The sequence below is a fragment of the Paramormyrops kingsleyae genome, chromosome 9, assembly GCF_048594095.1.
Source record: "Paramormyrops kingsleyae isolate MSU_618 chromosome 9, PKINGS_0.4, whole genome shotgun sequence".
Classification (NCBI taxonomy): Eukaryota; Metazoa; Chordata; class Actinopteri; order Osteoglossiformes; family Mormyridae; genus Paramormyrops; species Paramormyrops kingsleyae.
In genome coordinates, this window is record NC_132805.1 from 23,814,057 (window position 1) to 23,883,839 (window position 69,783).

Sequence of the window (69,783 nt, forward strand, 5' to 3'; positions counted from 1 at the left end):
ACAAAATTAGGCAATTATACGGCTTCTCATAAAAACACTAAATGCAAAAGGGTTTATCAACATACAAAGCATTCATATTTGCCAAGTTAGGCTACAATATGAGGCTACAGATGATAAATAATAGCCGTTAAGAGCCGTTTGGGAGCCGTACCACAAGAGCCGGCTCTCTGAAAAGAGCCGAACTTCCCCTGAAACCAAACGCACCTGAAGTGTAGCCTGGGCCTCACAGACCCCAAAACTACGTTTTAGCATGGGGGTCGAGGGGTACCGGGTTCTCGATTGGCTCGCGCTGTGCCACTCGAGCTCCCCGATTGGCCTTGCGCTAGTATTTTCGCTTGCGGCTGTGACGCGCCCCTGCCGTGCACGTGCATTGAGCGAGCCCCGCTGACGCCGGCGGGGGAAGATGGCGACGGGGACGGAGGCAGGAAGTTTCAGCGGCGAGAATGGAGTGACTAAGCGACGCTCCTCAAAGCACAATGACAACGGGACTAAAGGTAACCAGGCGTCTAGGCACACCCATTCTCGGCGCCGCGTTGGTAAGCCGTCTTGGGCACTTTGGAGAGGCTGAGCGAGCCGAACCAGGAGATGAACGCTGTCGCTAGTTGTTAGTTAACTAGTCTCTAGGCTATAATATCCTAGTTGGTTATAATAATGCTGTAATACAGATGCCTACTGCTGTTGCTTCCGACCTTTTTTTTTTATTTTTACAATTCATATGTAGTTTTCGTTGGAATTCACTGTCCTCTGAAATAAAATGCATAAGTACCTGCATGTCAAGGGTCAAGTAGCTTGTTTAGTACGTAAATGCACTGCTAACCTGCATGCTGACCAGTCTAAAGATTGTTTACTGATCAATACACAGTAAAGTACTTTGGGTAAGTGTGCTCCTTCCGTGATTCGATCTTGGTGATGTCACACCGATTGCATGTATACAATGTATGCATGTTACAAATATTTTATTTGTAAGTCTAGCTTGTCAGATTCCTAAAGGGTGAGTAAGCCGAACTACTGAAAGCGAATTCTGTTATTAACAATTGATCTTTAATATCTCCCAGCTACTGACGGGCTTCCTTTTGCAAGTCTCCTCCCAACCTCTTCTCCATGGCACGGTGTGTCATTTCAGCTCCCCAAAAGGGGACATTGATTCTACCTTCAACACGTCAGTACGACTTGGGTGTTAGGATATGTAACTAAGGGGCTGGGGGATGGATAATCACTAATCCTTTTATTTTCTGCAGTAAGTGTAGGTAGCAATGCATCATTAGGGCTTAGTGCTCGTTGGAGCTGAATGAAGACTGAGCCAGCTTGGCCTAATCACTGCTTGGTTTAATCAGTCCGGTAAAGAGCTGAGTGGCATGAATGTGTTGAACATTTTAAAAGGCCACAAGGTTTGTGAGATGTGTCCCCCTTGTGTTATACGTGGACATACCTTCTGTACTTGTCATGCGTTTCATGTGGTGATGTAATCTGAAGGACTGTGAAGCTGGACTTGTGCTGTTCCCATGACGATGGCATGTCCCCTGGTTACTGTGTCGCTTTGTACTTTGGGATAACTGGTTGTGGCTTTTACCCAGCGGCTCTGTGCTCACAGAGGTCAGCATCCGAAATGCCACACTGAACTTGTAAATAAATCTCGAGCCGTGGTGGACTTGTTTGTCCATGTAGAATGTTTGCCAGAATTGCATCCCCCATCTTGGTAGCCTGGAAGGCTTTGAAGCCGTGGGAGAGGGCCTCCAAAAGTCTGTTTGAAGTCTCATCACTACGGGTTATGTGGTATAGAGAAATGAAGCCATGTCCTGCTTTATACTGTTTTTCGCAGAGTTGTGTGCATATTTGTGGCAAAGCCTAGCAGCCAAATCCCATCATCCCATCGCTGGTATTTGGCCAGCAGTGTCAGGGCCGTCCAAAAATTGAAACACTGCAAATGTATGGCTTCTGACCTCTCCCTTTGTTAAGCATCTTGTAAATAGAAATTCTTGTCTTTGTCATATCTGATCATCCACCCATTTTCCATAACCTCTTGTCTAGTTGAAGGTCATGGTGATCCCAGAACCTATCCTAGGAAGCACAGGGTATATGACATCTCAGATTGGACATGCTTTCAGTATGGTCTAAGCCAGGGCTATTCAGATCTGGCCCTTGATTCCAAATCCAGGCCTTGTTTTCAGTTCTCCCAGGTAGTTAGCTTAATAATTACTGATTCTGATTAGCCAGAGGCTTTACACCTAGTTCACAGGTAAAGGAAGGCTGGAAAATCAGCAGTGCTTGACCCTTGAGGACCACAATTTGAATAGCCCCGGTCTAAACTTTTTGTGTTAATTATTCAGAATCAGCATGACACTTTATTCACCAGGAACCCAACTTGTCCAAGGAATTTGTTGTAGTGAACTGGTCATAATGAGTACACTTAACATATAATAAACATCACACTGAATTAATTCTGTTATAAATGATTTTTTCTACACACTTAAGCTCTTCAAGGTTGTAGTTATTAGTTGTCTTAATTACTGTAAATTTTCTGAAATGCAAATGCAGGTGCCCTCCCAAAGCAGGCTGCTTTTGTATTGCCCCCACAGGAAGAAGTGGTTGTGTTGAAGGTCACTGACACACACACACATACACACACACAGACAGAGGCTCTGGGCTCTCTCTGAAGGGAGTGAGGCTTAGAGGAGGGTAAACAGCAGGGTAGGGGTTTGGGGTGTAGATGTGGGGTGTGGAGGGGGGCGGGGGGACACGTGGCTGGTGGCTCTCCCTTCCATTTGTTGTCTCTGTCAAAGGGCAAGCATATCTATGTGCCTCCCCCTTCCCAGCTGTGTGAGAGGTTATATCAATGCAGCACAGGCAGCGATGGTATGTCGATAAACACCTCACGTCAAATCCTGGGGGGGCAGAGTGGGTGTAGAAGGGTAAAGGAGAGTGTTGTTGACAGGGTTATGTATCAGATCCTGGCCCCAAAATTAATGGGGAGAGAGGAAACGAAGATGTTTGGGAGTGGGACAAAGGTTGACGGAGGGAACAAAGAAGGGGATGGAAACCAGCTTTGTGGAGGAAAGTGTTTGGCTGTGGAGACAGGCGGTGTCCAATATCAGGGTTTACCCTCTCCCTCCCTCACCCTCCCTCTCCTTCCTTCTCTTTTTCTCTCTCACTCGTGCTTGTCTCTGAGAGGAAATAGTTACCAGGGAGAGACGGGACAAGGACAAATCCATGGGTTCAGACGCTGGTAAAGCAACTTCACTGAAAATTCTCTTTCTCTTTGTTGATTTTAGGTTATGCATTTAATGACCTTGTGCTTCAAAGTCACCCAAGTGCCATTTGTGCATTGTGTTCTTAATGCGAGACTGGTTGGGACGGCGCTTTCCTCATGCTTAATAATTTATGTTCTATTTTAAGGTCTTTATTTATTAATTGGGTGTCAGGTGCTCACAAGCTTTTGGTGTTTGCAGGAGTGGCTACTCAGCTGTGCAGGGGGCTTTTCTTGTGGAGACTGGTGGTGGAATACAGCCCGGGTTTGCCACAGCACACCAGCGTGTCACTTTGCCATTTTTACAGAAACGTAAACATTGATGCTGCTGTGGATGTGTGGCCTTGGTACATTTTGGGGTCTGCTGTGGTGCGGGGATGCTCTAGGCTGTTCCTCAGGCCTGGCTTCAGCTTCCAAATGTTAGTGGCTATAGGAATGTCTGACAGGGTGTGGTCTCACGTGTGTGCCACTGGTTTATGTTCCAGACACACTGTGGGTTGTTACTGTTGCATGCAAGAAATTTAGTCACTAGGCTCGCCAAAGAAGTATTAATCGCGAAGTACCAATTTGCTGAAACTTACAGGGTCACATGCCCTCCACCCCCCCCACCCCCCATAGAGGTAGGCCTAGGACATAAGGACATAAGAAATTTACAAACGAGAGGAGGCCATTCGGCCCATCAAGCTCGTTTGGGGAAAGATTCCTGCATGCCTGTGTTTTGTATTATTGGAGCTGGATAATTAATTAGGTGATTGGATACACTGAATTATTAGCTTTGTGATTTGGAATATGACACTATGTTGCCACTGCTGTCGTGTGAAAGAAAAGGTCGGGAAAGCGGCAGGGACCGCAGCTGGTGTTCAGGCCTGGCTGAGCTGTAGCACTCCAGCGGCGATGGTTTCTACACAAACTGCCTCCCCTGCCTGTTTAGGGGATTTCCATCCAGTCTTTGTTTTCAGTTTGGTGTTATTAGCCCTGTTCAGGGTTTAACTGTTTCTGAGGAAACGTAATCAGTTATATTTTCAACTTCTGTTCTTTTGACACGGGGCCTTTAAATTTTTTGCATTATTATCCATTGTATTCTGATTCTGAATAACAGTAAACTTATTAGGAGTGGCACAAAGACCTTCACACAAATGGAATCTCTCTGTCTCTCTCCCTCCCTCTCTGTCTCTCTCTCACCCTCATTCTCTGAAGCTGGCACAGCTTTGCCCCTCTCTCTCTCTCTCTCTCTCACCCACATTCTCTGAAGCTGATACAGCTTTGCCCCTCTCTCCTTCTCTCACGTCTTTCTCTCGCACCTTCATTCTATTTGTTATCTAATCTATGTTATCTATCGCACCCTCATTCTCTGAAACTGGCACAGCTTTGCCCCTCTGTCTTTGGCTAACTATAGACATCAGACCCGTGACCCAGGGATGGAGTGGAGTTATTTGGAATAAGGACAAGGGGGATAATATCTGGCTAGGGAAAGGACAGAAAAGAGGTGGTGGTTGGGGGGGTGTTGTTAGCAGGCCACGTTTGATCAGGAGAGGAGCAAGAGTGAAAGTGAGGGTTAGGGTAACACCCAGTGCTGCTCCTATATTCATTTTCTATCAAAAGTATGATTCCTCTCCTCTGGGAGAGTCCCCCTGCCTTTGTAGGAGATGACAGGAAACCTCAGCATCCAGCCCCGATCAGTTTCCTCGCATATCAGATGGCCCATCCTGGGATTTTGAGGCATTTCACCAGCAGTGTCAGTGGCAGCAGCTCTCTGACCTCTCCTGCCCAGGTTGCTGCTGCAAACAGTGATAGGTTTGGCAGATTAACGGACAGTGGCAGTCATCTGTGTGGTCACATTGGGGATGGAGCACCAGAATTGCAGCCCCCACGGGTGTTACAGCGCACAGGGTTTGAAAACTTGATGCAGCCGGCTCGGAATAGCCCATATGTCTGCACACGTGACCCTCCTGCTGGCTGTTACGTCTGCTTCATTGTTCATCGCTCCGAAGGCTTGAGACTGAATGTAACCCATAATTAACCGTTCCTCTGTGCCTTCAAATCAAGTGCTCCCCCTCTCTGACATCATGCCTCCCTCCTCCAGTAATGGACACCAAGGCTGTGTTCTCGGCCCTGTACTCCGTGTGTGAGGAGAACGTCGCCTTCTTCACCGGGGGCCCCAAAGGCCCACAGGGGGATGCTGCCCGGCGGCTGGTAGAGGCCCTGACCCTTATTGAGGAGCACGCCCGCAGCCTGGAGCCCGTCGTCTCCGGCTTCGCGGCCATCTACCATCACTTCGACTTTGACCCCCAGACTCCTGCCAATGGCTACCGTTCTCTGGTCAAGGTGCACCTGCGTTATGGAGGGAAAATGCACACTCTCACACACGCAGTTACACTATGTGCTCACATATTTTGGAGTGAACATATACACACATGCACAGAGCTACATGATGTTTTCACATGTTTTGGAGGGAATACGCACACACTCAGACATGCACTTACACAATGTTTGGAGAGAACATGTACATGCACACGTACTCAGCTACACGATGTGCTCACGTGTTTTTGAGAGAACATGCACATATGCAGTTACATGATATACTCACATATTTTGGAGGCAAAATGCACACACATGCAGTTACACGATGTGCTCGTGTGTTTTGGAGGGAACACGCACGCACACACTCGCACGCAGTTACATGATGTGCTTGCATGTTTTGGAGGGAACACGCACACACACACACGCAGTTACACCATGTGCTCATGTGTTTTTGGATGCCTTGCTGGTTTGCTTTGTTACCTGGGGCCTGTACGTGATCCTCTGTATTGCATGAGTTTGCTGCCTCTGGCCAAAAACAGATTCAGGCTAATGGGTGGTGGGAGTGCCTAGCATCCTGGCCTGGGCATAGCCAGCCCAGTGCCGTTTGCTGTCTGGAATATACTCCAGGCCACCTCGTGACCCACACCCAGGTTAGGTACTTAAACGATGCCTGAATGGTGGGGTTTATGCTCTACCTTTCCACTCAGGTGGTGCGCTCTTGCCTTCTCCACATCATCCACAAGGGGCGCTATATCTCCTCCAGCCGGCGCAGCATCTTCTTCCGGGCGGCGCACAATGCGGGCGAGATGGAGGCTTACTGCAGCGCGCTGTGCCAGCTGCGGGCCCTGATGTACCTGGCCCAGCGCCTGCTGCATGACAACGGCCACGGCAACCTCTTCTTCCAGGAGGAGAGCGGCCTGAGCCAGAGCTTTGTGCGCGAATACGCCTCCATGCACAAGGGCTGCTTCTACGGCCGCTGCCTGGGCTTCCAGGTACGCCTCCTGCTGCCTTCCCCAGCTCCTGCCCTCCTCAGCTCTGAGCCGTCACACCCCAGTATTATACAGACAGCATCAGGGAGCTGCTGATTTTGCTTTTAAGAGGAACTGACTGTCCCTCTATCTCTTTGTTTCTCTGTCTCCCCACTTTGCTGGTTTCGCCCTATCTCTTTGCTCTTTCCTTCACACATTCTTTCCCACTATCTCTCCCCATCTCTGTTCATCTCTCTCTCTTTCTCTCCCTCTCCCCCCTTTAACTCCCCTCCCTGTCTGAATATTTTTTCCTATCTCTCTCCATTCCCTCATTTCTCCCTTCCCCTCTGACTTTCTCTCTCTCCCCCCTCTATCTCCCCTCCCTATTTGTCTGCCCCAGTTCACTCCGGCGATCCGGCCCTTCTTGCAAACCATTGCCATTGGCCTGGTGTCTTTTGGGGAGAACTACAAGCGGCACCAATCTGGAATAGGTCAGTCCCCTGCTCCCCTTGCCCCTCCCCAGGCCCAGCTGGGGTGCTCGCTCGCTAGTGGGATCTGCAGGCCACGGCCCTAACCCCACCCCTCTGTATGTTTATGCTGCACACGCCCCCACACGCAGTGGAGCCGGGCACTCCTCCATATGGTGAGTGCCCCTGCAAGGTGCTGTCCGGGACGGCACCTCGCTCTTGTCCCCCCCCCCCCCCACTGTCTCGGGTTGAGTTGCAGTCTGTTAACTATGACCCCTCCCACCCAGATGTGTGCTCCTTGCACTTAGCCTCCTTGTAGATATTTTCTTTCTTGCAGGTGTCCTCCTTTCCCTATTTCCTAACCCCCTCCCCCCCTTCCAGATTGTTCTGTAATTCCTTCCCAACAGCATGTGTGTTTCCATCTCTCATGCCCCTCTTGATTTTGAGCAGGGGTGGCTGCCAGCTCCTTCTTCACCTCTGGAAAGTACGCCATCGACCCGGAGCTACGCGGGGCTGAGTTTGAGCGAATCACGCAGAACCTGGATGTGCACTTCTGGAAGTCCTTCTGGAACATCACAGAGATGGAGGTCTTGTCGGTAAGTGGGGGGGGGGGGTAGCGCAGATCAGCTCGGGCTTAGTTCCATGGTGAGTTTCAGCAGCTACTCCCTATTCTTTATGTTGTGGATGAAGCCGGTGCTCAGCTGCTCATTACTCTGTCCCTTTTGTCCCCCATCCTCACAGAGCCTGGCCAGCATGACCTCCACCCAGGTGCGTGTGAACCGTGCCCTGTCCGTCCCCCCTGACCCCTTCGACCTGCCGCACATGTCAGACCCCCTCGTCTCGGTCACCGTGAGCCCTCCGGTGGCGCACTGTGGCCCTGCGCCCATTCAGATGCGCCTCATTTCCCACGAGTTACGGGAGGGGCAGGTAATGACGTCATGGCTCCTTTTTTCCTGTCTGCTGTTTATTCTCCCTCTTCTCAGTCTCACTCGACCTCCCTCTCTCACTCTGTCTTCTTTTTCAAAGTGAATTTCAGTTGCTTTTTGGCATAATGCCAGATGATAAGTATGATCAGGTAAATGAGGCAGCATGGTGTAATGAAACTAATTTCCCTTAGTGAGCGTCAGAGCTGTGTGCTATTCCACCTCCTCTCTCCATCTTTCCTGTCTCTGTCGCTGTAGGACAGCGAGGAGCTGCTGGCCATTTCCCGCTCGGAGGGGCTCTCGCTGGGCCTAAGGGCCCGGCCCAGCCCCCCCTCGCCCTGGCTGCTGGTTCACTACCACGGCGGGGGTTTCGTGGCGCAGACCTCCAAGTCACATGAGGTATCTGTCACATGAGCATGGGGGGAGCATGGGAAGTGACAGCTCTGGGCCTAGGACTCAATGTGCTGTGGGTGCCATGCTGGTGCCTGGGATGGAGATTTGTGTCTTCGGAAGGTTCCAGATAAAATTTCAGATAGCGCTGAAGGAGCATCTCAGACGAGTAATGAGAGGCAGCCTAGATGCACTGGCAGCCTTCAGTTCTGTTTTCCAGCTCGCCCAACGCCATCCTTTGTCTTCCTTCGCCGTAAAGCACCTTTGTACTTGCAGGTGCTGTAATTAATGACCTGCTATCCCAGCACCAGCCTATTGTCCTGCCACGGGCTTCAGAGAGGTTCGGTTACCATGCCAATAGTGACACCAGGATGGGGCCCCCCAGAGTGTGGCCCCCAGGCTTGAGCTTATGTTTCTCCCCGCTCTGTTCCAGCCGCTCTGATCCTGCTTCCCCAAGCCCTAAGTGCTGGGTGATAAAACAATCTCGATTTTTTTAGCGATAAAAAATGAGGACGATCATGATGATACACACAGACTATAAAATTTGATCAACCAAGTTTGCTCCGTTTTAGAGAATGCGCTGAGACAGACAATTCGATGGCCTGTTGAGCAGAGGTTTACTGAACGCCAACACAACAGCCAATCACCGACGATGTTGTAATTTTGCCCATCCTCCCTTAAAGAAGCAATGCATTTCTTCACAGATAGGACGATTAAACAAATAAATCAGCGCAACATTACAGTAACTAACAATAAATAGACCACTAACTTACGTGTACTGTTAGAGCATTTATGTAACTTATTTAAACTTTATTTTACCAGGTAAATGAACTGAAAACCAGTTCTCACTGCTTTACGTGCTTTTCGGGAGAAACAGCAGATAACGCACTGGAACTTCCTGGGATGCAAACGTCATGCATGTGACTAAACTCTTCAGCCAAAAATGGCAAAGTTGTGTCGTCACGGAGGCGGTTCCAGTTTGTGCAGCCGGGTGAGAGGTGCTGCACGATCTGTCTCAAGTTGTCTTGCTCTCGCGAGGATTTTGTACCATGTGACGTGGTGACGTTTTGCAGCGCCGGACAGAAAAATCTAATCATGATTTAGCATTTTTTTGAATGTGTTTTTTTTTTTTTTGTTTGGTTTAGATACTTTTCTACCTCATAATTTAAAAAAGTTTTTAAGAGACCTGCTTTATTTTATGTTTGCCCTTTAACATATTTGTAATATTATACAGTTTTGCACATTGTTACATTATTATATTGTTTTGTTCATTTGAGCTATGTTTCTTTGAATACTTGAAAATCAATAACCTTTATAGTTTTAAGGGAATTTTGTATGTAAACAGTAAAATTTGTTGGCAAATAAATATTTGTTTACTAATATTGTTTATTTAAATGTATTAATTCTATTTGTCAGAATATGGTTATTTTTATTATTGTTTTGATTATTACATTATTACATGGAACAGCATTGTGAAACTATAATATTAATAATTATCGACATCGGTCAATACAGGAAAAAATATTGTGATAATTTTTTTTGCCATATCGCCCAGCTCTACCAAGCCCACACTCTTTCTGGCAGACAGCCCATCTGGCCTCCTGGAATCTGGACCCTGATTCATGGGGTACCATCAGAGAGCCTGCCCTCCCTGCAGGGTATTATTCTGAGCACCCACCCTCCTTCTCCCCCTTCCAGCCGTACCTAAAGAGCTGGTCCCAGGAGCTGGCTCTGCCCATCCTGTCGGTGGATTACTCCCTGGCCCCCGAGGCCCCCTTCCCCCGAGCTCTGGAAGAGTGCTTCTACGGCTACTGCTGGGCTCTCAAGAACCACCACCTCCTGGGTGAGTGTCAAGACCTGCCCCCGGTCCTTCATGCTGGGCCCCGTGTGCTCTCTGTCTCTCTGTCTCTGTCCGTCTCTCTCTCTCTCTGGCTCTGTCTCTGTCCGTCTCTCTCACTCTTTCTCTGTCTCTGTCTCCCTTTGTCTATGTGTGTGTGTGTGTGTGTGTCTCTCTCTCTCTCTCTCTCTCTCTCTCTCGCTCGATCTCTCTTTCTCTTACTGGTACATGCCTAGTGCAGTGCTGCTACATGGTGCTAACTAGTACTGGGCAGCATGACCAAAAGTTTATATAATTTTTTTTTTTTTAAAAGATTGTGGAAATTTCACGGTATATTATAGTATCAAGTTCACCCTTTCCTCAGCATTAAGCATTTGCATCAATAAAATACAAGGTGTGTTCTTATTATAAAAAAGTTTATATTCAGCTTCATAGTATAACCGACATGCTTTATTAGATTTTTAATATATATTCAGCTCGATAACGACATGTTTTATTGATTACAGCTATATACTTAGCTTGATAAGAAGCTTTATTGGACTAGTATATTTTGCTACATAGTGACCCGTTTTATTGATAACTGTATACTTAGCTTGGTAGCAACATGTTTGCTTAACAAACATGATTATTACCAAGATAAATCGATAATGAGGGATTTTGCATAATGAGGGATTTAATTGCAGACTTAATTATATTACACATAATCCAAGACTGAAGCAGTACCTCTAAATGCACAGTTGACAGGCGTCCCCTCTCAATACACTCTGTACAGTGATCCATTGCGCTTCTAACAGCGAACAATATTATATCATTTGCTGCCTTCTGAAGCATTACTGCTTTTGTTTCAGAGTTTCAGAGTAATGTTACAATATGGCTGTATATGAAAGATTCATAATGTGCGGGAAATGAAAACCAGCATACCACCCAGCACCAGTGCTAACCCATCCAACCATACATCCATCCAACTTCAAAGCACTGATCCATTCCAGGGTTATGGTGGGAGGGGAGTGCAGGGGGGAGCCCCAGACAGGACGTCATGTTAACACTGTCACACTCGTTCTCCCCTGGCTAGGATGGACGGGTGAGAGCGTCTGCCTGGCTGGCGACAGCGCCGGGGGTAACCTGTGCCTGACGGTGTCCATGCGGGCTGCGGCGCATGGCGTGCGTATGCCCGACGGCATCATGGTCGCCTACCCTGCCACACTGCTGACAGCCTACGCCTCGCCCTCGCGCCTGCTCACCCTCATGGACCCCCTGCTGCCTCTCAGCGTGCTATCCCGATGCCTCAGCGCCTATGCCGGTGAGCTGTCGTATTGCTGCTGCCACTTACAGCCGCATCCATATTAACGGGGCTGAATCAGCAGGAGGCCTATTTTGAAGTCAGATAACTATGTGAAGACCCCACATTACGCCAAGGCTTCTAGAATCCGACTGTAATCCTAAGAATACAGTGCCCCAGGGAAACTTGCTCCCACGTTCTGTCCATATCACTGCGGTTTTCTGGAATGTGTTTTATAATTTGGAAGATTTGTGACCTCCTGTTACAGTTAAACATAAAACTCATGGATGAAATGAGCTAAAAACTCTAGCCAGTAAAAATCTAACATCCTTGATAACATAATCTGCGACGCTAGTTTAGAGATTAGCAAAACAACCTGTGGCCTGTTTCTTGACTGTCTTGACAGACTGAACAGAATTAGCACTAAACCATTATTTTACACATTTAGCACGTCTTGCTCGCTGTCTGACGTTGACGACTGATGCTGGTCTCTAAATAACGCTTAATGGTTTTTTTATGGGTGTAACAAGGTTTAATGGAATTAGCTATTTTTTGTTACAGGCTTTAATTTGATAATTGCTGATCAATTAAGTAATGTAAATGTGAAAGAGAGGTCTTTAAATGTAGCTTCACACTGCAATTTGGGCCATCCTCGATGTTGTGTCTCTGGCCCACTCACCTCCAACTCCTGCTCTGGCCCTAGGCATGGAGCCGCAGGCGGAGAAGCAGGTGGAGAAAGTGAGCGCACTTGGCATGGTGAGGAGGGACACAGCCCTGCTCCTGAGGGACTTCAAGCAGGGGGCGTCCAACTGGATCCAGGCCCTGCTGGACCCGAACCGGGCTTCCGCCGGTACTGGCACCCCTGCTCGTGCGTGCGTGCGTGCGTGCGTGTGTGTGTGTGTGTGCGCATGCATGCATGCATGTCTGCATGTGTATGCATGTGTGTGTGCGTGAGTGGTGGCACTGACTTGCAGTGTGTTTGTATGGATGACGTCAGTCATAAGCCTACCTTGTGGGACATTGGCAGGCATGGTAAATGTGATTCCAGGCTCTTCATCTCTCTCCGCTGGCTTTTCTGGCAGCCATATTTACCATTTAGTCGACTTTAACAAAGTTATTGTGCTTCATTTTCTTGCTGATACGCATGCCGTATATGCAGCTGACTTCTAATGACTTACACACCCTGATTTTAGGATTGAGATGCTAAGTGTCACAGCTTCTCTCTGCTATTGTACATTAACAGTCGATTCGGCCTCCGCTGTCCTGTCCTGTCCTGCCCTGTTCCTTTCCTAGCCTCTCTCATCTCTGCAGTCTGTTGCCGCCTGTTGGCGTGTCTCAGCCGCCGTTTGACCGTTGTGATGACTTTGCTCCGCCTTCCCAGCTCTGTCCCTGCTCCTGGTAGGAGGTTGTGTGTAGTCTCACGTAGCCACCACCATGGTCTCCTCCCAAACCATCCCCCACCTTCCTCTCCTCCACGTTTGACATCTCCTGCAGGGGACTGGCTATTGAGATGTCAATCACAGATATTGATGACATTAGAATCATTATAAATGGATTCTCCTGACCCATTTGAACTTTAAATCTCCTAGGGCTGTCTTATGGCATCATGTCACCAGGTCTCCTTTCTTTAGTGCAGCAGTGAGTCTTGACTGGTCTTTGAAGCTACTGAAAGGACTAAAAAATAAGTAACATTACCAGCACTGGGACACAGGCCTGCTCTGTATCTGCTTATTTAGGCTAAGCAGACAAGGCACCCTCGGACATTTAGAGGAACAACGGGTCCAGTCAAGGGAGACCAGGCACAACCTTGTGCTCCAAGAGCCCCTTTGTTTCTGCTAACGATACAAATTTGAGCTTGTCTTACATATACAAGTCTTAGAAGTTCCAATATGTACGACACAAAGAAGCTGTTCAACGAATCTGTAAAGTGTGTTTATTTGTAAAGGTCAATTCTCTCATTCTTTTGGGTTGACTTCCATATTCGATCCTGCAGAAACAATGCTTTTCATTCTTGTTGCCTGTCTGAGCATTGTTAGCATTCAGCTGGAGCAGTACAGCCCCCTTCTGAGTGGTATGGCTTTGGTATATAAAGAGCCTGCGTGCAGTACAATGCAGATGTTAGCTTTTATCAAATTATCCTTTAGCAATTCAAATGCAAGTCTGTAGCAGTGCAAGTGTTATCCATTAGCCATGCACATATGAGTCCATAGACATGCATGCATTTCAATTCAATTCAGTGTTATTTGTATAGCACATTTTCACAACATTACAGTGTCTCAAAGACCTTTACGTTATCCCTGGCCAAAGTTTCCAGTGAGCAATCCAGAGGTGGCAGTGGCAAGGAAAAACTCCCTAGCAAGAAGAAAACTTGGGAGGAACAAGACTCAAAGTGGCGAGCCCATTCTCCAGGGGCTGACAGAGGAAATGAAATAAACAAGGTGGCAAAATCCTTAGTTACACAATCCAAATGTTAAGATTCGACTTTAAATGTGGAGGCAGAAGGGCGAGCAGGCCGGAAGGGCGTCACAGGTAGTAGAGGAGCTGCAGGCAGTAGGGTAGGCAGGATATCTCTATATATAGAGAGAGAGAGAGTATTTATTTATTTATTTATTTATTTATTTATGTCTCCAGGATAAAAAAAAAAAGAGCATTAACCAAAGTAGTGGAGACTAGAGGCAGTGCAGACAGTTAGGTGAGTCCGGTATGTAAGCTCCAGCAGATATGGCTATGGCAGCGTAAGTAGGAGGGAGAGGCATGGGGAGTCCCTGAAACATCAGCACTCAAATACCATAAGGGAGTGTGAAGCTAGCGTATCTACACTGACAGTTCAGTTCCCACCCAGCTCTGCAACTCACACTGTGGGCCTAACTGTGCCTGAGCAGTTAGCTATAGTAACAACACTGACAGTACAGTTCATCCATTATGCTTCAGCAATGCACATGCTAGCCTTTAGGCAGGTAGTTAATCTTTAGCATGCGCCTTGGCCTGTAGCAGTTCAGTTCAGCCGTCAGCAGCATATGGTCTTTAGCAGTGCAGATGCTGTTCCACAGGACTGGTGACTGTACCTAACAAAACAGCCCACAGGTGTTCCTCACTTAATTGGGGTGGGGGGCATGTAGGCACTTGTGGGTCCACTAACTAGCAACCAGTCCTTCACAAATATCGTAAAGTCACCCCCTTCTCCAGACCAGGAACAGCTTCTCTTAGCTGTTATTCTCAGCGGTATAATTGTGGCTAAATTCAAACGTAGGAGAGCTGGGTCAGCAGGACAGCAGAGCAGCTAAGAGGCAGGGATGGCGAGGTTATCGCAGAAGGGCAGTGAAGAGGCAGGGATGACGAGGCTCTGGCAGCAGGACAGCAGAGCAGAATAGAGGCAGGGATGGCGAGGCTCTTGCAGCAGAGCAGATAAGAGGCAGGGATGGCAAGGCTCTGGCAGCAGGACAGCAGAGCAGCTAAGAGGCAGGGATGGCGAGGTTATCGCAGAAGGGCAGTGAAGAGGCAGGGATGACGAGGCTCTGGCAGCAGGGCAGCTAAGAGGCAGGGATGGCGAGGTTATCGCAGCAGGGCAGCGAAGAGGCAGGGATGACGAGGCTCTGGCAGCAGGGCAGCTAAGAGGCAGGGATGGCGAGGTTATCGCAGCAGGGCAGCGAAGAGGCAGGGATGGCGAGGCTCTCGCAGCAGGGCAGCTAAGAGGCAGGGATGGCGAGGCTCTCGCAGCAGGGCAGCTAAGAGGCAGGGATGGCGAGGTTATCGCAGCAGGGCAGCGAAGAGGCAGGGATGACGAGGCTCTGGCAGCAGGACAGCAGAGCAGAATAGAGGCAGGGATGGCGAGGCTCTCGCAGCAGGGCAGCTAAGAGGCAGGGATGGCGAGGCTCTCGCAGTACCCCAGAACTATACATCATCAATAATCTAATAAAGCCTGCTGGATCAGCTATATTAAAACAAGTCAGTTATACTGTCAGGCTAAATGTAAACCTTTTTATAATAATTAATTCAATTCAATTCAATTTTATTTATATAGCGCATTATCACAACATTACATTGTCTCAATGCGCTTTACATTTCTGCCTCGTAAGGACCCCCCATTGAGTAAGCCAAAGGCAACGGTGGCAAGGAAAAACTCCCTAAGAGGAAGAAACCTTGGGAGGAACCAGACCCAAAGGGGGAGCCCATCCTCCAGGGGCCGGCAGATGAGTCAAACAAACAAGATGAAATGACTAAGCTAATACAGACAAGATGAAATGACTAAGCTAATACAGGGGTTGAAATATATGTCTCAATGCAGCGGCCGACCGGTGCAGGCACGTGGTGCTTGATGCACGATGGCAGGATTAATAGACACACAGCCGCAGGATGGATGGCGAGGCATAATAACAAATTAATAAAAAAACATCTTCTGTAACACATTGCTAAACATATTTTATTAACATAAACACTTAAATGATTGCATAATCAGCCACCCAGCTGATCAGCATGCCACATAAGGAAGGAATTTGGACAGTGGAAGATATTTTGCATGATAACAATTAACAGTGATTATTCTCTTATGGTCATTCGCCTGATTTAAACTTATTTAATGTTTTAATAGAGCTGGTTAAAGCTTTAGCTACTTCTTAGTTACAGTTTAATACTTTAGCCCAAACCTGCAATTAGAATTAGAATAGCTGACATGCATCATTAGTATGCAAATTAGGATCTGTTTTATTTTTGCATACACAGATGTGGTAATTCTGAAAGGCAGACTGTTCTCGCTATTATTGCGTGACTTTGTAGCTGTCTGCAGTTATATCGATTGGACCTGTCGCTCTGATGAGATGATCTGTCAGCACAAACCTGGGTCTCAGTAATAGATTCCAGCACCTCTTCCGTGTCATCTACAGTTTTGTTGCTATGACACTATGTTGTCCAGCCTGTCCCTATCATCCCCAGTGCTTGGTGTCACCCTGCTTGTGTGATTCAGCAAGCCATAGGTTCCACATTTGTCCTGTGCTGTCCTGTTGTAGTGTGGGGCCCCCTTCTGTCCGTTTATGGTAATGTCATCTTCATGTCTTTAGCTTACCATGTTGGGTGCCATGCTAAGATTGAGTGATTCTTAGCATTCTCTGCCCTTGTCAGGTTTTGTATGCGTCGATGTTTGTCTGAGCTTCTGAGCATCTCTCTCTGCTTGGTTTCTCGTCTGTTTCCTGCTGACCACCTGTGAGTCTGCTCCCTCCCTCCCCCCCATTGTATTTGTGAATGTGACTTTCTCATGCCTTATTGATTGCTTCTGTTCCCTGGAGCAGCGCTATTTTGCTTGTGTATCTGTGCATCCCAGAATGCTCCTTTCTCTTCATTCCCCCTCCATCTCTGTCCCAAAAGCCTGATTTGCCCCCCTGTTAACCAACCCCCCCCCCGCCCCCCACCCCGCTTCAGACACGATGAGGAAGAGCGTCTCGGAGGCCAGCATCAGCTCCCCGTACTCAGACCCCGCGCAAATCTCCCTGCGCCAGGAGTCGCTGAAGAGCCAGACCTGCCTGGACCTGAGCTCCCACAGAGACCGCAGCCCATCCCTGCCCTCAGAGCATGGGGTAACGTGTCCCTGCACCATCTCTAAAGCTCAACCTTGACCAGGCCAATTAGACACAGTGGAACTGATGATTCTCTGGGTCTCGCTGGCGTTGTGCTGTGCCCTTCATGTGTCACTCAGAGAGTATGGAGGCTGTGTCCTGCTGCCATACATAATTCTGTGTTCTCACTCAACCACCGCCCCCCCCACCCCACCCCAGATCAAGGACGTCAGCTTCTTCCTCACTGCGGAGGACGAGCAGTTTGGCATGGGCCTGGTATCCCTGCCCCCCGGTGGCCAGGAGAGCCCAGGCGAGCCGTATTCCCGGGAATTCCCTGAGGGCTTCGAGCCGCTCCGCTCGGAACGGCTGGCTGAGATGAGGATGCAGAGCTCTCCCATCGTCCGCAATCCCTACATGTCCCCCCTGTTGGCACCAGACAGCATGCTGAGAGGCCTCCCACCCATCCACATAGTGGTGAGGGCTCCTCCACACCCTGATCCTCACCCCTGTAACTCTTTCTTGTTTATACTGATGTCTTGGCTCCTACTTCCCTTAGCTAATAATCTGTCTTTTGGTACTGTTTACTTAACATGTCCCTGTCTTTTAAAACATCCTTCTCACTACCTCCTTCCTATGTCTCCCATTCCTGCTGGCTCTCAGGCCTGCGCCCTGGACCCCATGTTAGATGACTCCGTCATGTTCGCCAAGAGACTGAGGAATATAGAGCAGCCGGTGACCCTGTGTGTGGTTGAGGACCTTCCTCACGGCTTCCTCAGTCTGTCTCAGCTCTCCAGGGAGACACGAGAGGCCACCAACGTCTGCGTGGAGCAAATACGGGAAGTCTTCGTCCACCAGGCCCCACCTCCGGCCAATCGCAGGCACCGGAAGCTCCAGAGGACCAATCAGGGTGCTGCGACTCCCATAGGTGGAGCCGCTAGATTGCCGGTGGGGATCATCCAGGAGGAGGAATCATCTACTGGGGGAGCACCCGAAACAGGGGTGGAGGAGGCTGACAAACAGAGGAATTCTTAGTGTGGGGAGATGGGGGCATAGAAGGGAGGAGCAGAGCGGAGCACTGTGTGGGAGGAGCATGGAGGTGGGGGGAGCAGGAGAGGGAGAGGAACAGGTGAGGTAGTAAAACTGAAGAGAAAGCACAGGAGCCCATTCTCAGACTGCCTTGACCAGGAATACAGGGGCCAAGCTCCCGAGCGCCGTCACTGCACGAGAGGATGCACGCCGACTGCGCGTGAATCCACTGAGTTTGCCATGGCATCCATTTAATCTGCAAATATGCTCACACTATAGGCAGGTATCATTCTCACCCACACAAGCACAAGCACCAGGTGCGGCACGCAGATGTGCCCACACACCCCGGCTCTGAGCCGCTTTGGCGCCAAATGTGGTGTCACTGCAAAGGACAGATGACCGCTTCGCTGCAGAGAAGTCAAAGTAACAGGCTTGGGGGGGGGGGGGGGCACACAGATGCCATCGGCACGCACAGCGAGATCTGGAGGAAGTGTCTTCTCGTCACGCATGTTGCCTTATGCGCTCAAGCTCATTAACTGCAGATCCAAATGACCAGCTCAAGAGCAGAAACCATAACGGGAGGGCTGGGTAATTGCAACTGGAAATGCAGTGTTTTTACAACAAAAAAAAAATTATATCCAGAAACTGTATGCATTCAGTTCTTTAATAGTATTCCATTTATTTCATTAATGTGTTGTTATAGGAATGTAGTTATTGCTTTCATTTTGTGGAGGGGAGATTTGTCAGTTTACTGTTATTTTTTTTTATGAACCATAACAGTTTGGCAGAATCAAGTGTATCGTCGGAGTAAGATCATCAGGGTATGTTAAACTCACAACAGTGTGTTGGGGTGACAGATTTCCTGTGCAGAACCTGCATTCCCAGGCGGCCCGGGTGACATCGACCCATTTATGCAGGTCTCTCCGGTCTTGACGACGGCTCAGAGCTTAATTTGAGCAAATCCCTAAATGCTACAACCACCTTCTCTGACCATGATCTAGAGCATGTGAGTTAATAAGGCCCTGATTTTTATACCTCATCTCTATTAATGAGTTACACTCCATTGCATTTAGTTACCTGTGTTTATCAATTATACACCTAAAAGGATATGGTGTTTTTGAGATGGTTGACTTTGCTATGATCTGGAGTGACTTGGTTGAGTGGGAGTGATGAACGTCGAGGGAGAGGAACTGCCATTTGCATTGCAGATTTCAGTGGGCCTCAAGTGGTCCAGAGACTTGGGGGGGGGGGGGGGGAACGGTCTGTCTTGTGTGTGTTCTGTGTTAAGTTTACCGTGATTGTGTAAGTTTTGTAATTGCTCTGCACTTTACCAGGGTCTGCCGTGAAGTGTGATATTGATTAGCGGGTCGGCCCCAGTTCCGCCAAATGCCTTTCCAGAACTGTGCGAGTTGACAGGGAGCGATGTGTCGTGTGTTTGTTTGCTTCTAGCTGCTAAATAGGTATGCGGTTTTTGTGCGGTTTTCACTTTTTGTCCTCTTTAATAAGGGGCAATTGCAATAAATCTAAGAAAAAGCTGGTTTGGGTTTATTACAGTAGCTGTAAGATAAGGGCAGGTCCCTGCCTCGGCAAGGCCCATGGCACCAAGGGCATGAGCAGCACACCTCTCTCATTACCACTTAAGCTTCAGATATCTACCCCTTGAGGCCATGTACCTTCACAGTGCCCCCTTGTGGGCAAAACTGACAACCTCACACATTTTACTTGAGTCCCTTTGCGCTGGTGAAGTTTCACCTTTCAGAAGAAAGATTTCAGATGGATAAGTTGTCATTAGGAAGCAAATTAAATATCATCTTCCATTAAGTCTGGATGGATGTGAAAAAGATGAATATGAATATAACTTCATATGATACTTAAGTATATTTTATAAACCTTTGAATAATGCATGCTAACGATCCGAACCAATAATTAACTGGAATATAGTGAACACTTTAAATTTACGTATCTGTGGCATCTTGTAGCATAATTAATTTACAGGATGCTAATATTGCATTATTGCTGAATCGATCTAGCATTTTTTAGTAAATGAATGATGATTATTAATTTGTTTTCATTTAATGGTGTCGATGTTTATCTACGCTTACTGTCACTCTTCCCCAATTATTTAGCTGTTGTCTAGCAAAAAGGGATAATGGGGGGGGGAAGGTTTATCCATAAAGATTATTTCATTTTTTTTCATAATGTCATGGTTATAGGTTAAAATGAAGCAGTTTATCTTCCATTCAATAAGCTGACACTTTAAGATAAGGGCATGGATTAGGGTATGGACAGTAGGGACAAGTCCCTGACATGACTGTGGGTGTACTGTGTGTGTTTGGGGGGTGGGGGGCTCGGGGCTGATTTAGTCCCTACCAGTGTTGAAACCAAACGTATATGCTTGCTTTTAGACACAAAACAAAACTTGAACAATAACATTATAAACCACCACAAACCATAAAGACAGAGAGAGAGAAAACACTTTGCTTTTACTCTAAAACCACCTCAAGTGCAAATATGCGTTAAAACAAATGTATTTTTTAGATACAAATTCTGTAGAATGTTAACTTCGTTTTATGTAATCATCCTTATGTTGTCATTGCTTTTATTGTTAAATATAATGGATTTTTCAGGACTGGTCAAATGCCGGAGATTATAAGATACAAACTTATATACACCAAACATTATGATTTTATTGCTGTATTTTTTAAATAAAAATATCCAACATATTCCCCTTTGACAATTTTATGTTTTTCAAACTTGCTTTTTTTCCCTGAGCTGTTATCCCACACACATTACGATAAGAACATAAAAAAATTACAAACGAGAGGTCATTTGGCCCCTTAAGCTTGTTTGGGGAGAACTCAACTAATAGCTTAAAGTTGTTAAAATGTAATCTAGCTCTGATTTAAAGGAACCCAAGGTTTTAACTTGCAATACACTAAAAGGAAAACTATTCCATACTCTAACTACACGCTGTGCAAGGTGCTTTCTCAAATCCAGTTTAAAATGTTCTCCTAATTTCCACCTATAACAATTCATGTTCTCACTAATTTTTTCTTCCAAAATAATTTGAATGTGAATTATATAATACACTCATAAATTCAACAGTAACTGTGGTCAGCATTGTTATTTGTGGTGCCAGAATATCCTCCTGAGACCCGAGCTATTCATTTATGTCCATTGTAGTGGACATTGTATTTTTGCATTTATTTTTTCACTGATGTTGGGAAACATATTTATTCTTGTTGTACACTAAAGAGAACATGCTGTGAAATTAAAATAAGAATAAATTTGAAAAAATCTAAATTGTAAGATGTCTTATTTCCTCCAAAGACAAATAATCTACAATTGAAGGACACTTTTTTCCTTGGGTCTCAGGAGGATATGGCTAATACTGTACTTATACTAGATCTTCAGTTACTGCCTTTACTTGTGAGTATACGCTGATCAGCCGCAACATTAAAACCCCCTGCCTAATATTGCGTAGGTCCCATTCATGCTGCCAAAACATCTCTGACCCCTCGAGGCTAGGACTCCACAAGACCTCTGAAAATGTCCATTGGTATCTGGTACCAAAACATTAGCAGCAGATCCTTCAAGTCTTGTATGTTATGAGGTGGGGCCTCCATGGATCGGATATGTTTGTCCAGCACATCCCACAGCTGCTCGATCAGATTAAGATCTGGGGAATTTGGAGGCCAAATCAACACCTTGAACTCTTTTGCATGTTCCTCAAAGCATTCCTGAACAATTTTTGCAGTGTGGCAGTGCGCATTATCTGCTGAAACAGACCACTGCTATCGGGGAATACCATTGCTGTAAAGGGGTGTACTTGGTCTGCAAAATGTTTAGGTAGGTGGTACCTGTCAAAGTAACATCCATATGAATGCCAGGACCCAAGGTTCCCCAACAGAACATTGCCCAGTGCATCACATTGCTTCTGCTGGCTTGCCTTCCTCCCATAGTGCATCCTGGTGCCATCTCTTCCTTAGGTAAATGGCACAAACACCCGGCCATCCACATGGGACAGAAAACATGACTCAGCAAGCTGTGATGCACTGCGTGTTCTGGTATCTTTCTGTCATAGCCAGCAATTTGTGCTACAGTAGCTCTACTGTGGGGTCGGATCAGACAGGTTAACCTTTGCTCCCCATGTGCATCAATCAGCCTTGGGTGCCCATTACCCCGTCACTGGTTCATCGACTGGCCTTCTTTGGAACACTTTTGGTAGGTACTGCCCACTGCATACCAAGAAGACAACATAAGACCTGTTGTTTTGGAGATACTCTGACCCAGTTGTCTAGCTATCACAATTGGACCCATATCACAATTGCTGAGATCCCTACACATGCCCATTTTTCCAGTTTCCAACACATCACTTTCAAGAACTGACTGTAGGCCTAGTATGTAATGGCACCATTGACAGCTGCCATTGTAAGGAAATAATATTATTCACTTCACCTGTCAGTGGTTTTAATGTTATGGCTGATCGCTGTATGAATGTTACTGCAGCCATTTGCTGTAAACCTGGTACTATAGCATTGAATATTGAATACTAAAAAGTTAATATATGTATAAATTTATGGTTCATTCTTGCCATCTGTGACAGAGATGAATATTGTCCGTATGTGTCGCAATCTTGGCCCGGGGACGCGCTTCCCGCTTGCTCAGTGAGGAGGAATAAAGGTATCGGGGGCGCGTATTCTTATGCGAGCGCGCTCTCGTCAAAACTATTGGGGGCACATGCTTTGGCGGAGGACGGGTGCGCGCTTCCGCCGTCTTCCAGCTTCCTATCCCTTCACCACAAACTGTTTTTTTTCTCCCTGCTAACTTAGAGGTAGACTAGCCTAGGAGCGACAGGAGAGGTAGAGAGAGAAGGGTAAAAATGGAGGTGTGCGAAAGAGTGCTTAAGTTGGCTGTGGTATCGAGTGTTTTGAGTGTCGCTACTGTGCTGGGAAAGTACGTCAGAGGAATCGTCAATACAAAAGAGGTTAGCCCTACATTAATTGTCTATTGATATCCGTTCACATATATGCGTGCTATGTTTGGCCGATCGGTGTTGCAATCGCGCACCCCTTGTGCATTGATTGTTTGCATGATTGCCTAGTCTTGGGCACTCTAAAATGGGGGTACTGTTTTAATTCTGCGTGCGTATTAATTACTTTTATTTATATTTATTTGTTTATTTGCATGTGAACCCCCTGCAAACAAGCGCATCAGTATGACCGTGCCGTGTGTGTGTTTATCTGTCGCTGTCTATCCTGCATATGTGGCAGCCGCCGATGCGGTCAGAGAGATCCAAGCATGCTTTCTGAAACTCCATATGAATAAAACCCCTTTATTTGGCTTCCGTTTTCAATCGTATAGCCGATGCGCGCCGTGGTTTCGTCACGTAGCAACACGCGTGTTATTTTGTCATTTGTCATTTTTGATCTAGTCTGTCTTGATCGTAACCAGTTAACTGGCAGCTAGACAAGGAGCCATTAACCGGTCATGCAATCACTAACTAAAACGCAGCTTCGCATTTTTCTGTGAATCAAATCGGGTCGCCGATCTGTCCCCTTTTTAAACATGTCACTTTACCAACGATTTTTTTTTTAACTGGTTTAGTTGCGCCAAAATATCCGAACGCAATATTCCTCTTTTTTATTAGCGGAATGTCCCCCCTTTTCCAAAGCCTGTAGTCTTTTAAATATATGACTTAGTTAGTGCTCTGATTTTCTGACAGCAATATATAGACATTTTAGAAAACATTTCTAAATGGGCTTTCACATATTTTTATAATACTGTTATTTGTCCATATAATTATTCTTTGTATGTTTGCTTCTGTAACATTGCTTTTTTTTCTGACAATATCAAATCATTATTTTAAGCGGGAATTAATGCAGGTTCAGCCTCTTTCTGACTTTGTATGAAGTTCTTCAGGAAGAGAAGAGTCTTGTATTTGTATCCTGCTGTAATTTATAAAAAATGCAAGATGTGCCAGTGAAATGAACTTTTTACCTGTTAAAGCAGATAAGTGTGGATATAAGTGTTATCTGAGCCTACTCCTTTGCTGTGCACAAAGCAGGTAACTAATTGATCTCTCTTTTTAAAATACCATTTGCTAACACAGTGGCCAGCTCAGGATAGGCAGGAGGGTGATGCCCAGGCATTTGGATCCTGCCAAGGGCACTTAGAGGGATAGTACATTTTTGTGTACACCTCCATGTAACTGGAATAATGAATCATTAAAGACACAGCCATCCTTGGCTGACTGACTAGTAGATTGGTGATTAATTCGTAATGAGGCCTGGTGGAGAGGTATGCGTGCCTGCTTGTGGAAGGCTGAGGGGTGTGACTTACTCTTAATGTGACCGGATGCTTTATTGACGTGGCTCTTGATTAACGCGGCTCTGCCATTGGCCTGTTAAGAGGTGCTAGAGAGAAGCCTCGGGCAGTCTGAGGGAAGCCAGGAGATCGTCGCCAGAAAGTGGGGCATGGGCCTCTCGCCCGCAGGCTTTCTTTACCGCCAGTCCCGGCGCTGACTAGCCCTAAGCCCAGAACATGCCGGAAGGAGGGAGGCCTCCTATGGTTTCCATGACAGCTGCAAACTAAGCGGCAGTTGCCATGGCACTGCAGAGGTCTTGTTGCAGCAGAGCGTTTGTATGCCCTACAGGTTGGTGTTCTCCTAATGCTGATAGTGTCCAGGCCTGAATTAGAGTTTAGCAGACATCATTAATGTCCTGAGATCTAGGGCTGTGCAAAATCCTCAGTTCATTAACCGCGCAGGCTGCTGTGTTGCTGTGCTTTGTCTGTGAGTCTCTGCTGTGCATTGTAGTGTCCACTATTATATCCAGGTGCAGTCTTTACATAAGAGATCCTCTGCCCCCCCCCCCCCATTTCTCTCTCTCTCCTATCAGGATTGGGTTTTCCTTACAAGGTTCTGTTTTCTCACCGATTTTGGAAGACTGGACTTCCGCTTCCGTTACCCGAAGGTAGGGGGTGTGCCGAGAGGCCATCTGGGTTTGTTTGGACTGCTGTCCTGCCTCACGGTGTCTGTCATCCACCTTCTGCCTGAGTTCTCCTTTCATTCAGTTCTCCTTTAGTCCACCTCTGTCAGTATCTCGGGTTCTGTCATCCCTCATCACTGCCTGTTTGTACTTCTTTCCCATCATTCCCTCTTTCCTTTTTGCCCGACTTCCTGCACTTCATTTCTCTAGATGCTTTTTTTAAATCCTGTGTCCTAGTTTATCCGATTAAGCCCAAAGTGGCCGCCCCTGCTTACTGCCTCCTGTTGTTCCCAACAGTCCCGCTGCTGCCAGAACATCCTCCTTTACTTCGATGACAATTCTCAGTGGCCAGCCGTCTACAAGAGACCCGACAAGGTCAGAAGGCAGGGGTGTGGGCTTGTCTTCCCCCCCCCCCCCCCAATATTAAAGTGTCTCCTGTCCCCTTGTCAGAGGCATCTTTGCATTGTAGAAACCTAGTGGTGCAGGAGAGCGGCAAAAGTGTGTCACTACACAGAGATAAAATAAGAAAACATCCACATGAGATTAAAACAATGTTTAATTACAGGACTGTTACCAGAAAGAGGCAGTTCTCAGGCCAGAAAACAACCAAGTAATCAACCTGAGCACTCACTACACCTGGTCGGGCTGTGTGGTAAGTCCCGAGCACTCGCTACACACGGTTGGGCTGTGTAGTAATTCCCGAACACTCTGTACACCTGGTCAGGCTGTGTGGTAAGTCCTCAAAATTCGCTACACCTAGTCTGGCTGTGTGGTAAGTCCTCAGTACTCGCTACACCCAGTTGGGTTGTGTGGTACATCCTGAGCACTTGCTACACCCAGTTGGGCTACGTGGTAAGTCCTGCTTGGTATTTGCAGCTTTACCTTGGTGATTCGGTATGTCAGCATGCTCCATGAAGTCTGAAGTGAACCGATGTCTCTATTATCATTTGACCACCGTTGAGGAAAAGGTCAGTGTGAAAGAGATACTTTTCTTGGGAGCCTTTCAGTGTTACGGTCATCCTTGGCATAGGGGGGGACTCACTAGGATTCGCTGCCCAGATGGCCTGCATCTCCATCTGGCTCGTGGCCTTGGCAAACCCGCATGCCCCTGATGATGTGCAGCCAGGTGCCTGCCCTGTCTGTCCTTTTGCCAGGTGGAGGGTGAGGCTGGGAATGAAACCCTCAGCTGTGCGGGTGGGCGGAGCTTCCGCAGCGTCCGGGAGAGGTGGTGGTACATCGCGCTTAGCAAGTGTGGGGTGAGTACTGCCGGGGTCACTGGGGAGGAGCAGGAAAGAGACTCGTGCCGTATCTGGTCTTGATGTAGTGATTGGCTGTATTAAGCCAAGTCGATCTCCCCCTCCCCCAAAAAGTAAGAGCAGTCTTTTTCCTGGGAGACTCCCTGCACTCATGCCTGCTGGATGTGCCCACTGAAGTGTTCTTCCTCTTAGCCTCTGCCCCCGTTCCCTGGCAATCGTGGCAGTGTTGAGCCCCCTGGGTGTGTTCCAGTGTTGCTGGCAGCACGGAGCGCCTGCCTGCTCACCCAGCGCTGGCCAGCGCTGTCGCAACACGGCGATTCTGGCCCGGGCCGCTGTCTGATGGAGTGAAGGGAATGTCCGCATTGCCAGAGTGAATACAGGAGGCTTTTGTTTGTGAAGCAGCAGACTGCAGCAGAGAGGGTGGGCTGTGTGCCTCTTATTGGCACTGACCTCTGTGAATCTCTATATTCTGTAACACTCCGTGCCCCTGCTCACTGTCTCCATCACCATTCCCGCTTCCTCTCTTTCTCCTTGTCCCTGTATCACTTTCTTCCTCATTCTCCCTTTTCTTCACCTCTCTACATCTTTCTTTCATCTCCTCTTATTCTTTCTCTATCTCTTATCTTTGCCCATTTTGCTCCCTCCCTCTCTTTCTGTCTCCTTATTTGTCTCCTTCTTTTCTCTTTTTCTTTTCTATTCTCTCCCTCTGTCCCCTTCCCCATGTTCCTCTTTCTCTCTTCCTCTCCCTCTGTCCCCCCCCCCCCCCACAGGGAGATGGCCTACAGCTGGAATATGAGATGAAGCTGACCAATGGGCAGTCTTTCTGGACCCAGCATTTCTCAGCAGATGAGTTTGGTGAGGAGGATGGGAGGGGGCGGAGCACAGGGTGGGCCTGTGAAGGTAAAATCCTGTGAGCTAGGGAGGGAGGTCTCATTATTTTAATTAATTTTCCCCTGTGTTAGGTATCCTGGAGACGGACATCACTTTCCTCGTCATCTTCGCCATTGTTTTCTCTCTCTCTTGCTACTTCGCTTGTGAGTCTTACGATTATTCCTGACTCTCCCCATCCTTTCTGCCTTCTCCCCCCTGCCTGAAATGTGATTAAATATTAGTCATCAGTGTTATTATTTACTATTTAATTTTCAATATTGTCAAAGCTAACACTGACATGAAGTGATTCAATGACAAATAACTGTTCCTAAGTGTTATGCTTTTTTTCTAACATGAACTGTCACTGCGATATTCTAGCAGCTGTAGATGACAGAAATTAACAGCTACTTCAGAGTAAATGGATTGAGAGAGTCTGTGACTCTGCTCTGGGTCACAATCATGAATGAAGGAGGGATGATTTAAAAGGGATGAATGGAAATCTTCCTCCACTAGACACTCTGAAGGGACGACAGCTTCTCCACACCACCTACAAGATGTTTATGACGGCCGCTGGAGTGGAAGGTGAGGCCCCCCATGGCTCTCGGAGGGGCTGCTTTAGAAGAGCCAGGGGGTGTTTCTCAATACCAAAAAACGCAAAGATCGTACTTGTGGTCTTGGCAAGACCGGTTTTGCGAACTTCCCTCCCAAGAATGAACTTCGGGCACAATGAATCATGGGATTGTTCTTGTTTGCGAGGATGCAATCGATGTATCCTTGATATTTGGGATGGGGCAAGAATGACATCTGAGGATTTTTACCATCCTCTTTACTTCTGTTTAGTATTGTAACTGGCCTTCGGCAATGGAAGGTGACTTAAACAGGTACATGAAAAAAAAAGTATGGTCAAGTATGTTAAGAAACACCCAGTGTTTCTCATTCTCCATGGGCAGTCCCAGCTCATCCATATGAGTTGCACTGCACTCTAGTGCCCCCTGCTTAGCTTCCAGACGTTAGACAGAGACAGCTTAAAGGGTATGACATGACACAATGAAGAATGTATCGAAAGCTCTCAATCAATCCTCACTACTCCATGTGTCTCTCAGTCCTTAGCCTCCTGTTCTTCTGCACTTACTGGGGGCTTTATGCCAAAAATGGAGTGGGGAACGGAAGCCTGAAGATACTGGGTGAGTCTGAGAGCCAGGGAAATGTGTGTGTGTGTGTGTGTGTGTGAGAGAGAGACCTGCTTTCATGGTCCCTGTGTGGTCTCCTAGAGTCGCATGCTGTGGCCTACTTACTGTAAATTCTCCACCCCTCTCTCTCGTGCCTCTCCAGGGAAATTACTATTCTCTGTCAGTTTCCTGGTCTTCCTCCTGATGCTGATTCTGCTGGGAAAAGGATTCACTGTGACCAGGTGAGAACTGGATTACAGCAGGGCTCTCAAGGTCACACGAGTTTATTTTGTTGGGTAACCCATATATTAGTCGCCAGTTAGGCTAACTCTTAAAATCTAATTTATCTTGGTGTCCGGTGTTTGTGTGAACCGACAAACTCCAAATTTTCCTCAAACAACACACAAGTTTCTAGACCAGTGATTCTCAACTGGTGGGCTGTGACCCACTGGGGAGGCATGCAATTTATTTGAAAAGTGTTGAAAAAGCTAGGGCTTGGCGAATTTTTACTATATCTCAATATTTTTTCTAAATGAGATATAGAATGACATTACCATTTATATCGATACACTTTAACTGTGTGTTATAATTAGGGCTTTATTGAAGATTTTTAATAGAGTCCAATAGTATCCCTTACTGGTTGTAGACAGAGTAAAAGCTTTGATTGTGACGTTACACAGCATCCCAGAATCCACAACTAAAATTAAACAATCCAGTTAGCGGTGCATCACAGGGAAGCTGATGGAGGGGAAAAACGTGGAATCATTTTTACTTCATTAATTTCATTTTAAAACATTGTAAAAAGATCATAAAGGTTCCTGATTTTATAGACTTTTGACATATTGGCTTTAGATTTAGTTTTTTTGTTCATAAACATTTACCTGCTCTTATGAGAGTAATATCATAAACTTTGCGTCATGTTCAAAAGAAATTACATTGTTTGGCAGTGTAACCAAATTAAATTGTTTATATTAATAAACAACAGTAATTTTTCTCATCATTGCAGATTTTGTACAAGAGAAACAACGTCATAACCTGTGTAGAGGGGCTCAAACATGCTTTCATAGACACGGGGTTCCTGAATTAAAAAAAGGTGGCATTAGGCAACAGTCAATTATGTCGACATTGAAAATGGGTCAACATCAATATTTTTAATTGTTTTTTTATTATTTTAAAGTTACCTTTATTATTTCTAAAAATATCACTACGTAATTTTGAGAGTAGTTCAAATTATAAACTAAACAAAAAGGTGGTTTCACACTGTGCAAAGTGTGATGGTGTACCACAGCAGCACAAGTGCTATGCACGAGCACTTGTTGAAGAGGAAACGCACAGGCGCAATTGTGGATGATGGACCACCAGAATAGGCAAAACAATTCCAAGTGCTGTCTATTCATTGAATAAGTGTTTCTGAATATGTTTAGCCTAAAATCTGGGCATATTCTACATTGACTGATGGTGCCAGTGTGTGCCTTGGTGTACATTGGACTTCTTGGGACCAGCATTGTCACCATACACTAAGACTGAAACAAAAATTGACTCTAAATAAAAGAAATGATCTGAAGGATTCATGATGTGAAGTAAAGATGAAAACAATATTTGCAAAAAACAAAAAACAAAAATGATGTGCTGCACTTCAATCTGCAATCAGTACCGCCACACCACCTTATTTAACCCCGAATTTATTAATGGAACGGTCATGTTTGACCAGGAACACAAAATTGTCTAACATGAAATGAACACAATAAGAGGGTTAAGCATGAGGATACGCCACATTTATACAGATTACTAACTTTCGGGCATTACATCTCATTAATATTTTTAGGCAAACTAATCTGCTTATTGAATTGTAGCTGAAAATAATGTCTGTATACTGCCGAAAAACCGGTATACATTATCTAAAGCCCTGCAATGGCATACAATTTGTCAATTTAACAGTCAAGTTAACTGGAGGAATATTAATCATTTAGATTAATCGACCGATTTAATAAAATAGATTAACCTATAGAAAAATAGTCGTTAATGGCAGCCCTAATGTGAACCACTGTTCTAGACAACTTGTGCTATGGAGGGGCAGCCAACTGAATAGTAATATTTCAAAACTCTCTCAGTCCATGTTCCTAAAGCCAGATTTGGTTGCCGAGGCCCCTGCCTTCGAGTGTCGCCTGATCTATACTGCAGCCAACGCCCATGCCCCCTATTGCAGGTGGAGGGTCCATAGGAGGGCAGACCCCTGTTCTTCTTTTGGGCCATGCTTGTCCAGGCCCCATGGGTAGAGGCCCACCCAGCAGGTGCTTACCCTTGAGCTTTGCTGCTCCTCCGCATCAAAAGGAGCCAGCTGAGGTGGTTCGGGTATCTATCTATGCCTCCAGGAGGGATCCCTGAGTAGGTGTTTCAGACATGTTCAACCAGGAGGAGAACCCAGGGCAGACCCAGGACACACTGGAGAGATTATATCTCTTGACTGGCCTGGAAACATTTTTATATTCCCCAGGAGGTGGTGGCTGGGAAGTCTGGGTTCCCCGCTCATACTGCTGCCAGAAAATAATAGATGGATGGATGTACTCCGAGCATTTTCTGTTGTTTATGAGAAGAGACCACCAATGTCAGGCTAACTCCTCATCTTACAGTATTGAGAATCGGTACTCACTCATGTAATTCAATGAAGAACTTTCGTTAAATTTGCAAAGCTCAGTAAGTCTACAGAACTGCAGGAATGTATAAAGAATGCCGTGTACTGAGTGAGTTTTGGAAATGTGCTCTTCAGTTGGACTCAGCCGCTTGAAGGTGTCTCTCTGTTCTACCTAAATAGCCAGTTCCTTTTCCCTGTCCTCTGTTTGTCTACTGATACTTTCTACTCTGACCTTTAAATGCTTTTGGATCTGTCTGAAATGTTATTGCTAGCTGGAAATGCTATTCTTGTGCATTACTGTTGTTTGAGTTTTATTGGCAAAGACTCCGTATAAAAACATGTCAAACCGAAAGCTGTACGATGCTCTGTGCCAGAGCGAGGATCAGCCACAGCGGCTCTGTCAAGCTGTCCATCTACATGACTGTCTACACCATCACCTACGTCATCCTGTTCATTTATGAGGCCGAGGTAATCCCGTCCGGGGTGGGGGGCACATTACGGGCTGGTCTCTGCACATGGGGGGTACATTAGGGGCTGGTCCCTGTTGGCAGGGGTGGTAGCACATTAGGGGCCGGTCCCTGCTGGCATGCGTGGGGGGGACACATTAGGAGCCGGTCTCTGTTGGGGGGTGTGGGGGGCAGAGAACACATTAGGGGCTGGTTCCGTCTGGGCGAGGGTGTTCCTTATTTGGCCAGGACGCTGTCCTTGCCCTGGGAATGCACATAGGCCTGCTCCCCGGTCCCGTGCACCAGTACAGCAACCCCCCGTCAGCCAGTACCTGCTCGCTGAAGCAGCTCTCTGTCTCCGCAGTTCTTTGACCCGGGCTGGGTTCTGTATGCATACGACAGCCCGGCTGGCTACGGCCTGATGGGCCTGCAGCTGCTGGCCTACGTGTGGTTCTGTTACGCCGTGCTGGTGTCCCTCAAGCACTACCCCGAGAAGCAGCCCTTCTACATCCCGTTCTTCACTGCATACACACTCTGGTGAGACGCACCATCCCACCACCCTGAGAGCTCAGTTCTGATTCGGGGCTGCTCTTTTGGATGCTGACCTGGAGGGGGTGCTCTTTCGGATTTGCAGACACACCAGGCCTAAACGGGCAGCACTCTGCCTAGTTTAGCTTGAATTTAGGAGACCTGCAGCACGTGTGTGCTGTCCTGAGTCGGCAGCTCGGCTCGCCGGTTGCACAGTTGCGCCTCCTTGACTGGGCTCTCTTGTCTCTCCTCACCACACTGCAGGTTCTTTGCGGTGCCTGTGACGGCTCTGATCGCCAACTTTGGGATTCCACGCTGGGCACGGGAGAAGATCGTCAACGGCATCCAGCTTGGCATCCATCTCTATGCCCACATTGTCTTTCTTGTCAGTATGATTCCTCATTGTATATGTTTAGAGACATGTTGCCTCTGTTTATGCTCTACATCTTTCATATTCATGTATTAAAAATTAGCATGATACAGTGATGCCTGTGGTTCACACACAATCCATTCCAGGAAAGTGGTCGTGACCAATTTGTACGTGAACCAAGTCAATTTTTCCTATAAGAAAGCATTGAAATTTGATTAATTCGTTCACAAGTCTGCAAAATAATAATTTTTGTTAATTAATTTTCTGGTCGGACCGAGGCATCGCAGGAGCAGAGAGAGACATGGAGACTTGCTTGCTGGGGAAATCACGCTCTTTATTAACAGTCCTTAACCCTTGTATTGTTGTTGTTGTTAATGTTAATGGTGTTTTCCCATTTCTTGTGTATACCCGGTCAGATCCTCCCGTGTATTTAGCGTGCGTAAACCTTCTACCTTGTGTGCATCTTGCAGTTAGGCGTCTGACAACCTTGTGTTTCCCATCTGTGTATTTGGGTTTGGTGCTCGTTGGTTGCCTGTTGTGGTCCTTCTATTTACAATTGCATGTGGGGCATGATGGGATATGTGCCCGCCGGTATTAGACTCGTATAAAAAAGGAATCTAGTTGAGGAATCTGTCCGTCGACCAAATTTTGTACGCAAACCAATGCGAATTGTTCGCAGATCACAGCGTTCGTGAACCACAGGCACCACTGTATAAAAATATTTTCATAGCAGTACAGAACTGGCTATGGGAAGTGGATGGATGAGTGGATGGATAAAATCTTGCATTTTTCTGTGTATATTTGGCATTTTCCATACACACTCCTCTTCTCTCTTCCCAAGGCCATCACACGTCCATCGGCTGCCAATAAGAACTTCCCATACCATGTCCGCACTTCCCAGATTGGGATCCTGCTCTCCAGTCCGGACGGCATGGGGAGCGAGAGCTTCCCGCACCATGCTTACGGGAACAGCTCCTACCTGGGAGACTCGCAGCCCAACTTCACAGAGCTCTTCTCCATCCATTCGGTAAGCATTGGGGGTTCAAAGGGTAGGGCAGGAGATGGGGATCGGTAAGCGATGGGGAGGCCGGGAGATGGGGTTCGGTAAGCGATGGGGAGGCCGGGAGATGGGGACCGGTAAGCGATGGGGAGGCCGGGAGATGGGGGCCGGTAAGCCATGGGGAGGCCGGGAGATGGGGACCGGTAAGCCATGGGGAGGCCGGGAGATGGGGACCGGTAAGCCATGGGGAGGCCGGGAGATGGGGACCGGTAAGCCATGGGGAGGCCGGGAGATGGGGACCGGTAAGCCATGGGGAGGCCGGGAGATGGGGACCGGTAAGCCATGGGGAGGCCGGGAGATGGGGACCGGTAAGCGTTGGGGAGGCCGGGAGATGGGGACCGGTAAGCGTTGGGGAGGCCGGGAGATGGGGACCGGTAAGCGATGGGGAGGCCGGGAGATGGGGACCGGTAAGCGATTGGCAGGCCGGGAGATGGGGACCGGTAAGCCATGGGGAGGCAGGGAGATGGGGACCGGTAAGCCATGGGGAGGCAGGGAGATGGGGACCGGTAAGCCATGGGGAGGCAGGGAGATGGGGACCGGTAAGCCATGGGGAGGCAGGGAGATGGGGACCGGTAAGCCATGGGGAGGCCGGGAGATGGGGACAGGTAAGCCATGGGGAGGCAGGGAGATGGGGACCGGTAAGCCATGGGGAGGCCGGGAGATGGGGACCGGTAAGCCATGGGGAGGCAGGGAGATGGGGACCGGTAAGCCATGGGGAGGCCGGGAGATGGGGACCGGTAAGCCATGGGGAGGCCGGGAGATGGGGACCGGTAAGCCATGGGGAGGCCGGGAGATGGGGACCGGTAAGCCATGGGGAGGCCGGGAGATGGGGACCGGTAAGCCATGGGGAGGCCGGGAGATGGGGACCGGTAAGCCATGGGGAGGCCGGGAGATGGGGACCGGTAAGCCATGGGGAGGCCGGGAGTTACTGATTCAAGGGGGAGAGTTTTACAGAAGATAGGGTTTGGTGTTTTTAATGCCATTTTTTAAATGAGTAATTTTAAATCCAGTGTCAATTATGCAGGGCTCAGTCAAGTCAGTGGAAGAGACGGTGACCCAGAAGGTTCAAGCTGTACGAAGGAATAGCGAACGTAAAATCATCACCACGACAGCCGATTTATCGTCCTTCCTGCCCCCCCCAGTGCCCCCACGTGTTCCCATTAGGTCCCCGCCACCCCCCAGGTTCTCCCCTCACTTCCCGGAGTATTTCAGCATGCAAGGTGGGGGTGGGCTGAGCACAATGGCATGAAACGGCGGGGCAGGGGGGTAAGAGGGTCAGGGTAAAATGAAATCAAACTAGAGAAGCTGTATATAAAAACAAAAAGCAAGATAGAGAAAATGGATGACAGTCCAGTAGGGTAAGAGAGGGATTTAAGAGGTAAAAAACGACAGTGACAAGAAGCATTTCGTAAAATACTAAAAAAAGCAATAATTATTTTTCTTTATGAGCAGACAGCAGTTTGAATGGATGCAGTGATATGAAGTAAAAGCCGTAGGAGAAGTGGGGCAGAGAAGGATTTAGAGGCGAGCCTTTAACGTAGGGGTGAAGGGTAAAGCAAACGACTGCATGAACACTTTTTAAAAGTATTTATGATATTCTGATGGAAACATGAGACATTAAAAAGCATAAAAGATGTAAATACTTGTAACCAATTCCGAAGTGCATCGTTGTACAAATAGTGCCAGGCCATCGAGCACAAAACATTTTCATTTTATTTCACTGCGTACAAAAATGATGTCTAGAACATCCACATGCCATCGACGCCAGTGACTTTCGGGCAGCATATATGCCGTGTAGTGCATATATACCATACAGGATATGTATATATGCCGTGTAGTGTGTATATATATGACATTCAGTATATGTATACATGCCGTGTAGTATATATATGACATACAGTGTATGTATAGATGCCATGTATTTTTTATATATATATATATATATATATATGTATTTTATATATATATAATATATATATATATATATACACACACACACACACACACACACACACATACATACACACACACCATAAAGTCTATGTATATATGCCATGTGTATCAGGCATATTTAGCCAGTTTGTTCTCCTCTGTGGCATTTTTGTTTTGCATTTATTAACTTACCTGGGATGTTAATGTGTGCAATATGTCCAGTACACTGTGGGTGTCTACACAATGTTTGCATGGTTTGCATTGTCTGTTGTCCCAGTTCTGGCTTTTAATCTTTTTTGGTATGGTAGCCATTGATAAGAGTGTCTGATCCCTAAATGTAATGTGTGGAATGAGATTAATTTCCATTTCATTTTCAACAAAAAAGTGTTACTTTATAGCTTTATTGTATTCACTGGGCTACTTTCCACAGGAAAGCTTTTAAGCTTTTTTTTAATATGTATGTTATGCTCATAGACATAGATACATACTGGTTACTTTAGATGCAGCTAAATTTATCTGGAGGGTGGTGGTAATGAATTCAATTTATGTTTAACTTAGAATTAAATCTGCTTTCAGGCTTCAATTCATTGCATAAGGGAAGGATAGGATTTGGTCATTATGGAAATAAGTTAATGTAAAAATACCATCCATTAATGTAATAAAAAACATCCAGTTAAATCTGTACAACTTAAGTTTAAAGGGGTTGCAAATTATTGAATATTCCTGTTATATTTTTGGTTGATATTAACACTGCATGGAGCACTTTAAAAGTCTGTTTTTCACCTTCCACTACTCATGGTAAAATATGCCAATGCAACTATAGTGTAAAGAATCCTATTCTATATGTATATTCAGTGTTCTGGGTAAAAGAGTATTTGAATATACACTGCCTGTATATATTCATACTATGGCAACTGATATATTTAACAGATTTTCAAGGAGAATTTATATTTACATGGCATTTGCAACTCCCTTAAGTACAGCTGATATTTTTGTACATTTCACAAATTCCAGACATGGTTAATTCACACTGGTTATAGAGTGTAGACAGAATGGGATAAATTATTTGTACATATGAATATATTTGTAGGCAAAAATATTTGGTATTTTAGACATGAATCATACTTGAATTTGTGTACTAAGTTCTAGTTTAAACTGTCTGTATTTCCATTACTGGTGACCTCTGTACCTGTCATCAAAGAGCAGCTTTGCTGCCTTGCGGTGAGCTGTGTGACAACGACAATAGCCGACGAGACTACTAAAAGACTAGTTATTAACACCAAAAGACGGAGCCTGGCAGCGCTAAACTGATCTTCAATAGGAGCTCCCACGGGCTGACAACCTGGCAGATGTGGATTACAGACCTGCTCGCCGACGGACTTCCTCCCAGAGTGAGGCAGGAAGCACAGAGCACACTGACAGATCACTCTTCACAGTGAGGACTTTGTGTCAAATTGGAGACTGATTTGGACCAGATGTACTTTTGCCAAATTAAAAATGTTTTTTTTTTGTTTGTTTTTAAGAGCTGGTGTCAGTCTTGCTCCTTTTGGAGAATACAAATATTTTGTCCACAATAAGACCTGGCATGGTTAGCAACTAGTATTATAGTACTTTTTCTACTGCACAGGTGACAGTGCGAAGTAACTATGAGTGATTTACATTTCAGATTATACCCTTCTGGGATTAGCAAAATCTTTGTTGGTTACAGATACAAGAACAAATCCAGTGTCACATTGAAATACAATTTGTGCAATAGGTTAAAATTATGTTATATAACACTGCCTAAAATCCATAAGGTTAAATATAGGAAATTTAAAGCAACCATATAGTATAGGCACAATTTATTAGTATTGCAGTCTTTCATAAGTTTACCAAGGTACACATCCACAGGCACAACACCTGATCTTGTGCTCAATGGTACACTTGCTCCTAGTTACGTTGTGACTTAATGACCTATCTAGGCTAAGACACAAATTCTCAATCTGGGGGAAAAGAAAATACACATATGATTGTAACAGTGGCAAAAAGGGGGAAACTGGATTTACAAATGTATTACAAATATCTAACAAATGTCTAGTGGTACTGTTTTTCCCCGGGGATTCAGTTCGTCTTCCCTGCCATCTGCTGGGCTTTTTCCTCCCTGTATCCCTTGAGAAGCTGGTTGAGTAACGTGTGTTCGCTGTCCCGTTTGACCGTGAAGAGAGGTGGGTAGGGGTGACCCTTGTACTCCAGGACCGCCATGGCTGCTCGGTCCAGGTTTTCGCGGTTGGGTATACGAGCCATGCGTGTGTAATCGCCCTTATGATCCTTAAATCTCGGCGCCAGGACTTTGAAAAGCTTAGGGACCAAGTCTTTTTCCTAGATCGAGAGATGTCAAGTGTTAAAATAGCGCGAAAGTACAGATGCACGCACCAAGGCACATACTGTATTACACAAATATTAACCGAGATCATCAAACATTACAAACATATCTGCAATACCGTCATCCAGAAGCTTGCCATTTTCATTGCCTTTTCATCAGTATCTCCCCTCTTAGCGTAGTCGATCAACTAGAAATAACAATGCGAACAGTATACGTATATGAATACTATAAGCAACGTGGGTATGTAACTATACTAAAAAGGAAAACATACTTGCAAATACAAAACTCAGTAAGAGTATAATTCGAGTAATATACTATGCGGTAGAGGCCAAGGCGACCTGATGATCTTCACGAATGACTCGAGTTTTACCTTCTCGGCATAGAACCGAACCTCGTCGGCTCGAGCTCGGGTCGTCTCGATTCTTTCATGTCGGATCAGACCCGTTAGGATGTTCCGAAGCATGTTGATTCGAGACAATGAGCCCATACCCATCCGTCGTGCCACCCGACCGTGAGAGATCAACGTCGTAAGAGTTAGTCGCATTTTGCTGGTGATCTGTGGTAACTTCTGTATAACAACTGTGTGATATCTTTCAATAATTCAGAAAGAAAAACCCGAATTGTTTATACCCCAGTTTGGAAAACAATGCGCTCCTACTTCTCACAGCAGTATGACATTGTCAGTGCTGCGTTTTGTTACTTCCGTGCAGACTACTATTCCGCATAGGTAAGCGAAATAAGGTTCCGCTTTAAGAACGGCGTTTGGAAAGCCGTGATCCCGCAATAAATATCCATGTTACTTTAAAAATAAAAACTATATAATATGAGTTTGCTAAACATGAATACTATATTAGTTCACTTAAAATGATACGTAGGTTTAAAAATAGGAAATGCAGCTGCACTGTATTTAAAAAAATATATATATATAATCAGCATACTTCAGCATAAATTATACCTCAAGACTTCATTCAGATAACAAGATCTGTGAAAACACGGTTCAAATAGTTTAGGGCTGTCACTGTTCGATTAATCTGACGACACATAGCATAATTAATCGTTTATATATAATACAATATAATATAATATAATTACTGCGAGGCAGGAATTAACCAACCAACCACTGCAGGGTGCATACATTACGGTCAGTTTAGCCACAACAATTCACTTAAGTTGCAAACTGTTGAATGGTTAAATGAAACCGGAGAATCCGCCGTAAAAACACGTACACACAGGGTGAACACGCAAACTCCACACATACAAAGCGGCGACAGCGCCACTATACCGCCCTACAGGCTTGATCGATGTGCGACATATGGTGTTTGGTGACATTGCGACAATAGTCTGCTGAGCTCAAACCATCAATAAGTTGCGCTACTTACCTGACAGGAATTGTTGGTAATAAGTTCTGTTCGGCTGTACTGTACAGTTAATTTTCAATTATCGCAAAAAATTCAAATATCGCAATGTGTACTTTTCTCAATATCGTTCAGCCCTAAAGCGCATAATACGGTATAATATAATAATAATAATAATAATAAATAATAATATTATATGGTTATGTAGCCTACCGTATTATGGAAGATCGCTTTAAAACGATTATTTTAATATACAGGGATCCACAGAAAGTAAATTAACCCAAATAATTTAAGCTAACGTGAGGCCAAAGGTTAGGCTACTCCGAAAGGCTAACTTCGCGTCAATATATATATACCGAAAAAGGCAGCCCTGCCATATGGAATGCATGCCTGTCTCGGGAGCGCGCACCACTGAAAACAGCGAGAGGCATCCCCTTGAATTTTGCATTTTTGTAGCTCCCATTATTAAGTACATGAAAATATATCCCCACACCCCCTTCGTCATTACATTTGCACTGACCCAGCATCAAGCACGTCTTTTAAAACTATTTGGAGACAAGTGTCTTCTTAATTGGCTATAGGCTACTTGGTGCATCGATCGTTATGTTAGCCATAGATTATAACGAGACCCAGATGTTTTAAAAGGATTGAGCAACAATTTTTCTTTTTTTCTTCGTGAACAGAACATTATGGAACTAATTCTGTGTCATCACAATTTGAATTTTATATGCCACTGAAATTCTAACATTGAATATATATGCATCGGAAATTCGATGGTCCGAATTCACATGCAAAAATACGAGGTTAAAAATACAAAGACAACATTTCAAAGTTGCTCCAATTCGACGGTCCGAATTCACATGCAAAAATACGAGTTATACATCCGGGATACCAAGGCTAAGCAATCGAATCTGCGGCTGCAGGGGTGGAGTATAAACTGACTGCAGCCAAAGTCGGACAACTTCTACTCCTCAAAGTGTGCGAGACCTGACTGCAATTGCCGCACTGCCAGAAGGGTGTAGATAAATCTATACAAATATCACCTGCATGCACATTACTTCTTTTACAATAACAGGGCTGTCAAGTTTTGAAGACAGGCAAGAGTGACATTCCACAGGATGCCTTTTCATTGGTTGTTGTGTTGTATTTTACCCAGACACAATAGTACTATTTTCTGATTGGCTATTGTGTAGGCCCTTTCTTTTTTTTTTTGATTGGCTGGTAAGTGACAGGCTCTTGGGTCAAATTTTGTCCGACTTCATAAAAGAGGCGTGTTTCCGACGGGAAGCGACGTGCCGCGGTCTGGGGAAAAATTGGGCTGTGCGGCATATTAGCCTACAAATTATTTTTCTGCGTGAGAAATACAATGTGTGTCAAGTTTCTGGGTGGTTCGGGCACGGGAGCGTGGCATGGTGCAGGCACAAAAAAGGGCGGACGACCCACTGGTGGCCCAGGAACACAAAAACGGGGTTTATTAAACAAAACTGAAAACACTATAAACACAACTAAACCAAAAAGACCACAATGGGTCAAAAACAGAAAGGGGATTAAACAAGACTAAATAACAAAAAACCGAAATACGCGCAGAACACTGAAAATATCAAAACCATCAACCAGCGACAATCATAGACAAGCGTAGACCTCAGAGACAATAGTTTAGACACGAGACACGACGCGATGAACTAGCGGGGAACAGAACAAAGGCAGGAACTAATATACTACGGGGGTAATGACTAACACAGGGCAGGTGAGGCTGATTAACAAAGACAAGGGAAACAGGACACAGGTGAAACCAATTAACTCAAAGACACTAACAATCAAGGAAACTAAACACTAACCAAGGAAGCATATATCAACACACGGAAGGTACATAGGCAATAACATAAGCAGGGGAACAAGAAACAAAACCAAAACCAATTACAAAGCAAACACCAGGAATAATTAAGCATAAAGGAAAACACCAGGGAGCTAAATACAAAAACAGAGGAGGCGGGATTTGAACTCAGAACAAGAGAGAACTCAGGACCGAGGGGCAAACAGACAGCACATGCTTAATACATTGAGCCACAAGACCAGACAAGCGTCAAGGGAGAAACAAGGACTGACGTATGGACGGGATGACCAGCACCACCTGCTGGTCAAACGGGGAAGGGGCACGGAAGGACCACAGCGGGAGGCCGACCCTGACAATGTGTGGCGGGAGTGCGTGACAAAAGACTGACTGTCACTCTCAATGCGTGACACTTGAGAGCCCTGCAATAACCAACTCCTGATTCAAACTGTTAGCAGTGGAAAAAAATTGTGTATACTATTGTGTATAGTGCCCCTGTGTAAAAAGATAGCTGCCAGGAAAAAGATCAAATACATGTATTTCAAGTAATCAAAGTTTTTAATGTCATGTACTGAGTACAATGCAATTCCTACTTGAATGCCTTCTTCACAGACTGGACGATTAAACAAATAAAGCAGCGCAACATTACAGTAACTAACAATAAATAAAATACCGAACTTACATGTACTTTTAAAGCATTTATGTCATTTATTTAAACTTTATTTTACCAGGTAAATTGACTGGAAACCAGTTATAACTGCTTTACGTGATATTCGGGAGAAATGGCAGATAACGCCTCAGAACTGCCAGGGATACAAACGTCAGGACAGGTGTTCCGGGCAATTCGGTTTCCCTATGTTTCCCCTGTCTATCAGGAAATAATGTTTCCCCTAATATTAAAGCAAAGAAGTATGTGAAATGTCTGAAAATCACTCAGGTACATTATTACATGTGAATACTGTATTGTTATTAGTACCGAGGCCCAGATCGAGTTGCTGTATACCCGTTTTAACAGGGGGGAACCAAATATCCTGGATGTCAGGAAATAATATTTCTCATAATATTTAGGCAGATATGTATGTGAGATGTCTGAAAATCACTGAGGTACATTATTACATGTGAATACAGTAGATCGTCACGCATAATATAGTCTTATAAGCAATACTATAGCCTACTGTTTTCATCAAGAAATATGTCTATCCAGCGATTGAAATACTTTCATTTATTATCTGTAAAAACAAAAAACATCAAAAAGGCATGTGATGTTTTAAAATAGATGGCTTGTTTACCTCAAGAGCTTCTTAAAAAGACATGAAAACAACAGCGAAACCGTGTACAAATCAGCGCGCGACAGGGGAAACATAGGGAAACTGAATTGCCCGGAACACCTGAATGCATTGCTGTTGTGCTGTAAGCGGCTGCATGAAGTCGAACGCATCCTCAGGCCATTCAGCTTCTCAATCGAGACATGTCCAACCCCTCCTTTTTGTAGTATTACGTTCTTGATCACTGCAGAGCAACCTAATTTTTGTCTGTATTAATAATAATTGTGTCATTCCACACTGTCGCTATCATTTATTACTGTACATGCACTGTTCATGCTGCTACACTATTACACAGGTTTCTAAGCTGTTCACACTGTTGTGCAGACATTGCAAAATGCACTTTAACTTTATAACTTGCACATATGTAAATCTGTCTCAGATTCGTTTAATCTGTTTCAAAGTTTTACTATTTTCCTACATTGTTTTACAAATTATTTTTTTTTTTTAACTTAATTGTGTTCTTTGATTTTTTTTGTTTAATTATTTAATGGAGGCAGTCAAAAATAGTGGTTCACTATACATTTCACTGCATGTTGTACCTGTATGACTATGCATGTGACAAATAAAGAATTTTGAATCTTGAATCACCTTCCTTCTCTCTGACTGTTCTCTATATCTGTGTGTGTCAATTGAGGTGAAGTTGACATATGTGTTATACAGTATAAAACTTGACAAGATTGTAAGCAAATTGCTATGATGTGATAGCTATGATGAAGGGGCTGACTTACTGATTTATGAATTAAAAGAAAACATGTTTTAGTTTTTTTATTGATTAAATAGACAGATGATGACATTGTACAAACATTTTGAATATTAAAAAAAATATTTTCAAATGTTTTCCTCTCCTGTTGACAGGCTATCCCCCAGTAATAATTGGGTACTGTACCTTGCTCGGCACACTGCTTGTCAGCTGCCCACTGCTCCTTCACAGATGGGTCACATTTAGTTGTGATGCACTGTGCACTGTGCTGTGGTGACAAATAATTACTCACTATAATAATAATAATAAGAAGAAGAGTAAAATTTGTTAAATACAACTACTAGTAGCAACACGAATTGTAGTTAAGAATATTAATAATATACGCATACATGCACATATTTTATTATATTTTTAAATAATTAAAAATATTTAATTAAAAAAAGAGAGAAATTTAGCCTTTTTTGACGCCTGAAGGTGTAAAAAAAATACGTCATTAGGCGTGAAAAATCGACATGTTAATTTTTTTTGCATGTGAAAAATCGACATGTTGATTTTTTGCATCTAAAGGCTTGCAAATTTGACGTCTCTGGCCGTTAATATTTGGCGTCTTTAGGCATAAAGTTTTAAGACGTTTTGGCCCCGTTGGCCTTCCATAGTATATTTCTTTCTTTTTTTTTTTTATTACCATAGTATATTTCTCTCCATGTCGGAACTCGGATGAAAACGTCACGGAAAACGTCACTTCCAGTCGTAAACACGCCTCTATTATGACGTTGATGTCGGACAAGATTTTGTTGTCCGAGTTGCCCCTGTGACGTATATCAACATGGCGGCTTACACACTCAACAGTAATTCTATTTTATAAATCTTTAAAAATGTTTATTTTGTTAAATGTATTAATGGTTATAAATGTAATTGCACGTGTTTGATTCAGAGAATACCATATCATGACCGTAAACAGTATCCAGGCATGCAATATGAATTTTTTACCAGACTTGTTAATGTCTTTAGTTTGTTTGTAGTTTGTTTGCCTCTCAAAAAAAGAATATCGTTATGAATGTACTAAAATATTTTATACAGCTTTTAATGTGGTTTGACTAGTTCGTGTTTCTTGTTTGTTTGTCTCTTGGAAAAAATAATCTCACTCCAAATCTGCTAAAATATAAAGCAACAACATACAGCAACATGTTCATGGAGGCAGCCATGTTTGTTCCGAGATGTGGGTAGCTCGAACGGGAGATTGTCGGACGTGATGTCACTCAACTCAGAATTTCTGAGTTCCGAGAGAAAAACGAACGCACCAATTATCTCTGATGGGTCTGGAACATAACTTCCGCGATAGGCGGGGGATCACAATACAGTGGTACCTCGGTTCTCGAACTTAATCCGTTCCGGACTCCCGATCGAATCCTAAAAAGTTCGAGTTCTGATCGAATTTTTCCCATAAGAAATAATGGAAAACCAATTAATTGGTTCTCGGCCCCCCCAAAATCACACCTAAATATGTTTTTTTTTTGTTTTTTTAGCATTTAAACACAAAATGAACGTTACCCCTGTCCTGCCCGATCGTCCGCTCCTTCTGTGTGCCACGCCCCCTCGTTAACCTAGTGTGGGAAACCAGCTGTTTCTGGTTGTTGTCATTAGTCCTCTGTATTAAGTCCGCGTTTCAGTTTATTTCCCCAGTCCGGTCATTGGGTGCGTTCGACTTGCTTACTGCGCTGGCTTAAAGCAACACATTCTGATCCTGACGCAATGCATTACGGTTAGATGCATTGCGACCTCTCACCCGGCTGCACAAACTGGAACCGCCTCCGTGACGACACACCTTTGCCCTTATTGGCTGAAGAGTTTATTTACACGTATGACGTATGTATCCCAGGCAATTTCGATGCGTAATCTGCTATTTCTCCCGAATATCACGTAAAGCAGTGAGAACTGGTTTTCAGTTAATTTACCTGATAAAATAAAGTTTAAATAAATGACATAAATGCTCTAATAGTACACGTAAGTTAGTGGCTTATTTATTGTTAGTTACTGTAATGTTGCGCTGCTTTATTTGGTTAATCGTCCAGTTTGTGAAGAAGGCATTCAAGTAAGAATTGCGTTGTAGTATGACTCATTTCCTGGCGCGTACAATTTATATTAGGTAGGCGTTCACGGTTCTACTTCTGATATTCAGATCGAGTTCTAGGTCAAACTGGTTTGTTCGACATTCAAGAAATTCGAGTTCTAGTGAGTTCGAGAACCGAGGTACCAGTGTATATTTTAAGGCTTAAATAATAATAATAAAAAAAGTTTATGTATATGGTCTTTCTATATCGCGGATTTTCACCTATTGCTGATGGGTCTGGAACGTAACTTCCGCGATAGGCGGGGGATCACTACATATTTTAAGGCTTAAACTATAAAAAAAGTTTATGCATATGGTCTTTCTATCACGTTCCAGACCCATCAGCGATAGGTGAAAATTCTATCATAAACTTTTTTTATAGTTTAAGCCTTAAAATACCACTCCCACATGCTTTAAACACATGTGAACTTATTAAAAAGCACTTTGTAAACACATATGATATGTGGATGTTAGGCTAAGCATATAAGTGACATAAAATATGAGAATTTCTGGTATCATTCGAATGTTTCTAGTAATGCATCGTGTTGGTCTTAAATTTTGAAAGGTATTCAAAAAGTTTTAAATTTAACTTACTGAAACCTTCAAGAACCCTGTACATACGTTTTACGAGTTCACATAAACAGAAACGATCATTTTCAAGAGCTTTCCACTCGATGTTTTCAGTGGTGCGCGCTTCCGAGACAAGCATGCATTCTACTGCAGAGAGGCCTTTTTTAGTTTAACGTACAGTCCTTTAAACCCAGATGTCTTATTTTGAGAGCTATTTGCATTGCAGTCGTTCTGTGGTGATATTTCAGTTCTGCTTTGCAATGCTGACAGACGACTGCGTTTTTTTTTCTTTTACAGCGAATTGCTTTCACACAAATGATGCTTTTGCTATTTATTTAGACCCTCATTGAGTCATTCGCCATGTTGCTGAGTACTCGAGAATGAATTTTTTAATCGATGTCTTTCAGTAATTGAATAAACGAGTGACAGCTTTAACACAATTCAGGATTAAACTCTACCAAACGATAAAAATTATATCAGAAACAAACACGTGGGATATCATATCTCTGCGGTCGGGAGACTGAATCCTTTCGCTGTTTGCATGCAATCCTCATGATATTTTGGTTGTTTCCTGCAGTTGACAAACCCGTAGCTACGCAAACTGGACTTTCTGAATTGCCCAAAATGTATGACTGTGTGTTTGTGCCCTGTGATGGACTGTCATTTTTAAATCACCAACATTTTGAAACTGAGAGCTACTGTGAGGGTACTGTCATTTTTAAATATATATAAATGCAAATGTGATTAAAGGAGAAAAGCAACAGGATAAAATTAAATTTTAGATGCTGCTCACTGGTGAGTTGTGCTATTTTTATAACAGGTCCTTGTGCGACTCATGTGGTCCTTTGGAGCATCCTGGTGCCCGCCGGCACCATGTTGGTGACCCCTGGTCTAGGATGTACCCCAGCCACTCTTTGCTGCCTGTGACAGCGTTTAGGGCCCCAGTGACTCTGACAAGGACAAGCAGCTAGAACATATATGGGTATTATCAAAAACAAACAGTCAAGTTTGGTTATCAGAAAGGACATGTTTTCCAGCTCGAAGTATACTGATATAGGTGGCATTGCAGTCTTTGGAAAGGCAGTCATGTCAAACTCTTTCCATTGGTGAATTTTGTATAAGCTTTCAGAGTGAGCCCTCTATTGTCTAATAATGTGTTGGAAAATGTGAATGTCAAAACCGTATATATCAGTTAGGGGTGTAAATGGAAAGCTTTGCCACAGTATGATTTTGTTTTGATTTTGCAAAGCAGCGATTCCATATCTGGCATATTTGAAATGTTACTATGAAATGATTTGATTCAGCAAGACATGATCAATATTTTCAATACAGTAACACATGATTTAATGGAATTTATTTGAATTCAAAAAGACTTAACAATGAATGTTTAATTTCTCATTTTGACAACAAAATATGTTGAGAAAAATTATATAAAGGATATATTTTCACAACAAAAAAACAATTTCTGGATGTACATAGCTTACTTTCTGAAAATCTAACGACACAGGTGTACTAAACCACGAAAAATACACTGTAATGTATTGCTCTCTACTTTCTACTAAGGTGAGTCTAGATTGCTTTGTGTGAGAGACTTTTCATTTTTTTTTGGGTAATGTTCAGCATATTGTCATAGTTTAATGATATGAATCAATATTTATTTATTCAGTCAATTAAATTGCATCATGGCCTTAACAATCGATACATTGATGAGAATCGATGAATTATTACACCCCTAATATCAAAGTAGCTAGTCAATGAAAATTCAAAAGCTGCTCCCAGCAGCAGAAAGAGAAGTAATGACCTCATGGGTGCATTCGACTGTGGTCCTGCTGAATGAGTTGGCTGGATATGCACCCCTGGTTATAGCCCATGTGTGTTCTGGTACCCCACTGATTCAGAGGATCTCAGTGTTTGTGATGGAGCCAATTAGCTTTTACTAAGCTATAGCTTCACTCGTCTCATTCCTGATATTAGGCTGTGCGTAGGTTTTTGGTTCATTTCTGAAAGTAATAATGTTATAAGTAATAATGTACTTTGTTAGTATGGGTACTCAGGCTCTCCTTGTATCAATGTGCTGTTTCAGATTTTTTATTATTAAGCAACCACTATTTCTATATTGAGGTACGATAATCTGCTGTTAATTATTCTCAGGCAAAGTTTGTTCTGGTTGTGGCCACCATTTATCAAAGTGGATAAATGATGCAGTTGTAACTTTCTCACCAATTTTCCGTGACAAACCACTTCAGGGTCATTCCAAGGTATGTCCGATATGCTGTGTTTTCTGAAAGCATTACATAGCTGGTGCCAGGTTTGAAGTTGGTTTGCATAAATGGGCTAGAATTGTTTAATTGACCAAATGATGTCAAATCATTTTAAAGATTACGTTTGACACAATCCCATACACCTCCAGAGAAATGGTGCAAAAGAATATGGGAGTTATCACTGAGGTTAAACTACTGGAAAAGATACCTGCTTTTTTTCAAAGAGCCACAGGTCCCATAGGCCTAATTAGTTTCTCAGTTAGCATTGCAGTAATCTGTCCCCAGGTCTATAGGACAACAGGGAGAATGGAACAGCAGGCTGCCACAGTGCTCTCAAAGACATATATCTGCAGAATAATCACACTACACCCATCACTTTTCTGAAACCAATTGTCCTATTTAGGGCCACAGGGGGGTCCAGAGGCTACAGGCACAAGACCAGGAACAACTCAGGAGAGGGCACCAGCCCATCACAGAGCACACTCACCTACAGGCAATTTGGTAACTCCAATTAACCTCAGAATGTTTTTAGACTGGGGTGGGGGGGGGGGGAAACCAGAGTACCTGGAGGAAACCCCACAAAGAACATGCATGAAGCCATGGCAGAGACTCAAACCCTGGTCTCAGAGGTATGAAGCATCAGTACTAACCACTACACCACTGTGCCACCCCACATTTCATCTATTCACTTGAAACACAATGATCACAAGGAAAATGCAAAGTCACACAAAGTCAGATTCCATCCTCCAATGCTTAAAGCCACTGTGCCTTCTGGGGCTGGAGCCACTGGACTTCAGGTTTTAAGGTTTGGAACGAGCACAACCAGCCAGTGGCGCAAATCACAGCTGTATCTGTTTGGCCATGTTGATGTGGTCTCAGTTTTTATTTAAATCACTTTTATTGCAGTTTACATTTAGCAGCCATGCAAAGCACCTATCATTAGAAGCATTCCCCAGTCATTCAAAAAGTTTAATTTGGAAATCCCATATTTTGCTGTCCAGGATCAGGTAATCAAGTTTACTTTTACTGCGGTTTTTCAAAGCAACATTGAATTGGATCATGCTGATCCAGATACAAACTTTTCAAGGTTATAAATCCAGATTACCAGTGTTCTAAATGGGATAACATATCACAATGTAGCTATGTAAAGAACAACAGGTAGAACAGCCAGTGTGGTCACTTTAAGTGTTGTTAAGTGTTGCACAACAAAATAATATAAATATCCCATTTTCAATTTATTTTAAACCGTCAGACTCCTCATTTCATCAACAACAAGTAAATAGAAAGAAGTATACATTATTCAGAAATACATAGTGAATATTTTGAACACGTTATAAATAATAATAATAGATACTTTATTGATCCCTGTGGGGAAATTCTATTTATTCTCGGAGGTGTAAAGACAATTTATGTGGCAGTCATTTTGGATTTAGGCAAAAACCTTAAAAAGTTTTCTGTGGCCACAAACCTTGTGGAATATTCACCAAATTTTGCACAGGTGATCAATTGGCATGATGCATGTCCCCAACCTGGTATGCATGGATTCTGCATGTTATTCTAGTTTGTGTGGCTTTCCTCTGGCAGTCCAGAGTGGTTCAGCAGAACAGGTGTGAGTTTGCACCTGGTTGTCTTCTGGGTGTCCCACTTATGTGGCGTGAGCTTGCTAGAGTGTCAGGCTCACCATCACCATAAGCAATTTCTGAAGATGGTTGATTATTAGACAACGGTCTCAGTTAACACCAAACATATGTTACTGGTGACTACAGTTTTAAGAAAACGATGGGGAATTGTGGCAAAATCCTACGGAATTTGACATTTTCAAGGTAATTATTCAACATTAATGCTGCTCTTTGATTTTCTCTGTGCTGGCATAAATTCCAGGCTCACCCTGATCCTTTCCGGGATAAACAATTTTGCTGTTCTGAATTTTTTTTTATTCAAGCTAAAGATTCCAGATGATCACAGAGTAGGTCGTAACAGTGATCTTACCAGGATATATGATTTAGCAAAAGTATATGAAGTTTCTAACTTTTATAGTATTCAGGATTCTAAATTAAATGCAAATATTTACTATTTATGCTGTTGTTTGATCTTCCCTGTGCTTGCATGGCACTTACGTGAGCAAATCCCTTAATGAAATAATATGTTTGGGAGTGTAGTGTCATTAAACAAAAAATGAATATTACACTTCTTAACTCTTCATATACATACCAAAAGTGCAAATCTAATTTGGACACAATATCATACATAAAAAACAGTCCAGTACTAACTCATTAACAGCCTTTGTATGTATACCATGATAACATGGCAGCTTATTGCCACATCTAAAATATGAAGCCTTGTGATTTGTTCCCCCCAGAGCCAATGAGGTGTGACGCATTTTCCGATAAAGCCAAAGGTGACAATAAAAGCCAGGGTGCTGGACAAATCTCTTCATTCTACAGGATCACAAAGCAACCATGAAGGGTTTGATACTTGTTCTGCTTTTGGGAGCTGCTTGTAAGTAACTCTGACAATGATTATAAAATATTCATTCTTGTTCCTGCTCAGAGTGTAATTTTTGATGTATTTAATGGAGTCAGAATATTTCCTGTATAAAGCTAACCTTCACATTTTCTGTCTCTCTTCACAGGGGCTGAGGATGACAAGATTGTTGGAGGACATGAGTGCGCTGAGCACTCACAGCCCTGGCAGGTGTCCCTGAACGTTGGCTACCACTTCTGTGGAGGCTCCCTGGTCAGCAACGACTGGGTTGTGTCTGCTGCCCACTGCTACAAGTCGTAAGTTATTCTTTGCTGAGCTCTTCAGCATAGATCATAGCTTTATGAGTACAAGACTTCATAATTTAATGTAAAACATTGTCAAAATTGCAGGTATTCTCCACAGCCAATGGAAATGCAATACGTTGACTTTAGATCAACAGTTAAGTGAATTGCATATCATTTGATACCCTATGGTGACACAGATTCCAACAATGACCATTGTAAAGCAGCAACTTAAGAATTTGGCAATCTATCCCTCCATCTATCCATGCTTCCATGAATTCATCTACCGTTTTCCTATATCCAGTTTGCTAGGACAGGGTGATGGAAACTTGATGCCGATTCCAGGAAGCATGGGGGACACTCTGGATGAGATGCCAGTCCTTCACAGGAACACACATCCAGAATCGCACAATAAGGACAATCTAGAGATGCACTATTGTAACTTATATGCTTGTGTTTTTTTTTTTCTCCTAGCCGTGTGGAGGTGCGTTTGGGTGAACACAACATCCAGGAGAAGGAGGACAGTGATCAATTTATCTCATCCTCAATCGTGATCCGTAACCCTGGCTATGATTCCTGGACTCTTGACAATGACATCATGCTGATCAAGTTGAGCAAACCAGCCAACCTCAACAGCTTTGTGCAGCCTGTGTCTCTGCCGACTGCATGTGCTCCTGCTGGCACCATGTGCACAGTCTCCGGCTGGGGCAACACCATGAGCTCAAGTGAGTAGGCCGTTTGGGTCAAAGGTCAACTGTACTGACAGGAAGATCTCAATGTTGTTAGTCAACTGGTGAAAATAGTTATGGTTACATAATATGGGTAACGGCTGTATTTAATGCTTCCGTTCTTTGTAAACCTGTCCCTGACTTTCCTTCTCTTCCCACAGCCGCTGATAGCAACAAGCTGCAGTGTCTAGAGATCCCCATCTTGCCAGAGAGTGACTGTGAGAAGGCCTACCCTGGCATGATCACTCAGTCCATGTTCTGTGCTGGATACTTGGCGGGAGGCAAAGACTCCTGCCAGGTACTGAACACAGCTCCTCTCTGGCTCCCCTGTGGCTGGTTCTGGCACACCACAGATATGTCCTGTTTTAGGCTGACCTCTGTTTTTGTTACTGTGGTGTAGGTGTATTTAAACACCGACCCAAACCCCTTACTAGCTCTCTGCATTTATCAGGGTGACTCTGGTGGTCCCGTCGTGTGCAAAGGTCAGCTCCAGGGTGTTGTGTCCTGGGGATACGGCTGTGCTGAGAAGGATCATCCTGGTGTTTACACTAAGGTAGGGGTTTGGTTCATTTAACCGCATTCTCCTGGAGCGTATTTTGTGTATATCTCAGTACTTTATTGATTTACTTTTTACATGTTTTACTGACATCGGCTGCTTAAAATGTACTTTCTCTTCAGGTCTGCATGTTCACTGAATGGATCGCCACCACCATGGCCAGTAACTAAATCTCATGCTAATATATCAACACCCTTCACAACTCAAGTTTTTTGACTTGACAATAAATCATTCAGAAATACAAATTTTTGTCTGGCATTGTATGTTTTGTTGCATTTCAGATGGAAACATCCATATAACTTAAATAAAACCAAAAATAATAATAAATAAAACCAAAAATAATGACGCTCCATCATCCATGTTTCCTGACTTTAACTCCATAAATTTTGATTCTAATTTAAAATAAAACAACATTTACTTTTACCACATATTCAGGGTATGTAGGGGTATTTATATACTATTTGGAGAGTTAAGCTATGCAGTGAAGACCAGTACAGTAGGTGATAACCCTTAACAGGGACTGATACCCTAAAGGTTTTGAGACATTGTACTCTGGACAGCCGTGTGAATTGATTTATATAGTCATCACTGCAGCACTTAAGCCTAAATGACATACAAAGCCCAACTGCATTAGTTTGCAAGCAACAACTTAATTAATTAGGCATATCTGGGATTTAACTCATTAACCACAAATTAACTATTAGGTACACCCTGCATGTATTTTTCATTTAATTCATCAAGCAGCTTTGAAAAGCTGCCACCGACAGGGCATAGTTTCCTTTTTTGTCTTGTCATTCTCAGTATTCAAACTAAAATTTGATTAGGCAGCAACTCCAGACCACATTTGGGCATCTGGAAAATTGACCCTCACCTGCACTCACAATGTCATGGACAGGGTTGGGCACCAACTCTGTCAATCAACCAACCGAACTCTAGTATCAAAGAATGGATGTAACAATGTCTCTCTTGTCAACACAAGTGATTTAGCTAGAGATGAAGGGTGCATCATGCAGCTGTTAGGCTGCAAGAAATACATTCATTATGATTGATGTACAGCAGAGTCGGCTCTACATTTTCAGGGGCCCTAGGCAACACACAACTTCCACTTATAAAGGTGTCCTCTGGGCCTTTTTTGATGCAACGTCATGAATTATTGCATCATACTGCTGTGAGAGCTCTCTATTATAACATCAGAAGTCGACTAAGCTGTTCTTGACTCATTGTGGAGTGCAAGTAATTCTTAAGATGCTTCAATCTTATAAGGCTTCTCTCTGCAGATTCTACAGTAACTGACTGACATCAGGTTGACACAATTAAATCACACGAAGCAATATGGCAAACAAGAAAATGCATTGTTCATCCAGGCAAACATAAAGTGCATTGTTGACTAGGACATTCTTAATAGTGCATCACTAGGGCAACACAAATTTAAAAACCAATTATTAAACAACACAAATTGCATCATTCCCTAAAATAAAGTGCATTGGTCACCAAGACAAACCTAAAGTGCATCTACTAAGACAAACATAAATGTCCCAGGGAGCACACATAAATTGCAACCATTTCCTTGAATGTAAGACGATTTCAATAAAAGTGTCAGTCAGCTTATTATTATTATCAATACTAATAATAATAATAATAACAACACAAAAATTTAAATGAATTAGCACAAAGCTAAAATTCTTTGTTCACTAACACAGACCACACAAATATGACGGTTCTGATGCATGCGATGACCTGGTGCACGTGGACATGAATATGGCATTAAAACCTGATGCATATGCACATGCCACTGAGAATAAAACCTGATGCACTTACACATGCATATGACACTAAGATCTGATGTACATATACATGCAATGACAATAAAATCGGATTCTTATACAGAATAAAACCTGATGCACTTACATATGCTTGGCTGAGGTTAGGAACTGGATGACCAGTAACTTCCTGCGCTGCTGTGCTAGCTGTAGAGTTGGCAGACTGTGTGTGTGTGTTATGTACCCCTAGTTATGATCTATGTCTGTTACCTCACTGATTCAGAGGATCTTGGTTATTATTTTTAAGTATAAATCCATCCATCTATTAATCTATCCATCCATCCATCCATCCATCCATTTTCTGCCACTTATCCAGGGTTGAATTGTAGGGGCATATATATTCAAGTCATATACAGTATATATATATATATATATATATATATATATATATATATATATATATATATATATATATATATATATATATATAATGCACTCCTGGTTAGGGCCATTGTCTGTTCTGATCCCTCATTGATTCATAGGATCTCAATGCTTGTGACAGAGCCAGTTAGCTTTTACTAAGCACTAGCTTCACTTGCTCGTTGCTGATTTTAGGTTTTTTGTTAATTACGCATCCTTTTACATGAAAGTAATATTGTATGTTGGAGGTAGCTATTCAGCAGGTGCTTAGGTGCCTAGCCTGTTACATTGTTTCTTTTTTAACTGATTGTTAAAATGAAGAAACTACCATTTCTAAATACAAGTACTTTACACACTGTTAATTATTTGCTGGGAAATGCTATTTTGGTTGTAGTTCTTTTATCAGCATGGATAAAGGATGCAGATGTAGTTTTCTCACAGGTTTTCCATGTAAACACACAGTGATGAACCATCTCATGGTTATTCTAAGGTATGGCCCACATCTTTTTTGAATTTCTGGTGGAATGAGAATAATTTAACCATCAGGTGAAATAGTAAAGTCATTAAATGTCATTTTCATGATCATATTTGATACCATACTGTACGTCTCAGGAAATTTAATAAAAAAGAATGACTCTTACATCAGAGGTTAAATCACTAGTGAAGGCATCTGACTGGAAGATCCATAAATGATTATCCCATAATTGACCCAACATCTCTAAGGCTGTAGGTTTGATTCCTGCACCTGACTTTGTGTGTGTGGTGCCTGTCTCATCATCCTGAGTTTGTGTAGCTATGCTCTCACAGACCAAAGACGCTTCAGGTGAATTGGTATGTCTAAATTGCCACTAGTTTATGTGTCTTTATTCAATTAATAGCTATTCGCAGTTTTCTCTGCCTTTTGCCCCATATAATGATAGATACCAGACTCAGCCTAATCCATTCTTGAATAAGTGGTTTTTTAAAGTTGATCTTGCTAATGACTCATGACTATAGTATAGTATAGTATACTATAGTATAATACAGTATAGTATAGTAATGAAATAAATTGGTGAAATATGGGAATTTTCTTTAGAATTCCATATTTTATACATTTCTTATACAGAATTCATAAGTTTACAAATTAAATATTTAATGTATCTACTGACCATTGATCTTCCCTGTGATTGCATGACACTTGTGTAAGTGAATCCCTCAATGATATTTTTGGGAGTGTAGCTCCTGATGTCATAAAATCATGGTTTTAAAAGAAAACTGGTCAACAATGTCAATAGCAGTGCTACACTTCTCAACTCTTAAAAAAGTGCAAATCTAATTTGGACACATTATCATACATAAACAGTCCGATACTAACTCATTAACAGCATTTGTATGTATACCATGATAACATGGTAGCTTATTGCCACATGTAAAATATGAAGCCTTGTGATTTGTTCCCCCCAAAGCCAATGAGGTGTGACGCATTTTCCGATAAAGCCAAAGGTGACAATAAAAGCCAGGGTGCTGGACAAATCTCCTCATTCTACGGGATCACAAAGCAACCATGAAGGGTTTGATACTTGTTCTGCTTTTGGGAGCTGCTTGTAAGTAACTCTGACAAACAGCTACTCAGACAATGATTATAAAATTGTTCCTGCTCAAAGTGTACTTTTTGATGTATTTAATGGAGTCAGAATATTTCCTGTATAAAGCTAACCTTCAATTTTCCTTCTCTCTTCACAGGGGCTGAGGATGACAAGATTGTTGGAGGACATGAGTGCGCTGAGCACTCACAGCCCTGGCAGGTGTCCCTGAACGTTGGCTACCACTTCTGTGGAGGCTCCCTGGTCAGCAACGACTGGGTTGTGTCTGCTGCCCACTGCTACAAGTCGTAAGATATTCTTTGATGAGTTCTGTAGCATAGATCACAGTATTATGCATACAAGACTCTATAATTTAATGTAAAACATTGTCAAAATTGCAGGTATTCTCCCCAACCAATGGAAATGCAATACGTTGACTTTAGATCAACAGTCAAGTGAATTGCATATCATTTGATATACTATGGTGACACAGATTCCAACAATGGCTATTGTAAACAACAGCAACTTAAGAATTTGACATCTATCCCTCCATCTGTCCATGCATCCATGAGTTCATCTACCCTTTTTCTATATCCAGTTTGCTAGTACAGGATGACAGTAAACTTGATGCCAATTCCAGGAAGCATGGGGTACACTCTGGATGAGATGCCAGTCCTTCACAGGAACACACACCCAGAATCGTATAATAAGGACAGTCAAGAGTTGCATGCTTAGACTCTGAAAAAAAAGCAGAGTAATTTGAACAAATATGGTTACCCACCAATGTGTAATTCACTATTATAACTTATATGCTTGTGTTTTTTTTCTCCTAGCCGTGTGGAGGTGCGTTTGGGTGAACACAACATCCAGGTGAAGGAGGACAGTGAGCAGTTTATCTCATCCTCACTCGTGATCCGCTACCCTGGCTATGATTCCTGGACTATTGACAATGACATCATGCTGATCAAGTTGAGCAAACCAGCCAACCTCAACAGCTTTGTGCAGCCTGTGTCTCTGCCGACTGCATGTGCTCCTGCTGGCACCATGTGCACAGTCTCCGGCTGGGGCAACACCATGAGCTCAAGTGAGTAGGCCGTTTGGGTCAAAGGTCAACTGTACTGACAGGAAGATCTCAATGTTGTTAGTCAACTGGTGAAAATAGTTATGGTTACATAATATGGGTAACGGCTGTATTTAATGCTTCCGTACTTTGTAAACCTGTCCCTGACTTTCCTTCTCTTCCCACAGCCGCTGATAGCAACAAGCTGCAGTGTCTAGAGATCCCCATCTTGCCAGAGAGTGACTGTGAGAAGGCCTACCCTGGCATGATCACTCAGTCCATGTTCTGTGCTGGATACTTGGCGGGAGGCAAAGACTCCTGCCAGGTACTGAACACAGCTCCTCTCTGGCTCCCCTGTGGCTGGTTCTGGCACACCACAGATAGTCCTGTTTTAGGCTGACCTCTGTTTTTGTTACTGTGGTGTAGGTGTATTTAAACACCGACCCAAACCCCTTACTAGCTCTCTGCATTTATCAGGGTGACTCTGGTGGTCCCGTCGTGTGCAAAGATCAGCTCCAGGGTGTTGTGTCCTGGGGATACGGCTGTGCTGAGAAGGATCATCCTGGTGTTTACACTAAGGTAGGGGTTTGGTTCATTTAACCGCATTCTCCTGGAGCGTATTTTGTGTATATCTCAGTACTTTATTGATTTACTTTTTACATGTTTTACTGACATCGGCTGCTTAAAATGTACTTTCTCTTCAGGTCTGCATGTTCACTGAATGGATCGCCACCACCATGGCCAGTAACTAAATCTCATGCTAATATATCAACACCCTTCACAACTCAAGTTTTTTGAGTTGACAATAAATCATTCAAAAATACACATTTTGTCTGCTGGCTTATTATGCATAACATCATTTCAAAATGAGAATATCCATACCTTAAACCTTAATAAATAATACAGGACAACAAAAAAAAAACATTTTTTAAATCATCAGAGACCAAAACATATTTTTCCAAATTAGTTTTTCAGACTGATTCCATATCTATTTTCAGTTTTTTTCTGTCACGTCAACTTATGTTTGGGAACTTCTCAGCCAGGTATTGAAAACCTTGTGAATTAACTTTACCTATGGCCTTGACAAGGTTCTTTATCAAGCCCAACTTGATATGGAGAGCAGGTAAAAATACTATATGTGGATCAACCAGAGGCAGAAACTGAACACTATTTGTTCCTGGCTCGTAAGTATCTCTTGGTTGCCAGACACGTTTGATATAATGTTCTGCAGTAGATTGGCTATCCCACAGGCACAGGAAATAGAAGTATTTGATAAATCCTCCTCGCATTCCCATCAACATACCAATGACCATTAGATCACCACAGATGCTCCATTTGTGTGCTTTATACCAGATTGCTTCAAGCAGTATCTTCTTGTCTCCTTTAAATGAACAGAATGAGCAATCGGTACACTTGGTTTGGAATTGCCATTATGCAGTAGGACTACCTTCAAACTTCTTTTCGATGAATCAATGTAGAGATGCCATTCAGTTGCAACATATTCTTGTGACAAACTGTTGAAGAGTCCATTGATGTCATGACAATAGCACAGTGAGCTGTCAGCAGTGAAGAACATTATCAAGTTATGATTTAGTTTTCTATAGTGAGTTACAGTAACACCCTTTGCAAGCAAGTGCTTCTGCTTAAGAAAAGTTCTGTTCTCTCTTTTGATAGATTCAGATCATGAGCATGATCATTAAGCTCTGCTTGTGTAAAAGCCTCTGGTTCTGAATCTTCATCAGCCATGTAATCAGTATCGGATGATTCTGCACTGTAACCAGCTACACCTCCGTATTCCTCATCACCTTCTACAGAATCAGGACCATCATGTGGCGGTACAGGAATAGGCAATGAATTGTCATGAGGAACAGGCCTGATTGCAGAATCTAGGGTGGGATATACAATTTTGTGCTTAGTTTTAGTTGAGAATCTACTTGTATTCGTGTGACAAAAGCAGCTGTCATTGACATGGTCTCGCGGTTCCCTCCACACCATCGGAATTCCAAATGGCATTGCTGCCTTTCGCCGATTTAGCCAGTCATGCAGACCATTTGAACAACTGGTACAGATGACATGTGGAGCCCAAGATTTATCCTGGTCTCCAAGTGGACAGCCAAAGTATAATTTGTATATCTTCTTAAGATCTGCAGTGATTGGGTAATGTTGTGCTTTCATTGTGAATGAACCGCACACATAACAGAAACTGTCTGGATGATTAATACAATTTCTAGGCATGATAACAACTGAAAGCCAACACAGTTGATGCTGCCTGTCACCTCCGCTTTCGATTTCCAGGTCGATGACCCAGAATTCAAACTCGAGCGTTAGATTCAGTATTTCTTTTGCAACAATTCGAGAAATAATAAAAAATTTGTCGAGAAGCTTACGTCAGCAAAACAAAACCTGAGGCACAACTACCTATGTTTCCCGCCAAACTGAGTTGTATTCACAAGACATGCGCATGAGCACTAGGTCAAATTAATTATACTCAAATCACAACTAGACAAGTGTCAATAAAACATACATCAATATCTAGTCACCTAGAGAATGGTGATGCTGTCTATAAGATAAAAAACAACTCTTGTAATACACGTAGGCAGACTACATGTACATAATACTACATATAGCTTCATCATAAAAACTTGACGTGCTAGAGAAAAACTAAACACAGATTTGAAACCAGCATGAAAAATACTACAAAACCCACATAAAATGACCTCTGATGAAAATGACCTGTTAACCTGTGTAATACTTAGATATATGGACAAACGTATTGGGACACACCTCTTAATCATAGAATTCAGGTGTTCCATCCAGACCCATTGCCACAGGTGTATAAATTCAAGCACCTTGCCATGCAGTCAAGTTTACAAACATTTGTGAAAGAATGGGTCACTCTGAAGAGCTCAGTGATTAAGCCTGGTGCTGTCATAGGATGCCACCTTTGCCATTAGTCAGTTTGTGAAATTTCTTCCCTGCTAGATATTGCACCATCAACCGTAAATGCAATTATTGCAAAGTGGAAGTGTTTAGGAACAACAGAAACTCTCAAAGTGGTAGACCACGTAAAGTAACAGAGCAGGGTGACCGGGTGCTTAGGCGCATACTGCATGAAAGTCGTGAACACTTGGATTCAATAAGTGCAGAGTTCCAAACTTCCTCTGGCATTAACCCCAGCATAAAAATTGTGCGCCCAAAGCTTCATGGAATGGGCTTCCATGGCTGAGAAGCTGCATGCAAGCTTCACATCACCAAGCATAATGCCAAGTGTCAGATGGAGTGGTGTAAAGCACACCGCCACTGGGTTCTGGAGCAGTGGAAATGTGTTCTGTGGAGTGATGAATCACACTTCTCTGTTTGGCAGCCTTCTGGTGAGACTGGGTTTGGCAGATGCCAGGAGAACTTTACCTACCTGACTGCATTTTGCCAACTGTAAAGTTTGGTTAAGGAGGGATAATGGTATGGGGTTGTTATTCAGGGGTTGGGCTAGGTCCTTTAGTTCTGGTTAAGAGAACTCTTAATGCTTCAGCATACCAAGACATTTTGGCCAATTCTATGCTTCCAACTTTGTGGGAACAGTTTCGGGAAGGCTCTTTTCTGTTCCAGCATGACTGTGTCCCACTGCACAAAACAAGGGTGATTTCAGTGTGAAGAACTTGACTGGCCTACACAGAGCCCTGACCACAACCCCTTAGAGATCCTCTTCTGGATGAATGGGCAAAAATTCCCACAGACACACTCCAAAATCTTGTGGGAAGCCTTTCCAGAAGAGTGCCAGCTGTTATAGCTGCAAGGGGGGGACCAGCCTATGGATTTAAAATGGGATTCATAGAAGTTCCTGTGGGTGTAATGGCCAAGTGTTCCAATATGTTTTTCCATATAGTGTGTGTTGTATTGTGTGTATTTACTTGTAAATTGTGCTTTGAGCATTCAAAGAACTTAACTTTATCTGGCTGTTCCCTCTGACCCACACCCCATGTTTGTCACCTGACCTTGACGAGGAGTCACAACAATGAATAGTCTGGACAGTGGTTTGTGCAAGAGAAAACGGTCCTTTTTTTGTAGTTTTTCCCAGTGATTTAGTTTCTGTAATAAACCCCTCTGTGTCTCAGAGCCACCAGTGGATCATCACCTCTTTATCTGCCTGCACCATGCCTCGCCTTCGTAACAGTATAAGGTAATTGATATTTATGGTTAAGGTCCCTTAAATGTTTTCTCTTTTAATATGTTGTATGATCTCTAAGTATTTTACTCCTTTTTTTAAAAGGAGTTGTGAGGAGTGTCCTGGGGGGGGACAAGGAATACATATAAAAATGGGAGTGAATGTTTATATTGTTCATGGTCTTTTCTGTGTGTTGACTGTTCACTTCTGAATAAAAATATTGATTATAAATAGATTAATGAATTTGTTACATTTGTGCTTTTTCTGCATTGTATGTTCTGTATACTTTCCTTCACATAAGCATCAGCATTAAGCAGAATACCTCTGTCAGAGCTGTTTATTCACTTGGTAAAACAGTCTAAAAAGCAGATTCAAGGAGCAAAAGATGTTTTATTCAGTTGGTTACTGACACTTTGATCAGTGAAAAGTATTTCCAAAACAAAATTTTCAATAACTGGAGTAAGTGGAGAGTATTTCATGGATCCAGGGCAGCAAGGCGCAGACCTTGGTATAGACGCCAGGGTGATCAGGCTGAGCACAGCCATATCCCCACGACACGATGCCCTGCAGCACACCACCGCACACAAGAGGGCCACCAGAGTCACCCTGCAGGGGGATTAACAACAGAGAATGAGAATTGTGTGTGGTACAGATTAACCTCCTATGAAATAGCCTCCTCACCAACCACACTGACAGTTTACGGCAAACTAGATAGTGAGAAGGCAGCTGTCTTGTACCTGGCAGGCATCCTTTCCGCCTTCCAAGTAACCAGCACACAGCATGTTGCTGGTGATCTGGCCTGGGTATGAGTCCTCACACTCTTGCTGGGACACGATGGGTACATCCACACACTGAAGGTTGAAGGGGTTAAATACTACAGGGGGAGGACAGGGTGTACAGAGGATGGAGGGTGAGTCTTATACCTGGCCAAAATAAAAATAAATACACAAATAGAAAGTCTGTGATAGGCTGGTGCACCATCCTGGGATATTCACTGCCTTGTGTGGGTAGTTTCCAGGATAGACACTTGTGACCCTGAATAGGACAAGAATATCTCTAGAATAGGACAAGCGGGTATAGAAATGGATAGATAAAAACATCAAATAATGCCCCCTGAATGAATAGAAGGATGGATGGATAGAAAGTCAAATACTGTAATGGCCCCTGGATAGATAAAGTCAAATAATGCCCCTTCTGGCTGTAGACTATATTTAATTGCTCTGTTCACAGACTGTAAAAAATGTAGAAGGTATAATGCAGTCATTGACAAGAAAACGTTTTAAGTCCAGCCCTGAAGTACGAAGTACTTGACCAAATGTCCACGCAAACGTGAAAGTACCAAAAGTATGGTACCTGGTGCAGTGGGAAAGCGCCCTTAGAGTTCTGCTTTCGATCTTTTACATATGAGTTTCACAAACTGCGAGACACTACATTAGCTGAAAAAATATGGAGCGAGATTAGTCTCTATATTATTGATAAATGCATGTAGCACAATCCGTGTGTAACAGGCACTTCACAAATGTGTTTTATTATCCACACACAAATATCTCTCAACTCGTGTCTTGTCAATTTTAATTTGAAAAATGCATAATGATTTGTGCAGATACCACACAAAATGCACTGCGGCAGCAAATTAATTATCTGGTTGCAGCTGGTATTCTGTTTACCTTCATTCACTTAAGCTGAACAGAGTTTGAGAACATGGTTGAACGTGGTGTACGGAAGTTGTAGTTGAACTGAAATGATCTCATTTCAATTCCGTAGCGCCGGAGCAGCTGGGATACTGTAAGTAGCCATATGTGTGTCATCATAAATACTTGTATTGTATTTCCTATTGTGACATGTGTCTTTGCTCATGTTATACCTGAACCCTGTCCGATTCTCATGTGTCTTTAGCCATTTTATAAATTACCCACCGTGTATGTGCCTCACAGTCTAGCGTCAGACCTGCCTGTGTTTTGTGGGATATGTTTGGTTTGGTAGTTGTATGTGTGTATTAATCGTTTTGACTGCTGAATAGAAGACGCCCCAATAGTTAGATAAATGCTCAGCGTTACTTATGTTGGTGGTTGATGTTGTGGAGTCTATTTAGACGGACTGCTAAATTTGAAAATAGGTATGTGTAACAGGCAATAAACTCAGTATTACACATCCATTCCACACACTTCCAATTCAGGATAGCAGTGGGACTGGAGTATATGCCAGGAATTCAGGCACTACTAGGCATTCTAGTTCTATTAATATTGTAATGCAAATGATTAGGAACATTTCAGCAGCAGTTAGACAACATAGAGTAGACAACACAAGCCAAGTGAAGCCTCACCCTGGTCAGAGTAGATGTTCCCCCAGCCGGACACCACGCACATTTGCCCTGTGACCGGGCAGCTCTGGGGCAGAGCCACTGGCCTCACAAACTCATTGATGGTGACAGGATGGGCCAGCTTCATCAGCATGATGTCATAATCCAGTGTCTTGTAGTCATATTTCTCGTGCCAGTAAATGGCATTGACCGGCATGTACTGTTCTGTCCCCTCATACTCCCAGATGTGGTGTTCACCTAGGATGGCGATCTGGGTAAAAGGACTAATACAGGGGAATTAATTGGCAGGTTGCTTGGAAAAAATGAGTAGAAATGGATTAATTTTAATGGTGTAGTACTCACTTCATCCAGCAGTGGGCTGCAGAGACGATCCATTGGTCATTTATGAGGGAGCCGCCACAGAAGTGATATCCGATGTTAATGGACACCTGCCAGGGCTGTGAATGGACTGGGCACTCATAACCCCCAACTATCTTTTCGCTCAGGGGGCTCGCAGCTTAAAGCAGGAAACATAGAACATGTACTACATTGCAAGAACAGAACCCCAGTTTATCCTCCCTGTTCGTTTTGATGTATGCCACTATTGTATACGTGCAATTTTTATAACTTCGCCTTGTGTGCTGTACCTTTTTGACTATGTGTAGGTGTAGTATATGAGCAATATATCTGGGCTTGAATGTGAGGTTCCAGTGGCTTAGTTTCTGAGTGGGTGTTACCTGCTATACTCAACAGCACAAGTACAATCAGTAAAGTCATGTTTCCACCTGAAGTCTTCGCGGTCGGCTGCAGTCCTCTGCTGTATTTATAGCTGTGTTTATCTGTTGTCATCTGGTTGTCTCCCTCCAAGTCTCTGAAGTTTGTTACTGTTTAATGGTAAATTCACTTGGTGTGACACCTCGCATGCAATGCGAACTCACATGCTGTGTCTTTGGCACCTCTTGCTGGTCCTTGATGTTTTTTTGGAGGTAGTGTTATTATTGTTGTTAAGACTATACATATAGTAATACTTTCCTATTTTCTCATCTGATTTTTGGCAGTTAGTCACTCAGAAATATATTTACTTATATATTCAAGTTCAGGTTGTTCTGCATTTTTTCATGATAATTAACAGGAGACTCACAGAGGTTTCACAGATGATACTGGTCCTAGTAAACTAAACCACCAGGTTTTTTTTTTTTTGGGGGGGGGGGGTCTGTTATTTTTAAAACCTGCAAGCATCAAAAAATGATCTGATCATTTTGCCAGCAATACAGGTGACAGTTATACCAAGATTTACTCCCCCCGCACCCCACCATGCTAGTTGCACTGCTTCAAGGACATTCTCAATGTCAGTGGACATTTGTGTACATTGATAGAAAAATAATTAACCAGGGTTTCCTTGAAAAGTTCCACCTGGCCAGCAAAAAATATATTTTGGACAAAATTGCCACTTGACCATGTCATTGCATTTGGACAAAATATTAGCTCACCCTACAGCTGCAGCTCAGCCCTCAGTGAAGAAACAATGTTTACCTTACGCTTATGCACTACCATATACTCCATCCTACCACTGAGTTAGAAGATGCTTTTATCCAAATTGAATGTGTTACAAATTTATCATACCGAACTGTTATCTGATGGAATAATTAACTTTTGTCCTGTTTTCATTGCTTTCCTGGATTGTCCTGGCACTGTGAAAACTGTCCTGCGTGGTGATGATTCCAAAGACTGTGCACCTCAAAGGACCTGGTGACTGCAAACCGGGGAATCCGATGAAGACCCATAAGTGGGTTTCCCCGCTCACCTTCCTGGTGAGTCACTCAATGGTCCCCCTACAGGTTGCCTAGCAGCTGCACATCGGTTTCTACTACAGAGAGCACTTGCACATCTGGATACAGCCAGGAGTACAGTGAGGGTCATGTTTTTTGACTTCTCCTTTGCTTTCAATACCATTCAGCCAGAACTACTGAAAACAAAGAAAGAGATGGGAGGGCTTGTTTGGACACTAGATTACCTTACCAATAGACCACAATATGTGAAGTTGCAGGACTTTGTGTCTCAAACAGCAGTGTGTAGTGCTGGGTTCCAGCACTGTTCCTCTTCACCTTCCACACAGCAGACTAGCAGATATGACTTGTTTGACATACAAATGTTTTCTGATGATTCGGCCATTGTGGAATGTCTTGAGAACAATAAAGAGAGGGTGTAATGAGGGGTGATAAAGGACTGGTTCTAGGATAACCACCTCCAGCTCAATCCTAACAAAGCCAAGGAGCTGGTGGTGGATTTTCACAGGGCTTGTCAGAATCCAGTCAACCTGGTGACTATCCAGGGAGTGGATATTGAGGCTGTCAGGTCTTATAAGTATGTAGGTGTTTACCTGAACAACAAACTGGACTGGATTGACAACACCAACGCGTTTTACAGGAAGGACTAAAGCTGGCTCTACCTACTGAGGAGATTGTGTTCTTTTGAAGTCCAAGAGGCATTCCTCAAGACCTTTTATGACTCAGTAGTTGCATCTGCAGTCCAATATGGAATTACATGCTGGAGCAAAGGTGTATCTGTGGAGGACAGGACGAGGCTGGACAAGCTGATTAGGAAGGCAGGCCTTTTACTGGGGTGTCCTCTGGACCAAACTGAGAAGGTGGGGGAGAGATCCTTGCTAAACTCTCAGCCATTTTGGACAATCCAGACCACCCCTTACAGGAAACCCTGGGGGGACTGAGTAGCACCTTCAGTGGCAGACTGTTACAGCCATGATGCCTGAAGGGACATTACTGAGGTCCTTTATTCCAACTGCCATCAGACTCTACAACAGCCACTGCTTTCAGTAGGATTGGGACTCACTGTGTCACTATATTACATTACACTACAAAGTATGTGCAATACCTGCGAACAATTGCACATAGATACATGTATGTGCAATTTCAGAATCCAGTGTACACTCAAATGAAAGGTCTTGTACAGTTTTGCAGTTTTGCACTATACCAGAGGTTGGCAATCTTTTTAAAGCTAAGAGCCATTTTATCCTAAATGTCTGACCCAAGATTTACAAAGAGATTTACAAATTGGATAGAGAAGAGGGTTTGAGATACGATTTTTAATGCAATATCGGTATATATGAATTTAACACAAAACAAAACTTCAAGTACTCTCCACTTCACTACTTGTAACTATACTGACCCAGCAGTGCAAAAAGTACTCATCACTCCGAACATAATATGTAAATCGGAAAAATGTAATAATTTTATGAAGACCTGGGAAGCCGTGGTGATGATTTACTACAAAAGGTATATGAAAAAATTAGGAATCTCAATAAACTTTGAAGCCTACATTGAATCTCGGACACTGAAGAAAACTCCGGAAAGCATACCATTTGACCGAAGACATAATCTCATCATAGAGAATGACTTTGAGGAAGATGTAAATTATGCAGTTAAGACATCACAGGAGCGTGCAACGGGCTGTCTCATTCACATATAGCTAAAGAAATACCTAAATGAAAAATAATAATATTAACCCATAAATAAATTATTTATATTCATGAAAGTATTATCATAATATGTTAGGACATGAAAATGTGAATGTGTGTATCATTCTGAGAAAAGCCGCAGCCTCGTGCTCAAAGAGCTGCACATGGCTCCCGATCCGCGGGTTGCCGACCCCTGCACTAGACAAATAGTTTTTGTATTCATGTTTACGGGTTCCCTACAAATTCATGTCAATACGACCTATTGCTTTTAGTTATTTTTTGTTCTAATTTTAATTTATTATTGGCCATGTTAAGAACTGTAACTGTTGTAAGTTACTGTGTCTTATTTCATTTCTGTACTGGCTGCTGCAATACCCAGATTTCCTCTTGTGGGGTAAATAAAGTCAATCTTTTTCTGTTCTTATTGTCATGCAGTGTGTCATAGACATGCCAAAAAAGAAATGATACAGCTTCCCTCTTGTAGTATTTCTGTGTGTGTGTGTGTGTGTGTGGGGGGGGGGGGTTCAGGTACATTACTCATACTGTACATTCATACATTACACATACTCATACATTACTTGGTGGGGATCAGATGTCCTCGCAATGTGATAAAAACCTGTTGTTTTGATGTTGTGGGAGCCATTTTTTCCAGTCTCCACAAGGGGACATTCACTTTTATAAAAATCGGTGACTGCAATCAAAAAACTAAAAATGCCCAAAGTCTTGTATTTTGTTTGGTTACTTGTGGTTAAGGTTAGGGCTGGAATGGGTTATGGTTGTCATTGTTGGGATTAGGGTTTTGCCCAAAGATATGAGTACAGGTTAGAGTGTGTGTGTGTGTGTGTGTGGGAAAACCTCCATCTTCTCCCCTAGCTATCTTTCTGTGGGTGTATGTCCTTGTGTAACACACGGCACCAGCCCCACACTTTGGAGGCTCTTCGGCTGCACCAGGCATTAACCATTAACCGGAGAGCATGAGCGTGAGCGAGGGAGGTCCATACAGCATATGCTGTATATATATTGCTATGATGTGTGCTGCAGTAGGCTTTCACCGGACACCATGAGGCTGCTGGTGTTGTTTGTGTGTGTGGGAGCTGCTGGTAACAGAAAAGCTTATAGACCAGAATAATGACTTGTCATTCAAACTGCTGCAGGGTGTTTAGCTGAAGGGGATCATGCTGATTCGTTAGACTGTGCTGTGTCCACTGTGAATCACTTAAATGCTTATTACAGTAATAAGGCAGCATGCACTAGCCATAGTGATAAATATATGCTTAAATGATAATGCTTTTGTGATACAGGTTGATCACCATAGAGACTGGCAGCGCCGCGTTCCCACTCATTCAGTGTCTCATGTTTCAGGGGCAGTGCCTCGAGAGGATGGCAGGATCATTGGGGGGTACGAGTGCATTCCAAATTCCAGGCCCTGGATGGCCTCACTGAACTATGGCTACCACTTCTGTGGGGCGGTGCTCATAAATGATCAGTGGCTGCTCTCTGTTGCTCACTGCTGGTACAAGTTAGTATCATTTGAAATTGGAATTTGTTCTGTTTAGATGTCCATATCTGTTCTTTTGCTTTTGGTCATTGCCGCTGTTAGGTATTACATGCATCTTCATTCATAAAGTTTTCTGATTTCTTTGTAGATAGTATAAAGTAATTGTATGTGAGGCATTGAAATGACAGTATACTGAAAGTGTAATAAAACTCTAGCTTTTAAAAAGCTAATGAAAAGTCTGTACCCCACACTCTGACTCATTTCAGCCCTTATGCCATGCAAATCATGCTCGGAGAGCATGACCTGCGAGTGTTCGAGGGCACCGAGCAGCTCATGAAGACCGACACCATCATCTGGCACCCAAGGCAAGCACATTCGATGCCAGCCCTCGCTCTTGCACTGTACGGTCATCCAATCCACTGCCAATCACCAATGTTAACTGTAAATTCTCTGATCCCCTTGTCAACCAATCGTCCACTCTAGCTACGACTACCAGACTCTGGACTATGATATCATGATGATCAAGCTGTTTCATCCAGTAACCATCACTGATTCTGTGATGCCCATCTCACTACCAGTGGGCTGCCTGTATGCAGGTGCAATGTGCTCTGTGTCGGGGTGGGGCGACAACAATTCAGAGGCCGGTGAGCAAACGGAGCACTCAACCCCCAGTGTCTCACTCTTTCCCTTAGTTATTTTCTTGTGATGTGGTCCCATTTACATTTATTTGCAGAGATTCACTCTTTGACTTACTGCTTTTGTTGTGAAGTGTACAGAGATTCATTCTTTCCCTCCGTGCTTTTGTTGTGAAGTGATGCCACTTACATTTATGTATGGAGATTCACTCTTTCCCTTAATGCTTTTATTGTGAAGTAGTTCCATTTACATTTATGTACCAAGATTCACTCTTTCCCTTTGTGCTTTTTTGTGAAGTGGCGCCATTTACATTTACGTACAGAGATTCATTATTTCCCTTAGAGCTTTTGTTGTGAAGTGGTGCCATTTACATGTATGTACCAAGATTCACTCGTTCCCTTAGTGCTTTTATTGTGAAGTAGTTCCATTTACATGTATATACCAAAATTCACTCATTCCCTTAGTGGTTCCATTTACATTTGTGCTTTGTTGTGACAGCAGTCATATTGTGTTTCAGAGGCAGGCTGTTTCTTTAACCAACAAAAAAAGTTTTTCAAGTCCCCTCCCCCACCAAAAAATAAATAAATAAAATACTGAAGTTCCAGAAAAGTACCCAGCTGGTTTGATACTTTAGGTGCTGGACATTTGCTACTGGTACTCAAAAGTGTGCTAGCTTAACCATTTCAAAACCTCTTCTAAAGTCAATCCAGTATTTGAAGTAATCATTCAATAAACCTATGAATTTGTTGACTGAACTACTAATGTATCATGTTTGTTTAATCAGTACCTCATAAATGTGTTTAACTAAGTAAATTAATTATGCAAGAGGACTAATGGTGAAATTTAATGAACACGTGGAATGGCTGAGGTGTCCCAGAGGAGAGGGCCAGGAATTGAAATGTTCATCTAGCTATCCAACTAGATATCAGTCACTTGTCAAAATGTGTTTCAGTCTGAGCAAATACATACTTCCTGCATAGATAAATAGCTTTATACATAATTTCCTTTGCCTATTTAAGAGTCTAAGGTAATTAGTGCCTGGTAATTAGTGCCAGGACTGTCTCCTGGGGCTGTGTTGGCATCCTCTCACATCTGATTTCCTGTGTCTTTCCCAG

The 69,783-nt window shown here is 43.6% G+C and overlaps 6 protein-coding genes and 1 long non-coding RNA gene across 9 annotated transcripts in view; 4 read left to right on the plus strand and 3 right to left on the minus strand.

Annotated features, from left to right (window-relative positions):
* The first annotated feature begins 345 nt into the window (after window positions 1-345).
* On the plus strand, window positions 346-36,755 carry LOC111854848 (hormone-sensitive lipase). Of its 3 annotated transcripts, XM_023833294.2 has the most exons (27): window positions 346-494; window positions 5,328-5,569; window positions 6,253-6,537; window positions 6,914-7,004; window positions 7,431-7,576; window positions 7,722-7,907; window positions 8,162-8,302; window positions 9,992-10,136; window positions 11,203-11,430; window positions 12,113-12,259; window positions 16,822-16,976; window positions 17,175-17,445; window positions 22,922-22,968; window positions 24,881-24,955; window positions 25,268-25,345; window positions 25,536-25,622; window positions 26,125-26,226; window positions 26,997-27,081; window positions 27,189-27,260; window positions 27,610-27,678; window positions 28,200-28,280; window positions 28,429-28,507; window positions 31,272-31,365; window positions 31,708-31,880; window positions 32,136-32,256; window positions 33,083-33,268; window positions 34,326-36,755. In XM_023833294.2, the coding sequence occupies exons 1-27, from the start codon at window positions 404-406 to the stop codon at window positions 34,548-34,550; spliced, it is 3,702 nt and encodes a 1,233-aa protein (XP_023689062.1). In that variant the 5' UTR covers window positions 346-403; the 3' UTR covers window positions 34,551-36,755. The 3 variants fall into 3 exon arrangements, with proteins under 3 accessions (XP_023689062.1, XP_072572688.1, XP_072572689.1); XM_072716587.1 differs by lacking the exons at window positions 22,922-22,968; window positions 24,881-24,955; window positions 25,268-25,345; ... (10 more) ...; window positions 33,083-33,268; window positions 34,326-36,755 and adding an exon at window positions 17,616-20,704 and having other exon boundaries at window positions 17,175-17,429; XM_072716588.1 differs by lacking the exons at window positions 346-494; window positions 22,922-22,968; window positions 24,881-24,955; ... (11 more) ...; window positions 33,083-33,268; window positions 34,326-36,755 and adding exons at window positions 2,721-3,223; window positions 17,616-20,704 and having other exon boundaries at window positions 17,175-17,429.
* Window positions 26,124-28,475, minus strand: LOC140592667 (uncharacterized). The gene is made up of 2 exons (XR_011993051.1): window positions 28,392-28,475; window positions 26,124-27,316 (listed from the first exon to the last, which is right to left on the minus strand). It is a non-coding gene; the product is annotated as an uncharacterized lncRNA (long non-coding RNA).
* Window positions 36,756-37,059: 304 nt separating the features above from the next.
* mrpl17 (mitochondrial ribosomal protein L17) lies at window positions 37,060-38,367 on the minus strand. Its single transcript, XM_023833293.2, has 3 exons — window positions 37,966-38,367; window positions 37,714-37,782; window positions 37,060-37,591 (listed from the first exon to the last, which is right to left on the minus strand). Exons 1-3 carry the CDS (start codon window positions 38,137-38,139, stop codon window positions 37,334-37,336), a joined length of 501 nt encoding a protein of 166 aa, XP_023689061.1. The 5' UTR covers window positions 38,140-38,367; the 3' UTR covers window positions 37,060-37,333.
* An 11,746-nt stretch (window positions 38,368-50,113) lies between these two features.
* Window positions 50,114-52,041, plus strand: LOC111854835 (trypsin-2-like). The gene is made up of 6 exons (XM_023833247.2): window positions 50,114-50,246; window positions 50,380-50,527; window positions 50,987-51,237; window positions 51,402-51,538; window positions 51,692-51,793; window positions 51,919-52,041. The coding sequence occupies exons 1-6, from the start codon at window positions 50,207-50,209 to the stop codon at window positions 51,964-51,966; spliced, it is 726 nt and encodes a 241-aa protein (XP_023689015.1). The 5' UTR covers window positions 50,114-50,206; the 3' UTR covers window positions 51,967-52,041.
* A 3,444-nt stretch (window positions 52,042-55,485) lies between these two features.
* On the plus strand, window positions 55,486-57,421 carry LOC111854834 (trypsin-2-like). Its single transcript, XM_023833246.2, has 6 exons — window positions 55,486-55,559; window positions 55,699-55,846; window positions 56,372-56,622; window positions 56,787-56,923; window positions 57,076-57,177; window positions 57,303-57,421. Exons 1-6 carry the CDS (start codon window positions 55,520-55,522, stop codon window positions 57,348-57,350), a joined length of 726 nt encoding a protein of 241 aa, XP_023689014.1. The 5' UTR covers window positions 55,486-55,519; the 3' UTR covers window positions 57,351-57,421.
* A 3,709-nt stretch (window positions 57,422-61,130) lies between these two features.
* Window positions 61,131-63,844, minus strand: LOC111854832 (serine protease 1-like). The gene is made up of 5 exons (XM_023833244.2): window positions 63,797-63,844; window positions 63,423-63,576; window positions 63,084-63,343; window positions 61,498-61,634; window positions 61,131-61,366 (listed from the first exon to the last, which is right to left on the minus strand). Exons 1-5 carry the CDS (start codon window positions 63,834-63,836, stop codon window positions 61,208-61,210), a joined length of 750 nt encoding a protein of 249 aa, XP_023689012.1. The 5' UTR covers window positions 63,837-63,844; the 3' UTR covers window positions 61,131-61,207.
* Window positions 63,845-67,591: 3,747 nt separating this feature from the next.
* Window positions 67,592-69,783, plus strand: part of LOC111854833 (trypsin-like) — a 3,131-nt gene continuing 939 nt past the window's right edge. The window contains exons 1-4 of the mRNA XM_023833245.2: window positions 67,592-67,634; window positions 67,897-68,053; window positions 68,299-68,397; window positions 68,516-68,676. Of these exons, the coding sequence (XP_023689013.1) occupies window positions 67,595-67,634; window positions 67,897-68,053; window positions 68,299-68,397; window positions 68,516-68,676 (457 nt within the window). The 5' untranslated portion in view covers window positions 67,592-67,594. The remainder of the gene's footprint in view (window positions 67,635-67,896; window positions 68,054-68,298; window positions 68,398-68,515; window positions 68,677-69,783) is intronic.

Coding starts and splice junctions, on each gene's coding strand:
- LOC111854848 (XM_023833294.2), top strand. CDS start 404: ATGGCGACGGGGACGGAGGCAGGAAGTTTCAGCGGCGAGAATGGAGTG. Junction 11,431..12,112: donor ATGCCTCAGCGCCTATGCCG/GTGAGCTGTCGT, acceptor CTCTGGCCCTAG/GCATGGAGCCGCAGGCGGAG. Junction 26,227..26,996: donor TCGCGCTTAGCAAGTGTGGG/GTGAGTACTGCC, acceptor CCCCCCCCACAG/GGAGATGGCCTACAGCTGGA.
- mrpl17 (XM_023833293.2), bottom strand. CDS start 38,139: ATGCGACTAACTCTTACGACGTTGATCTCTCACGGTCGGGTGGCACGA. Junction 37,783..37,965: donor TTCGGTTCTATGCCGAGAAG/GTAAAACTCGAG, acceptor TGTTATTTCTAG/TTGATCGACTACGCTAAGAG. Junction 37,592..37,713: donor TGGCAAGCTTCTGGATGACG/GTATTGCAGATA, acceptor CTCTCGATCTAG/GAAAAAGACTTGGTCCCTAA.
- LOC111854835 (XM_023833247.2), top strand. CDS start 50,207: ATGAAGGGTTTGATACTTGTTCTGCTTTTGGGAGCTGCTT. Junction 51,238..51,401: donor GGGCAACACCATGAGCTCAA/GTGAGTAGGCCG, acceptor CTCTTCCCACAG/CCGCTGATAGCAACAAGCTG. Junction 51,794..51,918: donor ATCCTGGTGTTTACACTAAG/GTAGGGGTTTGG, acceptor CTTTCTCTTCAG/GTCTGCATGTTCACTGAATG.
- LOC111854834 (XM_023833246.2), top strand. CDS start 55,520: ATGAAGGGTTTGATACTTGTTCTGCTTTTGGGAGCTGCTT. Junction 55,560..55,698: donor TCTGCTTTTGGGAGCTGCTT/GTAAGTAACTCT, acceptor CTCTCTTCACAG/GGGCTGAGGATGACAAGATT. Junction 56,623..56,786: donor GGGCAACACCATGAGCTCAA/GTGAGTAGGCCG, acceptor CTCTTCCCACAG/CCGCTGATAGCAACAAGCTG.
- LOC111854832 (XM_023833244.2), bottom strand. CDS start 63,836: ATGACTTTACTGATTGTACTTGTGCTGTTGAGTATAGCAG. Junction 61,635..63,083: donor GAACATCTACTCTGACCAGG/GTGAGGCTTCAC, acceptor CTCCCCCTGTAG/TATTTAACCCCTTCAACCTT. Junction 61,367..61,497: donor GCGGAAAGGATGCCTGCCAG/GTACAAGACAGC, acceptor ATCCCCCTGCAG/GGTGACTCTGGTGGCCCTCT.